Source organism: Sminthopsis crassicaudata, chromosome 3 (genome assembly GCF_048593235.1).
Source record: "Sminthopsis crassicaudata isolate SCR6 chromosome 3, ASM4859323v1, whole genome shotgun sequence".
Lineage (NCBI taxonomy): Eukaryota > Metazoa > Chordata > Mammalia > Dasyuromorphia > Dasyuridae > Sminthopsis > Sminthopsis crassicaudata.
In genome coordinates, this window is record NC_133619.1 from 181,750 (window position 1) to 253,838 (window position 72,089).

A 72,089-nucleotide genomic window follows, 5' to 3' on the forward strand; every position below is an offset into this window, starting at 1 on the left:
CATGGGTGAATAAATTCACAGGTGAATTAATTAAATGTAGGTTTGGACAATTTCATTCAGCTGTTCTTACAGATTGATACCACTGGAGGGAGCCGCTCATTTTGATATTTAGCACAATGCACAAGCATGTATTTTATGATTCAAACCCAGTTCCACTTGTGCAGTGATGAAGAGAGAAAACCACTGGAACAGAGTGTGGAACACAACATAGCACTCTCACTCTCTCTTATTTGTATTTTGCTTTTTTTCCTCAGATTTTCTTTTTCTTCTTTCTTGATCTGATTTTTTTCTTGTGCAGCAAGTAGGTATCCATATATTGGATTTAACATGTATTTTAACATATTTAACATGTACTGGAGTACCTGCCAGCTAGGGGAGGGGTTTGGGGGGGAAGGAGGGGAAAATTTGGAGCAAAAGGTCATGCAAGGGTCAATGTTGGTAAAATTACCCATGCATATGCTTTGTAAATAAAGAGCTCTAATTAATTTTTTTTTTAAATCTATCTTAAACCAGAAGGGAGAAGCCTGTGGGGGGGTTGTTTATTTCTTTGTTTTTTAAAATTGAATTTTGGCACCCGAAATTGTGTCAAGAAAGGCTTCTTATGTATGTCAGGACTCTCTCAGAGAGAAAAAGAAATAGAGACAGAAAAAAGAGAGAGAAAAAGAGGAGTCCGAGAGAGAAAGCCAAACAGAAACAGCCAGAGAGAGGATGAGAGAGAGAGTGTGACAAAGAGAGAGAGCAAGCCAGCATGAGAGATAGAAAGATAGAAATTCCCAGGGGATAAAGAGAGCCAGGAAGTGAGGAGAGAGGGAATAAGACAAAAAGAAATACAGAGGGGGTGTGGTTACCATGTGATAGAAAAGCAGGAGAGATCTCTAGAAGCAAAGCAAAGTTTATGGTACATTCTGGAGAGAAGGGCGTCCCACCCTCTAGCAGAGAATTGAAGGGAGGAAAAGCCTTCTGGGGCAAGGTTAACACTTTTAATCCCTAAGGCAAACACCCCCCTCCCACCACGGACCCTTATCCTCACTGGCTGAGGATCTTACACTCTAAACATGACATCTACCCCAGACATTGAACTTGACCAATAAGTACATAGTTGCTTATATTTGACCGAAATAGGGAGGAAATGATGTCATGGGAGCAGAGCAGCAAGGGGACTCAAGTATGCCCTTGACTCAATGCTCAGGCCTTCAGGCCTGCTCAAACTCTGAAGTAGATGAAGCCTTACTCGATTTTCACAACTGTCTTGAAAGAGCTCACCTCATCTCGATCAAGGGCAAGAGAAAAAGAGAGAAAAGAACCCAGATAGACAGTAACAGACAGAGACAGTAAGAGAGAGAGCAGGAAAGAGTAAAGAAGAAAGGAAACAGCATCAGAGAAACAGAGAAAGTGAGAGAAAAATACAGAGACAGTGCAACAGAGGCTGAGAAAAAGAGAGAGAAAAAAACTGAGAATGTCACAGAAACCCAAATAGTGAAAAAGAGCTTGAGAAAGAGGGGTGGGAGGAGGAGACAAAAACATACAGAGAGAAAGAGAGGTGCAAGAATCAGAGACAGAGAAACAGATGCAGCAGACAGTGATGAAGAAGAAAAGAGACAGAGACAGAAAGAGGTGAGAGAAGCAGAGAGAAGGAAACAGTTTGCATTTCCCCCCACATCCTTCTGTGATCCTTAGGTTGTCTGTGTCTTTGAATTGTGCACAATTTCCTTTGGTCAGAGGCAGATGTTCTCTGAATGTTCTTCATTTTGGTTTTAACTTCACTTCCAGGCTGTCCCTCCCTTTCTGAGTATTTGCATTCCCTTCCTCTCTCTTTGCTTTTCTGTGGGGAGGGTTGCCATTCTGATGGGGGCGATAGCCCCTTTAAGATTCCTTGTCTGATCTACAACTTTCTATGGGACTGATCTTTGATTTCAAGATCTGGTCAAAACCACCCTTTTGTAAGGGGAGAGATCCTATCTGAGCCAGCTTGGGCTTGTACCCAGCCCCCACCGGGATCTGAGCTGGCTTGGATTTTCTCAACCCCCAACTATCTGCTCAGTTTCCCCAAAACAGTTTCTTCCTTACCTGAAAAGGCTGCCAAGAATTTGGCCACTGCCCTAGGCTTCTTGAAGCACATAAAAGAGCCAAGGTGGAATCATCCCTTGGCAGAGAGTGGAAAGATGCCAGCAACCATGCTTTGCATCAGAGGCTCCTGTCCCGCCGTCTCTGGTGTATTTCTTCCTCTATCTAATGCCTTTACTACCAGACTTTAATCTTGCTTCCAAACCCTGCAATAAACCTCTTTTTATCAGTCTAGGTTTTCGGGCTTGAAAGTTCATTTACAGGGGACTCTCGCCGCCACTAGACCTGATTTCACTTTATATCCAAGGGGATTGCAGGGGAGCTCCATGTGACTCCCTGTACCCCAATCCTGCCACTAGAGCTCAATTAATCCTAATTTTAATGAGGTATAAACCTCATCATTAAGTATTTACCTCATCAATCAGATTCTAGAGAACTACAGAGACACAGAGCGAGGATTATTACTGGGCTGAGGCTGCAGCTTGCACTCCTTCACACCCAGTCTTGCCCATGACAACATCATGCCCAGGGTGACGTCAGGCCCTCCCTAGAACACCAGATGATAGTACTTCACTTGGACGGAGACTGTCTCCTAAAAGTCAGTGTAGTCCATATTCTGATGAATATCTCTTTAGCATCCTTTTCATGTTTTCCTTAGAGAAAACTATTCCAGACTCTCAGAAAACAAAATACACCTTTCACTCTGTTCCCTTTTAAGTGATGACATGTAACTTATCCTCCAGAGAATTTAGGGTTAGGGTTAGCGTTAGCTCCTCATAAACTCTGCAGAATTTTCTTTAGAACGTATCACTTCGATCAGTTCACGACCATCCGGTCTTCTGTGGAAGACATTTTCCATCACCCTCTTGCTCTCTTCCACAGATGCTTCTGCTTCACACATAAAACACAGACTTTCCCCTGGCTCCACAGGGAGATTCACTCCATGATGAGACACTTCTTAGCTTTCTTGCAATTCATCCTAGAGAACGATTTTTCTCAAAATTCAACCAGGCTCTTAATGACAACTAGAGTTGCCCCTGACACACATAAGTACTCTGACCTTTGAGCAAATCGCTTCTCTGAGCTTCAGTGGCACCCTCTAAATTGAAGAAGGTTGGACTCTGAAGTGTCTTCAGCTCTACATCTCATGATTTTGGTGCTTCAGGAATTGATGACATCCAAGGGCCAGGCCATGGTCTTCACCCAGGAGGAGCGTTTGGGGCCTGGGGACATAAGTCCTCCTGAAAGTGCCTAAAGGGAAAGAGCGATCCAAGATGAGCTGATTTCTTCAAGTCAGCAACACTGAAGTGCCTGCTACATGCCGGGCCCCGGACTAAGCAAAGGAAGCCGAGTCCTTCCTAAGGACTGAGCAGCAAAAGGAAGTCCAAAGAACATCTCCTGCCCTGCTGGGCCAGTCAGTCCATCAACAAGGAGGGAGAAGAGCACTGTGGGCTCCACTGTGCCCTGGATAAGTGGAACAAATCCAGTGATTTAGTAAACCACTAGTTAGAGAGGTTAATGACGGTTCCAGGAGAGTAGAATGGGGGAGGGGAGGAATGGTCCGAGTCTAATGAAATCATGGCTGCAGGAGTGAGCAGTGTTTGCACAACAGCACAGAGGAATTCTCATCCCACGACATTTAATTCTTCCTCTTCCTCATCATATCGCTTTAGCACTGAACAGGAAGGGCAGTTTGCCTCAAGGGCTGGTCTGCTTAGAGAGGGTCAAAGATCACAATTACAAAGGGAGAAGCCAGTCTGTGTTTACAGTTACAAATGGGAAACAGCACCCCGATTCTCCCAGAGCCACTCGCTTCCACTTTTTCAGAGATGGGCTCCCTCCCTTTGGGTTAGTCTGGTGAGGAGTTTCAGCAGGCGCTCTTGGCTCAGAAGGAGGTGAGTTGGGAGGGAAGGAGGGCACAGGGGCCTTGGGGAGGAGGAGCTCTCCGAGATGAGGGCCTAGAGTGGGATGGCCAGGGGCAAACTGAGCAATGTGGAGGACTGGGAGGAGTTTGAGGCCGAAGATCTCGGCGTGATGGGGGCGGGTCTTCCCTGGAAGCGGCCCTGGGGGAGGAAAGGGCTCCAGCGTTCTGGGGGATGGGCAGGGTGGAGCCCTTGGGACCCGGCTCAGGCTGGCCGGAAGCAGGAAGTCTGAGCTGGGCTGGCTCTGCCTTTCTGCTGCTCCCTTCCCTGCCACAGAAGCTGCTTTAGCTTCCCTGAGAGTTCAGTTCTCTCCCTTTCCCCCAGCAGCTCATCATCTGTCTCCTTTTCCCCAGCTCCCCTGAGTTCAGGTCCCTCCCCCTTTTCCCGAGAAGCTCCTGGCCCTCCCCCTTTTCCCGAGAAGCTCCTGGCCCTCCCCCTCTTTCCCGGGAAGCTCCTGGCCCTCCCCCTCTTTCCCTGGGCGCTGAGATTACTGGGCACGCCGGCAGCCAGACATGTGCTTGCAGCTCTCAGGTAGGTGTGAGCCAGCATCCCCCCCATTTCCTGGCTCCCACTGGCTGCCCTGGCCTTTAGGTCCGCTGGCTTTTTGGTACATGACCTCCAGGTCAAACAGAAACCCATCTTCCTCCCAAGGCTGCCTGTTGGATGAGCTCCCCACCCTTAAACCTTTTCCACATTCCCGGTCACTTCCCAGACTAGCCCAGGTTCCCCATTGGGTCACATTTCCCAGACTTCGGACTGTCCATAAAAATCTAGGAGTCCTAAATTCAGCCTTCTGCTCGGGACCCAGGTGCCCCGTCTCCCTGCCCCATGTCTTCCTCAGAGATCCGGCTGTCCTGCCTTCACACACCAAGCCTAAGCTCACCAGGAGACCCTGGCAGACCTCCCCAGCTCCTAGGGAGAGCTCAGGGTACATCTGGCTTCCCAGGCTCAGCTGTCCATCAGGAGCAGTTCTCTCATTCCATTGGCTCTGACCTCCATGGCATGACCTCCATTGGCTCATCTTGCCTCCCAGAGCGCACCCTGCTTCCCCAGACCTCCTGCTTCCCTGGCCCCTCTTCTCTCTGAGCCCTCAGAGTTGAATCTCAGACTGCATTTAGTCTCCCAGGCTCTGGCTTCCCCTGGTCATTCCCTGGGGCCTCCATTCCAGAGCCTTTCCCATCTCCACCTTCCCACTCTCCCTGCTTCCTAACCAAAGAAGGCAGTCTGTTGTCTGGAAGGATAGTGTGGCTGTTAGTTGGGTGAGGGGAGTTAAGGAGGCAGAGGACCAGCTGGGGTGGAAGGTCTCACTCAGGAGCCAGGGAGGCTGACTGGTCTCCTCCCATCTGGGATCCCTTTTATCTCTGGGCTCTCCTTAGGAGGATGGGGAGGGGAGGGAGGAGAAGAGGAAAAGATGGGAGGCAGCAATCTTCCTCTTCTGACCACCTCCCTGTCTCATGCTGACCCTCCCTGCACTGTTCTGTAGGGTGCAATCTCCCCCAAAGGCAGGGGCAGGGCCTCTGTAACTCCTGGAGGGCCTCACCCTCCACCAGGAATCCCTGCAGGCTTGCCTCCAGCTTAGAAAAGGAGTGGAAAGTGCTCTCTTCCTCTGGGATGCTTCTCCCTCTGCAGCTTCTTCTGGTGACCCGGGCCTGGCCCAAGCAGGGATTGGCTCAAAGACAGACACCAAAAGTGGGGTGAAATTAGAACAGTTTTACTCTCAGGGCCCGAACAGCCATCTCCAGGCCCTGAAATCAAAGACTGTCAGCCTGGGACTAGGATGAGAGGAAGCTGGGATTTTCTAGGCAGAAGAAAAGAAGGGAGGGACTCCTGGAGCTCCTGGGTCCCTGAAGGGTGGGACTCTGAGATAAAGACCTGGGACCTGAGGGACGACCTTGACAAGATGAAATCACCTCCACAGGGAGCCAGGAGCCAGAGGGAATGGGCCCCGGGAGCCTCAGACCTCCTTCCCAGGTGAGTGCAGTCCATCCCCAGACCTGACCAACATCTGCAGTCACAGGGAGGATGGGCTGTGGAGCTGGCAGGGCCTGATGTATGGGTCATTTATTTGCAAAAAAGGGGAGGAACACAATAGTAACAACCCTGCCCTACCAGGTGATCCCTTGGGCCCCTGACATCATCCTGGGCACCCAGGGCACACACACACCCCTTCTGTTGGTTTTGACATTCCTCCTCATTACAAAGGCCTGAGCAGGTCCTCCACTTTATCAGGAATCTCCATTCTCCAGGGGTCCGATCTGCTCTCTTTGGACCCACCCCGCCCCCCTCTCCCCCAAAAGGCTCTCCCCCTCCCCTTGGTCTCCTGTGGCCATGCTCCCCTGAAGCTCAGGAAGCACAATTTCTCACGGTTTTCTCTAAATAATATATCTCCAGGGGTCAGCAACATGTCCTCATGAAGGCTCAGGAACTGACAGATCAGCGTTCCTGGCCCATACTTATCCATGCCTTCCCCATCCATCACACACATGTGTACATGCGACCCACCTGCAGTGCACATGTGTATGTAGACAGCAATTCTGATCGTTTCTCTTCACTTGTGTTTGGCCTTTTTAAGTTTTCTTCAATGATGGTCTTTTCCTTAGCTGTGCTTGGAAGGATCGTTATTAAAGGCCCTTTTCCCTGAAAGCATTGTATTTCTTTTTGCTTCATAATTTGCTCTTGGCCATAAGATCATGCCTTTTGCCTTCTGTCAGATCCCATTCCAATTTCTCTGCTCCTTAATGAACTTTGCTGCCAAATTAGGTCTAGTCCTAATGGTGGCTCCTTGGGACTTTAGCTGCACAGGATTTTCTTCCCGGCGGCTTGCAGGATTTTTCTTATTGACTTGTCAGCTCTGCATTTTGGCAGTGATTTCCTGGGAGTTTTCATTCTGAGATCTCTTTCAGGAAGTTGATGTGATTCAAGGAAGATGCAGAAAGAAACCTGAGAATTTTCTCTTGGCCAGCAGGAGCTCTATTCCCATATAAGCCTACAGGCTAGTCATGGGAAAGGCTACTAGGGCTACCAAAGGAGGCTGCCCTTATCAGGAAGTTTTGGTCCTTTGCCAGGCCTCCTGGACCTGGAAAAGGATCAAGGACATGGTCTTCTATGACCTCGAAGATTGTTGCTGTATTGATTTTACCTGGGAATGGAATATGCTTTTAATTGTGCAAGATTATGATAAGCACAGCTGAAAGCATATTTCTGGTGGTATATTAAGGAGAAGAGCTTATAGGTAAAATGAAGAGGGAAAAATAGGCCCAAGGAGTGGGAAATGGGAAATGCAGCAGGGTTACCAAGGAAAGATTTTGGAAGAATCCATTAAAAGCATGTGCCCTGCTGGACGCTGTTCCATCATGCTTTCCATAATATCTTATTTCTCAGCTTTATTTCCACTGATCCTCAATTCAATCAATCTCTTAATGACCACAGGTTTAAGGGTTGACTCTGACACTCATAAAGACTGTTTGGGCAAATCCTGTCTCTGTTTCAGTTTCTTCCTGTATATTTCAGAGGGTTGCTCTCTTTAATTCCAAAAGGTTTTCAGCTGTATATCTTATGATTTTTGCTGGTTTAGGAGGTGGTGACTTTCAAGGATGTTGCTGTGGACTTCACCCAGGAAGAGTGGGGACTCCTGGACCCCTCTCAGAGGGAGCTGTACAAGGAAGTCATGGTGGAGAATGCCCGGAACCTGCTCTCCCTGGGTAAGAAGTCTATAATCAAAAGGAATATCTTCATTCCCCTGGATGCAGGATTTGGGGAGTGGGGGAAGAGAAGGGAAAGGGATGGTCTTTGCATTATATGATAGGATCTGGGGATGTCCTTTATTGCTCCTGAAGCTCTCTCTTGCAAATGCCCAGGTCAAAGATTAAATCAGTGTGGAAGCTTCTCCAACATGGAAATTGTCTTAGAGGTTAGACTCTACCTGGAAATGAATTTTGTCTGCCAAAGAGGTGAAAATTGCTCAGGCACCTTTTCCTTTCAAATTATTTCTTTTCAGGATTATGTTTTCCAATACTTTTGCGATATTCTTCTTTTCAATAAGCATCAATTTGTAGCCCAAACCACCTAGTTGTCCCTAGTGTAGGAAGTTTCTCCTTTACCTTCCTTTATATTGCCATCAAATTGCAGCAAAAGTGATGGGAAAGGAATGGAAGGCAATAGGCAATTATTTCTACTTGCTATTTACCAGGGGCTGTGGCATAGGCTTCTTTTACAATACAGTAATAATGTTTTTTAAGAAGAACTTCCAGAAACTAAGTTATTTTAAGTATCTTAAGTAGCTAAATTAATGCAAAAAAAAAAAAAATCAAGAAAGATGCTATTTGCATTCAGAGAAAAACCTGATAAACAGAAATACATATGGCATAATTTCAAAAATATATATATATGTATGTATGTACATATATATACATGTGTGCATGTGTTCATTATTAATCTATGTATATATATTTCTATATAATGGCTCCCATATCTAAGGTGGGGACAGGCAAAGTGAAGAGAAAAAATGTACTGGATCATTTTGTAGTGTGTTTGCAAGAAATAGCAAATTGTGCGTTGTAGATTGACAGTTTCATATGCAATTGCCAGTTTCATTTTACTGTCATATGGAAATGCTAGTTCTTCAATTAAAAATAAAACTAAATTTTGTAATGTTCTAGCTAGCTCCCTGAAAGGCTCAGAATCAGCCAGAGTCAGGGTAAGCAAAAGTCCTCGCCCCACATTGGGCGCCAAAATGTGATGTTCTGTTTCTCTAGAATACAGTCATTCTCTGGAAGCAGGATTCTTGGGGATCTTCTGGAGGCAGCCTTTATTTCAGTTCATTTCAACAATCCCAAGATGCAGTCAGGAGTTAAAGTCCTTTACTGTCTCTTTCCAAATCTTCTCTTCAGCTCCCTCTGAATCCAAAGCCTACATCCCATGAATCAGACTCTGCCTCCAAGAGTGTGGGATTGTGGGTTTCCCAGAAGTCAATCCTAGTTGTGAATCTCCCGGAAGTCCATGAGCAGCCTTTTCCTTTAGACTTGTGAATCTGCTGGACTTGAAATTTCACTGAATCCTGGCCCTCTGAATCTCATAATTCTCCCTTTGACTCACTCCAGACTGACCTCCCCGCTCAATGCTGGCTCCTTATATCCTTCCAGAGAATGGGCTTGTGGGTACTCCCTGGGCTTGTGGGAGCTCCTTAGAGAACCAATGAGCAAATTTCTCTAAAGGTGTGAACTCTGAACTAGAGAATTGTTAAGTACCAGACAACTGACTTAGCACCTAATAATAATCCTAACAAAATTTTGTGTCATTTCCTCTTAACTTTCCAGGTTAGGTGATATGTTTATCTCTATTTGAGAGTTGAGGAAACTGAGGCAAACAGTATTTAACTGACTTGCCGGAGGTAGACAGTTAATAATTGTCCAAGGCTTAATTAAAATTCTTGTACACATGACTCTATGCCCAATACTCTCCACTGTACTTCTGACTACCTTTAATTTCCAGAGAGTGGAGTGAAATGAGTCTATCTTTCTGTAAAAAAGGTGTGCCAAGTCCAAGGTCCCTAATGACCAGGCCCAAGGCAGCTTCATCCCAATAGCTCTTTTTGCCCAGGTTTGGGATCAGAAGTTTCTGCCAGAAAGGAGCCTCACAATACAAGAGGTGGAAAGAAGGACCTTTGGCTCTCCTTCAGAAGAAGCTGTACAAATACTGGAGAATATTCTATTTTAGATTCCCTGCTTTACAATCACTAGTATGTGAGTATAGACATAAACGTCTCACCAAAAAAAGGCTGGATTTCTGCACGGAGCAACTCTGGATCCTCCCCCTCCCCCTAAGGAGAACTAAAATAGAAACCTCTCTCCATCTTCACCTCTAACTGATTTCCATGCCCAGGGCTTCCAGTTCTCAGAGAAGAGGTGGTCTCTTATTTGGAGCAAAGGGAAGCATCCTGGATGCTGGACCAAGAAGGCCTCAGGAGCTACTCTGCAGGTGAGTGAGTTGGAAACAGGCATATAAGAACTATGCTTACAGGAGGCCTCTAGGAGTTACCCTGAAGTAAGGGTTCAGTTTGGGGGAGAAAGACCAGACTTGGATTTCATTGTAGCATATTTCTTAGTAACAACATCATTGTCTCCTCAGTGAATCTCAGTTTCCCACCTATACAATGATCGTTTTGCACTCCATGGCCCTTCCAGTGATCATCTATGATCCTGTTAGAAGTCATTGTGTGGAAGTTGGGGAAATGGAAATCTCCTGATGAGCCATTTCTTAGCACTTCTTCTAGTCAGTGAACAATTAAGGGCCTGGTACATGGCAGCCCTGGGCTGAGCACCCAGGAACATAAAATGATATAAGGGACATCCTCTGCTCTCATGGACGTCACAGAACGGTGGGGCAGAAAATACCCCAGTGACTATGGAGAAACCCACTGTGAATAAATTTAGTACATCATTAAATGTTGGGGATAATAATGGTTTAAGGAGGAGAGCAGAACTGCAGAGGAAATAGGCAAAATGAAATAAAGCAGCTAGCACTTAATACACACTGTGTGTTATGCATGGGATTGTCTTATTTTATCCCCATGGCAACCTGAGGATTGTGCTGATATCATTAAGCCCATTTTACAGGTCAAGAAAACGGAATCAAACAGAGCTCTTTTAACCTAACTAGCAAGCTTCTTAGGTGTGATTAAAAGTCTGGTCTTCTTACTTAACTTCCTACCCATAGTCTATCCACTGCAACTGTATTGTGATTTTCACATAGATATGATGAAAATGGCCACACTTGTATGAGACAGAAAGTAGAAGGAGTATTGGACAAGCTCCTGTTGAAACCATGAAAATCATTTGTTAATCTCTAAGCAAACAAAAGAAATTGTTATTATTAAAAATACTTATATTTCCATTGGCTCATGACAAAAATTGCATTAGATGACAAAGGTACTCACGGGTCAATTACAAATAGTACTTTATGTTGTTTTTAAGTAATATTTATATACTCACAACCTTTAAAAGGATAGGAACTGAAACCCTAGGGAATGACCAAACCAGGTTGCCAACTACTTCCTTTGAAAAACTACCAGACAGAAGAAGAAGAAGATACACCGAGGATATCTTCAAATTAGAAAACAACCATACACATGTCAATGAGAGGCACTTTAAGGTCTGATTTTCTGCAAAGGTTGTGGCCTTCCATGGTGATTACATGATAGCCTCTCCTGTCCCTGCCTCCTGCCCATGGCTTTCAAGTAGCCTGCCAACATTACTGCAGGAATGCAGACCCAGGTAACATCTTAATCAGGTGATTAGAGATTGCATGAGGTGGGGTTACAGGTAACCCAGGAAGAAGAGAACTACACTGGTCCAGGGAGAGACAGCCCCTGAGGGTCATTGCACTCCTGTGGCCATTTGTATGTGAAGCTCCATATGGAATGCTGTTAACAATCTGGTGTCAAGTTGAAAAGCCAAATATTCAGATTTTGACAGAATGACTGCTTAGTCCTAGAAAGCAGTGTATTGGTGATGGTGAGAACTTGAAATCACAGCAGAAAGATAGATGTTAGGGGCAATTATGCATATCTGTGTTGTCCCAGGGGACAGTTTTGTAACCAAACCAGACATTTATTTACTTCTTAACCTGCCACTAACATATTTTTGGGTCAGATGCCTTGGATCATTATCTCAATCTTTTAAGGGGTTTTTCAGCTTCTAAAAGGAAATGATTGCAATAGTGGAACTCTCTTCCATATCACCGGATGATCAACTAAATTTTCTATATGAGATACATTTTCAGGTGTGGAAATGTTCACATATTTTTTAAAAGTTGAGTTTTTTAGGATATGCAGGGGGCACAGAATAACATTTTGAAAAAGAACTAAGTATTATTTCCCAAAAAAGGAATGAATCAGAACAAAATCTCATACCTCAGGTAAATAAAAACACAACTATTACCATTCTATATATAACCTCAGATGATGTAATAGAAAAAAATAAAATTAAAAGTGATCCTCATGGAAATTTGTTATAGTTATAGGCAGGATAGATCATGAAAACATTTGAATAGTTTACATATACATATGTATATACACACACACCAAATGGCATATTTACAATAAAAGGATTGAAAGTGCAAATAATGAAAGGGAAAGGGAAAAACTGAGAGGAGATAATTTGCCACATACTGTAGGCCAGTGGTCCTCAAACTTTTTAAATAGGGGGCCAGTTCACAGTCCCTCAGACTGTTGGAGGGCCGGACTATAGTAAAAACAAAAACTCACATTCTGTCTCTGCCCCTCAACCCATTTGCCATAACCCAGCAGGCAGCATAAACATCCTCAGTGGGCAGCATTTGGCCCAAAGGCCAAAGTTTGAGAACCCCTGCTGTAGTAATGCATGCCCATTTATGAGATGTAAAATGTAGTCTCAACTGTTGGGATTTCGACCAAATCACTCAGCCATTCTGAGCTAAGGTCCTGAGTTGTGCTCCCATGAGAATGAAGGCACTTTCTGTGATGTCACAGGTTTAGTGGGAAGTTCCAGTGTAACTGTGCATGAAGCTCCATAGATATTAAATTATATTGTGATGTTAATTAATGGGATTGAAAATGATTGGATCTGTCCATTTAGGATTTTTCTCTTTGCCTATGAAGAGAGAAAATAAGTATTGCTATTTCTCATAAATAAATAAATAAACAAATTCATAAAGAAGTGCCTACATCATGGCTATATTTGTTTTGTTTATTCTTTTTTTTTTTTTTTTTTTTTTTCGTTTTGGAAGGAGAGATCAGACTTGGAATGAAGGAAGCTACAGCAAACAATCTACATGACATTCATTCTGCGGTCAAAACTCACATGGAAAGATTCACTGGTGATGGTTCTTCAGATTTTACTTGGACAGAAAACTGTGCATCAAATGAGAGAATCCAAACTCAAGAGAAACATGAATGTAACCAATGGGGAAGGGCCTTTAGACAAAAGGGATCTCTTATTGTACATCAGAGAACCCACACTGAAGAGAAACCTTATGTATGTAACCAGTGTGGAAAGGCTTTTAGACAAAAGTCAAATCTTACTGGACATCAGAGAACTCACACAGGAGAGAAACCTTATGTATGTGACCAGTGTGGAAAGGCTTTTAGACAAAAGTCAGATCTTACTGTACATCAGAGAACTCACACTGGAGAGAAACCTTATGTATGTAACCAGTGTGGAAAGGCTTTTAGACAAAAGTCAGATCTTACTGTACATCAGAGAACTCACACTGGAGAGAAACCTTATGAATGTAAACAGTGTGGAAAGACTTTTAGAAGTACAGGACCTCTTGTCAAACATCAGAGAATCCACACTGGAGAGAAACCTTATGAATGTAACCAGTGTGGAAAGGCCTTTAGAGAAAAGGGATCTCTTATTGTACATCAGGTATCCCACAAAGAAGAGAAACCTTATGTATGTAACCAGTGTGGAAAGGCTTTTAAACTAAAGCAAGTTCTTAATGGACATCAGAGAAACCACACTGGAGAGAAACCTTATGAATGTAACCAGTGTGGAACGGCTTTTAAGGGAAAGAGAGCTCTTATTGTACATCAGAGAGCCCACACTGGAGAGAAACCTTATGAATGTAACCAGTGTGGAAGGGCCTTTAGTGAAAAGGGAACTCTTGTCATACATCAGAGAACCCACACTGGAGAGAAACCTTATGAATGTAAACAGTGTGGAAAGACTTTTAGAAGGACAGGAACTCTTGTCATACATCAGAGAACCCACACTGGAGAGAAACCTTATGAATGTACCCAGTGTGGAAAGGCTTTTACACATAAGGGAGCTCTTAATGTACATCAGAGAACCCACACTGGAGAGAAACCTTATGAATGTAACCAGTGTGGAAAGGCTTTTAGACAAAAGAATTCTGTTATTCTACATCAGAGATACCATACAGGAGAGAAACCTTATGAATGTAACCAGTGTGGAAAGACTTTTAGACAAAAGAGTTCTCTTATTTCACATCAGAGAACCCACACTGGAGAGAAACCTTATGAATGTAACCAGTGTGGAAAGGCTTTTAGACATAAGGGAGGTCTTATTATACATCAGAGAGCCCACACTGGAGAGAAACCTTATGAATGTAACCAGTGTGGAAGGGCCTTTATTGGAAAAGGAGCTCTTATTGGACATCAGAGAACCCACACTGGAGAGAAACCTTATGAATGTAACCAGTGTGGAAGGGCCTTTAGTGGAAAGGGAGCTCTTACTGGACATCAGAGAACCCACACTGGAGAGAAACCTTATGAATGTAACCAGTGTGGAAAGGCTTTTATATATAAGGGAGATCTTAATGTACATCAGAGAACCCATACTGGAGAGAAACCATATGTATGTTACCAGTGTGGAAAGGCTTTTAGACAAAAAACAGCTCTTACTGAACATCAGAGAACCCACACTGGAGAGAAACCTTATGAATGTAAACAGTGTGGAAAGACTTTTAGAAGGACAGGAACTCTTGTCACACATCAGAGAATCCACACTGGAGAGAAACCTTATGAATGTAACCAGTGTGGAAAGGCTTTTAGACAAAAGAGTTCTCTTATTCCACATCAGAGATCCCATACAGGAGTGAAACCTTATGAATGTAACCAGTGTGGAAAGACTTTTTTACTAAAGGGAGCTCTTGTCATACATCAGAGAACCCACACTGGAGAGAAACCTTATGAATGTAACCAGTGTGGAAAGGCCTTTAGTGGAAAGGGAGCTCTTACTGGACATCAGAGAACCCACACTGGAGAGAAACCTTATGAATGTAACCAGTGTGGAAAGGCTTTTACAGAAAAGAGTACTCTTATTAGACATCAGAGAACCCACACTGGGAGAAACCTCATGAATGTAACCAGTGTGGAAGGGCCTTTAGTGTAAAGGGAGCTCTTACTGGACATCAGAGAATCCACACTGGGGAGAAATCTTATGAATGTAATCAGTGTGGAAAGGCTTATAGAAAAAAGTCAGATCTTACTGGACATCAGAGAACTCACACTGGAGAGAAACCTTATGAATGTAAACAGTGTGGAAAGGCTTTTACAGAAAAGAGTACTCTTATTAGACATCAGAGAACCCACACTGGGAGAAACCTCATGAATGTAAACAGTGTGGAAGAACCTTTAGAAAAAAGAGATCTCTTATTGGACATTAAAGAACCACACTGGAGAGACATTTTATGAATGTAACTAATGTGGGAAGTGTTTTTTTAAAAAGGGAAGTTTTTGAGTGGATGCCCATCACTTACAGAATGGCTGAATCAATTATGATAAAGGAACATTATGGAATATTATTGCTTTATAAAAAATGATCAGCAGGATGATTTCAGAGAGATCTGCAGAGACGTACAGGAACTAATACTCTAAATCATTGTGAATCAGAGAAATGCAAATTAAGACCATGTTGAGGTATCCCTACACACCTCTCAGACTGGCTAAAGTGACAGGAAAACATAATGACTACTCCTGGAGGCAATGTGGGAAAACGGACAATAATGCATTGTTGATGGAGTTGTGAAGTGATGCAACCCTTCTGTAGAGCATTTTAGTTGTATTCTCAAAAGTTATCAAACTGTGCAGATGCCTTAATCCAGTAGTGTTTTTACTGGGCTTATATCCCAAAGAGATCTTAAAGGAGGGAAAGGGACCTATATATGCAAAAATGTTTGTGGCAAGAAACTAGAAACTGAGAGCATGCCCATGAACTGAAGAATGACTGAGTAAATTATGATTACGGATGCTTTGGGATATTATTGTTGTGTAAGAAATGACCAGCATGATGATTTCAGAGAGAATTGGAGAGACTTACATGAACTGATGCTAAGTGAAATGAGCAGAACCAGGAGATCATTACACAAGGCAGCAATAAAACTATATGATGATGAATGGTGATAAATGGGGCTCTCTTTTACAATGAGATGATCCAAATCAATTCCAATTTTTCAATATTGAAGAGAACCAGCTACATACACCCTGTGAAAAAACTATGAGAAATGAGTGTGGACCACAACATAGCATTTCCACTCTGTTATTGTCTGTTTACATTTTTGTTATCCTCAGTTTGTTTTTATCTTCTTTCCAAACAGATTTTTCTTGTGCAAGATAACTATCATTATGTATACATATATTGTATCTAAAATATACTTTGACATATTTAACATATATTGGACTATCTGCCATCCAGGGGAGGGAGTAGGGGGAAGGAGGAGAAGGTTGTAACAGAAAGTTTTAACAAGGTGTCAATGTTGAAAAATTACTCATGCATATGTTTTATAAATAAAAAGGTATAATAATTTTAAAAAACGTCTAAAACTAAAACCAAACAAAACCTAAAATAAAACCACAACAAGAACAAGCAAAAACTATACTTCAACACAGGTTTCTCCCAGACAGTATCTTATCTCTTTCAGTCTGGCTATTTCTCTCACTGTCTTTTGGGCTCTCTCTATTAATCATTCTCTTTTCACTCACACTCACACTTTCTTCCACCAACAGTACCCTGCCATGTTTCTTTCTCTGACATTTTTTCTTTTTCTCTCTCTTCATCTGATTTTTGCTGTCTCTCTCTTTTTGTCTTTTATTCTCTGTCAGAATCCCTGTCAATTCAAGAAAGATTTGTCTCTCACAGTCTCTGATGCCAAAACTCACTTAAAAAGGAAAGAAACAAAAAAATAACAGTGCTGCTTTCTCCCCGCTGTTTTAAGATAGCTGTCTGTGGGTTGTGATAAATATCAAAAAGTGAGTGTTTCTCTCCCATGGCAGCAATCTATAAGAACAGCTAAGTTAAAATAGCCAAAACAGAGATTCAATTGGAACATATGGAAAAGTAAATTACAATCTCTCTCTTTTTCTTCGATTCTCTGTTTATTTCACTTTCAAATTCTCTTTTTTACTGTTTTTGTTCTCTTTTTCTCTGTCTCTGTCTTTCTCTTCCTTTCTTATTCCCTTTTCTCTTTTTCTGTTTATATCTGTTTCTCTATTACTTTCTCTTTTTCATTCTCTCTCACTGCCAGCTGGAGAAAAAGAGATAGACATAGGATGAAAGAGAAAGTAAAAGGGAGACAGACAAGGAGAAAGAATCAGAGAGAGACAGAAAGACACAGTGTGAGACAGAGCTTTAGAGAGAAAGAGAATGAGGAAAACAGAAAGAAAAACAAGAGAGCCAGTAAAAGTGAGATGTGGAGACAGAAGAGAGACAACAAAGAGAGAGATTAATTCACTTCTCCATGTGTGAATAAATTCACAGGTGAATTAAATGTAGGTTTGGACAAATTCATTCAGCTGTTCTTACAGATTGATACCACTGGAGGGAGCCACTCATTTTGATATTTAGCACAATGCACAAGCATGTGTTTTATGATTCAAAGCAGTTACACCTGTGCAGTGAAGAGAGCCATCTAGCCCCAGAGAGAAAACCACTGGAACAGAGTGTGGAACACAACATAGCACTCTCACTCTCTCTGTGATTTGTTTGCATTTTGTTTTTTTTTTCTCAGTTTTTCCTTCTTGAACTGATTTTTTTGTGCAGCAAGAGAAGTGTATAAATATGTATACATATATTGCTTTTAACATATTTAACATGTATTGAAGTACCTCCCAGCTAGGGGAGGGGGTGGGGGGGAGGAAGGAGGGGGAAATTTGGAACAAAAGGTTATGCAAGGGTCAATGTTGGTAAAATTAACCATGCATGTGCTTTGTAAATAAAAAGCTTTAATTAATAAAAATAAATAAATAAATAAATAAATAAAATAAACCAGAAGGGGAAAAGCTTTGTTTTTTTTTTTGTTTGTTTTGTTTTGTTTATTTATTTGTTTTTTTTAAATTGAGTTTTGGCACCCAAAAATTGTGTTACAACTTGTTGTGGATGTGTGGGACTTTCTCAGAGAGAGAAAGAAAGAAAAAGAAATAGAGACAGAAAAAAAAAAAACAGAAAAAGAAGAGTCAGAGAGAAAGAAAGAAAAAGAAATAGAAAAAAAAAAACAGAGAAAAAGAAGAGTCAGAGAGAGAAAGACAAACAGAAACAGAGAGGATGAGACAGTGTGACAGAGAGACAGGATCTGACCTTGAGCAGAGGCTAGGGTAGTCCTCCCAGGTTTTACCCAGATAAGATGTCCACCTAGGACAGTTCAGGAGGGCATCCCTCTGAGTAACTTATGCCATTGCTGCCATGGTGGGTCACTGACTTAATGATCCACAGGCAATGATACCCAAATTCAAAACAGAAAATCTCTTGGGACGGTAACTGATATTCTTTTATCTTTAATAGTAAATTCTACTAAGCACAATTTAGGGCTAGATACATTCTTGCTAAAAGTTTACTCAGACTCACACCCACAGGAGATTTTGTTTCCTTTTCTTTTCCTCCAGTTTACACTCATCTTGATACAAGGATCACTCATTACATAAGCTTACAGATTCTTAGCAAACACATTCATTGTTTAGGAACTATACATCCTAAACAGGCTCATTTCTCAGGGCTGATGATCTTCCTTACCCTGATGGTGTCAAGAAAACTGTCAAGCTTACAAAGTAAGGGGGAGGGGGGTTCACAGCAACTGCAGGGCAGGGGCTGAGCTTGCTGTTGCTGACCCCAGGCGTTCTTAGTGTTTGAGTGGCCTGTGCTGTTTAATATCCCCTGTTTGTGAAGGGGAAAAGGTGCTGTACCTTCTCATACTTGAAGGAGAACTGTTAAGGCTTTTACCTCATCCTTCTTGTTCTATACACAGTAATTACCAATTTTAGGTTTAACATGATGACAATCACTCCAAATAATTTACCAGTTTCAGAATTTTTGTAATAGTCAAATAGTCTTAGCTGTAATTTTCTCCCAATTTCCTAAGTTACATTTACAAAATATTATAAAATGGAATTAGCAAGGCTAAATAAACTTTCCATCTTCTTTTAGTTGTTCAATTTATTCTGTCTCTAAACTGTTACAGTTTTGGAAGTTCTTAGGGAGAGTTTCTATTCCCTCAAATAAGCTTCTCTTTTAATTTAGGGAGAAAACAAGACAATTATTTTTAATTTTTACATTAATTTTATAATTATAATTTTTTTTTGACAGTACATATGCTTGGATATTTTTTTTAAAACACTATCCCTTGTATTCACTTCTTTTCCAAAATTTCCCCTCCCTCCCCTAAATGACAGGCAATGCCATACATAATAAATGTGTTACCATATCCTAGATACAATACATGTGTGTAAAACTAAATTTCTTGTTGCATGCTAATAATTGGATTCTGAAGGTAAAAGTAACCTGGGTAGAATGACAATAGTGCAAACAGTTTACACTCATTTCCCAGTGTCCCTTCTCTGGCTGTAGCTGATTCTGTCCATCATGTATCAACTGGAACTGAATTAGATCTTCTTTTTGTTGAAGATGTCCAATTCAGTCAGAATATAGCTTCATAAAGTATCGTTGTTGAGGTGTATAGTGATCTCCTGGTTCTGCTCATTTCACTCAGCAGCAGTTGATGTAAGTCTCTCCAAGCCTCTCTGAAATCATTCTGTTGGTCATTTCTTGCAGAACAATAATATTCCATAAGCTTCATATACCATAGTTTACCCAACCATTCTCCAATTGATGGACACCCATTCATTTTCCAGTTTCTGGTCCCTACAGAAAGGGCTGCCACAAACATTTTGGCACATACAGGTCCTTTAGTATTTCTTTGGGATATAAGCCCAGTAGTAGCACTGCTGGATCAAAGGGTATGCACATTTTGATAATTTTTTGGCCATAGTTCCAAATTGCTCTCCAGAATGGTTGGATTCTTTCACAACTCCACCAATAATGTATCAGTGTCCCAGTTTTCCCACATCCCCTCCAACATTCATCATTATTTGTTCCTGTCATCTTAGCCAATCTGACAGGTGTGTAGTGGTATCTCAGAATTGTCTTAATTTGCATTTCTCTGATCAATACTGATCTGGAACACTCTTTCATATGAGTGGAAATAGCTTCAATTTCATCATCTGAAAATTGTCTGTTCATATCCTTTGACCATTTATCAATTGGAGAATGAAAACAAGACAATTCTTGAAACTGAGACTATAAGGTTTTTAACTTGACTTAACTTTAGTTCACGAGATTCCCTAAATTCTAATTAAATGTTCTAGACCCATTGAATTGCCATTTGGTTATTGTCCAGTTCACACAAACCGTTTCTCTTTTGTGAGCCAGGAAAGAGTTAAATGCTACTTTTTACTGACAGGACCCTCAGAAATCTGACTTTAGATGGTTCAAAAGCAAGCTGTTTATTGGCAAAGTTTTAAAAGTAGCAGTGAACTGCCTGTTTTTCTGAAGTTCCCAAACTCTTTAATCTTCTGTTAATACTATAAGTACAAATAGATGGCAATTTCCATATCCCTGTAGTGGGCTTTGATTAGAGCTTCTTTAAAATTGCTCTTACTATCATATTTCAAATAAGAAATTTCACTAAACTGAGTATATTTTTTTTCTTTCCCTCTCACCTCTTCATCATGTATCCCTGCTATACTCAGGGAAGGAGGGAAAGGGGAAAAACGAGAAAAGAACTCTCTTAACTCTTTGCATTATTTCCTAATCCCGAGGAGGCCTTAATTTAGTTGAATATGCTTCCACATTACTTTACTCCCTGAGAGTTCAGGTCTCCCTGAACTTTCTCCCTGGAAACTCAGATTTCTTCCCATTTTTTTCCCCAGGAGCTCAGTTCTCTCTCCTTTTTTCCCTGACAGGTCAGGTCTCTCCCCTTTTTTCCTTTGAAGGTTGAATGTGTCTCCCTTTTTTCCTGGGAGCTCAGATCTCTCTCCCCTTTTTTACCTGGCAGCTCATAATCTCTCTTCCCTTCCCACCCTCCACATCCCTCCAGGAGCTCAGGTCTCTCCCCTTTTTTCCCTTGGAGCTGAGATTACTTGGCACTCTGGCAGCCAGAACTGTGCTTGCAGCTAGCTCCCAGGCAGGTCTGAGCCAGCATCCCCCATATTTCCTGGTTTTCATGGCTGCCCTTTCCTGTAGGTCTCCTCTTCTGTGCTTTTAACTTTCTAAAGTTATAATAAGAACACCTGCAAGCATATTTTTAGTGTTATATTTAGGAAAAGAGGTTATAAAGTGAAGAGGCAATAGGCCCAAGGAGTGGGAAACAGGAAATGTAGTTGGGAGAGCAGTAGGGTTAGCAAGCAAAAGAATTTGGAAAAATTCATTAAAAGAATATGCCATGTAGTCCCAGGTTGCTGTTCCATTATTCCATTCACAATACATCCCATAATAAACTTTTTTTCAACTGATCCTAAATTCAATCAATCTCTTAATGACCCCAGGTTTAAAGACTGACTCTGGCACTCATAAAAGCTATGACCTTTGGGCAAATTCCATCGCTGTGTTTCAGTTTCCTCCTATAGATTGAAGAAGGTTGCACTTTCTAATTCTGAAAGATCTTTCAGTTCCTTCTCTTATGACTTTTGATAGTTTAGGAGATGGAGACATTCAAGGATATAGGTGTGGACTTCACTAAAAAGGAGTGGGGCCTCTTGGACCCCTCTCAGAAAGAGTTGTACAAGGAGGTCATGTTGGACAATGTCCAGAACCTGCTCTCCCTGAATAAGACACTTCCCCTGATTATTGCAAGTCTACAATCAATTTAGGGGTGGAGGGAGAGAAGGGAAAAGGATGGTCTTTGCATTATATGATAGGCTCTGGGGATGTCCTTTATTGCTCCTGAAGCTCTCTTACCAATTTCCAGGTCAAAGATTAAATCAGTGTGGAAGCATTTCCAAATAGGAACTAATCTTAGAGGTTAACCTCTACCTGGAAATGAATTTTGCCTGCCAACACTCTTCAAATTGTTCAGGCATTTTTTTTCCTTTCCACTCCTTCCTTTTGGGGATTTTATTTCAAATATTTTTGCAACATTCTTATTTTTTAATAAGCAACAATTTGTACCACAAACTATCTAGTTGTTCCTAGTATAAAAAACATTTCTCCTTCACCTTCCTTTGTGTTGCCCTTAAATTGCAGCAAAAGAATAGGGAAAGGAATGGAAGAGAATAAGCATTTATTTTTATCTACTATTTACCAGGTACTGTGCCATACTTTTAATTGACAATACAGTAACAATAATGTTTAAGAACAACATCCAGCAAATACATTATTTTGAGTATCTTAAGTACCTAAATCAATGCTAAAGAACAAATCAAGGAAAATGCTATTTTCATTCAGAGAAAAAACTGATAAATATGTAGAGCATAATTTTACATATGTAAGAGTATGTGTGTGTGTGTGTGTGTGTGTGTGTGTGTGTGTGTGTGTGTGTACACAGGCATATGTTTATTACTTATATATGTGTGTGTATTTATATATATATTTCTATGTAATGGCAGCCATCTCTAGCGTGGAGGCAGGCAAAGGGAAGAGAAAAAAATTTATTTGATCATTTTGTAGTCTATTTGAAAGGACTAGCAAGTTGTACATTGTACATTTATAGTTTCATGTGCAATTACTGTTTTTATTTTACTGTGATAGAGAAATGCTTGTTTATAAATTCAAAATAAAACAAAATATTGTGTCACTTTAACCTCATCTTAACTTTCCAAGTTAGGGGATATTTTTATCCCCATTTGAGAGTTGAGGAAACTGAGTCAAATAAACTGTGTAATTGACTTGCCCAGAGGTACACAGTAATTGTTCAAGGTTTCCTTCAAACACAGGGGACACCTGACTCCATGCCCAGGACTCTCCAGTATACCACCGACTCCCTTTAACTTCAATGATAGTCAAAACTATGGAATGAGTCATTTTTTCTTTTTTGATTTGATTTTTCTTGTGCAGTCAGATATGTAGGCATATATTGGATTTAACATAGATTTTCCCATGTTTAACATATATTGAATTACTTGCTATGTAAGGGGATGGGTGGCTGGAAGGAGAGGAAATTGGAACACAAGATTTTGCAAGGGTTAATATTGAAATATTCATGCATATATTCTGAAAATTAAAAAGCTTTAATAAAAAAAGGAAAGAACATCACCCTTTCAAACCTTCAGACCTCGCTAATCAGGGAAAATATACCCTAGATTTAATGAGGATCCTGCTGCCAAGTATTGATCAACTCAGAGCTAATCTTCATGACTGTGATTCAACGTGGAGTGACGTGACAGATCTCATGGAGATTCCATTAATTCCTGGAGAAAGAGTAAGTATTATTTGAAACCATTCCGGGAGAGCAGGGAACCTGGCCAATGCAGGATCCCAAATGGGATTACAATTATCCCGCAGTTAACACCATTGAAACAGGCAAAAGATACTTTACTTAGGGGAATGGAACTTTTTGCAAAAATAAAAGATAATTACAATAAATTTAGGATTGTACACAAGAAGGGAGATCCCTCCCTTGAGATTTTATGATAGGATGTGTAGGAGTGGGAAATGTTATGCCAGATTAGATCTCCTAAACCAACGTAATGCTAGGATTATTAACATAGTCTTGGTTACTCAATCATTGTGGGAATAGAGAGAGATATTTTCTGAAGTAAAGGCCAGTTTGCCATGAGAAACTTATAGGAGGACTTAAAGCAATTGCATAGTATGTTTATGGAGGGAAAGAAGCTATCAGAGATAGCACAGGTGTAGAGGAAAGACCCAGGTAGAGAGGCCAGTCTAAGTCCCTCCTGGCAAATGTTCAAACTTCTAACTACAGATTGCTTTCTCAGAACCCTAATAAGATTACTGGAGAATGTTTTTATTGTGGAAAGTGAGGACATTGTGAGTGGCATTGTGTATGGAACATGGGGTAAAGATAAGGAAGTCCTTTATAATATCTTATTTATTTATATTATTTGTTACTGCTGGGAACTTTGAGGGGTGCTTCTCCCTTTCTCAGTCCACTTCCACTTCCACCTAAGCCCATGCATGTGCTTTAGGGTATCCTCTGCTTCTTGATCCTCCTCCTTCAACTCTGCCTTCGTGGGCAGGAGAAGGAGAGCAGGAGGGCTGGTGGCATCGCCAGCACAGTTCTGTCCTCCTATTTCCCAAGGCAAGGCAAAGGAGAAGAGACATTTTATAGTAGTTGGAATTCCAGTTAAGCACTTCAGATTTTTAGGCAGGGCTACTATTGAAGGACTGCAAGCTGTTACTGTTATCCTCGTGAAATGGAATTGTAATACATCAGTGTGGGTGGAACACTGGTCCTTAACCAGCGAAAAAATGCAGACCTTGTTAGATACAGTACAGAAGCAACTTGACCAAGGACACCTGGGACCTTCTCTAAGTCCTTGGAATTCCTCTGTAGTTGCTATAAAGAAATATGCAAAATGGAGGCGATTGACTGATTTGAGGAAAGTGAAAGAACAAATGGAAACAATGGGAATTCTTCAACTTGGTATCCATCTCTTCTTTGCTTTGGGAATGTCCTCTGAGGGTTATAAATATGTAGAGCATAATGATTGTTTCTACTCTCTTCCTCTGGACAAGGAAGATATGAAAAGATTTGCCTTTTCAGTGCCCAGAATTAATTTAGCTGAGACTTATAAAAGGTTTGAATGGACAGTTTTGCCACAGGGAATGGAAAATTGCCCTACCATGCATCAGACATATTTAGCGGCTGCTCTTTCTCCAGTAAGAAAAGCATTTCCAAAAGTTGTTATTAAACTTCATGGAGGATATCTTGAAGGGTGTCCCTGAGGAGCAAATGTTAGAAGCATGTCTACAAAAGAGCATAGAAACACTAAGGCACTACCGATTGCATGTAGCTCCAGAAAACATTCAAAGGCACATTCATTTTCAATATTTAGGATATGAAGTACATAACAAGATCCTTACAGTATAAAAACTTTCCTTAAGAATAGAGATGTTAACTCCTTAAATGGCTTTCAGAAACTGATAGAAGATATCCAATGGATATGTGCAATATCAGGATTAACTATCTAGCAATTATAACCATTGTATGACATCTTAAGGGGACACATTGCTTTAGACTCACCCTTTCAACTTATGAAAGAAGCCCAGGAGGCTCTGAGAGTGGTTGTACTGGCTTTATCCAATGTGGTTGAAAGAGTCACTCAAAAACTCTTGGAAAGATCAGGTTTTGCTACAAAAGAGGCACCCACAGCAGTCCTTCATCAAGGAGACAGTGTGATTGAGTGGATGACCCTTCCCACGCATGAGACCAAAGCCTTGTACCTAATCAAGTGCTTGTGGCTAGAATTTTGTTAAAGGCCACTAAGTGAGTAATACAATTAACTGGAATAGGACCTGACAAGATATACACCATTTATAATAATGTACAAATTAACGTATGCTGTGAAACCAGCCCAGACTGGCAAAGTTTATTGGCCACAGCACCAAATTTTACGCACAGGCCCCCTTAAAGATTACCCAGTTATTGCATAATTGGCCATGGATTTTTGAAGAAAAGGTTTCTAAGGTTCCTCTTAAAGGACCAACCATCTTTACAGATGCATCCAAACAACATTTGTGCTGTATATTCTCCTGACTTAGCTATATAAAGAGTAGTCAGAACTTCCTTTCAGACCACTCAGCAGAATGAGTTGTATGCTACTGTGCTTGCTCTTACTCATTACACAGAAGATGTAAATATAATATCTGTTTCAGCTTATTAAGTAGATTTGGTACAAAGAATTGCCACAGGCCAAATAAAATGTGTAGCCTCTAACATGTTTCAGCTTTTTCAGGAACTTCAGGAGAGAGCAAGTGCAAAACTGCCCAGGTAAGTATTATCTTTTGCACATCCCTTCTGCTACTGGTCTTCCAGGATGTATTTTTTTTTTTATTAAAGCTTTTTTTTTTTACAAAGCATATGTGTAAGGATCAGGGGAGGAACCTCACATAGTGTAAGAGGAAGTAAAGAGGCTTTGATGTCTGAGGTACCCAGATGTGATCTCTGCAGCCAGCACTGACCATCTCGTGAGCAGAAGCTCTGGTTGCATTAAGAATACATCATCAATGGGAGACGTCTCCTTCCCTTATTGGCCGTGTGTGTGTGAGACCTCATTAGACACTATATAAGTAGTGGGGACCAGGAAGTAAGTGGAGTTCAACAGGAGTTCCATAGGAGTCAGTAGGAGTGCAGGATATGAACACATGGAATAAAGTCTTGTGTTCATAAGCTGCTGTGTCTGGGCACTCTGTTGGACATGAGAACCACTGTTTGGAGAGGCAGTGGCCAGAAATCTGTGAAGAACTGTGATGGGGTAAGATTTTTGAAGTTCTGGGATTAGGCAAGACTGACAATCAGTAACCTCTGGGTGGGAGGTTACACACAGGCATGGATAATTTGTCCAACATTGACCCTTGCATAATCTTGCATAACCCCATGTATATATATTGGGTAATGCAAGGTTATGCATATATATATATATATATATATATATATATATATATATATATACAGTTATCTTTTTGCACAAGAAAAATCAGATCAAGAAGGAAGAAAAAGAAAAATAGAAAGAAAACAAAATACAAGCAAATAACAGAGAGAGTGAGAATGCTATGTTGTGTTCCACACTCTGTTCCCATGGTTCTCTCTCTGGGTGTAGATGGCTCTCTTCATCACTGCACAAATGGAACTGGTTTGAATCATCTCAATGTTGAAGAGAGCCACGTCCATCAGAATTGATTGCAGGACCTAATTTTTATGGAAACTCAAAGGTAGATCACCTTCTCACCATGTTAATCAACACTCTCCTATTTTAGGCTGGCCAAGAATCTCATTCTAAATATCATCAGGCTTCACAAGCTTTATGCCTGCAGTTTGGGATAACAAAAGGGGAAGCTAGGAGCCTAGCCTGTATGACTTGCCTCCTTTTTCATGCTTCTATGCTCCCTTCAGAGAGATTTGAATCCCAATGAAATTTGGCAGATGGATGTGACCCACTATAATTCTTTTGGCCATCTGTCTTTTAATCATATTGTCATGGATATATTTATTTTTCAGTACCAGCAGCAAAAGTGATGACTTGGGTGGTCACTGAATTTCTTACATAGGTCTTTGCAGTTATGGGCATGCCATAAGTAATAAAACCAGATCATGGACCTGCATATACTTCCAAACTTTCTGCACACATTTGTGCACAACATTAGATTCCACACACCACTGGAGTACCCTTCAATTATCAAGGACAGGCAATAGTAGAGAGGAGGAACAGAGATATTAAGATGCTTCTCCAAAAACAAAAGAGAGAGGGAGCCATGGGCTATCCTGGAGAACTTCTAAATGTAACCCTTTATACTATAATTTTTTTTTAAATTTTTAATGAAGATGCACTGGCTCTGGCAGAGAGGTTTCATAACCAGCCAGAGAAACAGTGCTCAATGGGAACAGCTCCCGTATCTTTAGATGGTTGCTAGATGAGGTAGAGAGATCTGGAGAGTGATGAATGGAAGGGGCCAGACAGATTAACAGCTTTTGGCAGAGGGTTTGCTTGTGTCTCTACAGATGGACAAAGAATCCAATGGGTGTCAACTCACCATGTCTATCTTGTTCATTGAGAGAGATGGAAAAAGAGAAGACCCTCAAAACAAAGGGGAAGACCCAAGAAACATCAGGTGGTTTCATCTCTGACTACATCCGCTGCTGATAGAGGATGGCTGTTAGACGTATGTGTATGGCTATTGACAATGAACATTATCATGACCATAAAAATAATTGCTAACAAGACAGATGCAAGACTTCAAAATCTGCAGGAATCATTGGATTACCTGAAGCATGAAATGATTTGCTATAGATGGGCTTTGGACTATCTCTTGGCTACTCAAAGAGGCATATGTGTTCTTGTGAATTAATAGTTATTTTCTATACCTTCCTTCTGGAACTCATGGAAGTCTTTTATAGTATCTCATTTATTCATATTGTTTGTTAAATTACTACTTGTCTGTGTGATTCTTCCAATGCTGATGGATTTAACCACCGATATGTACCTGCTTCAATTAAAACAAAAGAAAACATGAGATGTAGAGGATAACAGACAGTGAGGGAACTCTGGGTAAGATATAAGATCCTCCTGCCCAGCCAAGGAACCTTCTGACATATCTGATTTGACTCCTCATTTCCTTGAGGGATATATCAGCCTTCCTGAGTATTCTAGTTGAAAGCTCTTAGCCAGAACACAGCAGTGCTGGCTATTCCACCCTGATCCAGAAGCCAATAGATCAGCATACTAGTTGTGAGACATCCAATGCACCTACAAAAGCAGTGAGCCCCTGACCTCCAGAATAAGAAGTAGGACTTGTCCACATCCACCTAGCACAGGGCAGCATAAAGTTTCTCCATGATTATCTGAGAAAAATTATGTGAGATGGATTGCTTTTGGAGAACAGCTCATTACTTATGATAAGCAATGCCCAAGAGAAATATAAAAAAGCCATTTTACTGTATATAATCTCATTAAACCAAGTCTAAAATCAGGACCAGAAAAAGAGGTTAGGAAGTTTACAGGTGAGTACAAACAGGCCCATTGCTTAGCGATAGAAGTCCCTCTCCTGAGCCTGAAGAGGACCATATTGAATGGCCTCCCCCTCCTTGACCTTGAGCCCTGCCCTACTCTTGTGTTTATCCAGATTTACAACTTTATATATATAGCTTTTTATTTACCAGATATATTCATGGGTAATTTTACAGCATTGACAACTTTAAACCTTTTGTTCCAATCTTTCCCCTCCTTCCCCCCGCCCCCTCCCCAGATGGCAGGTTAAATATGTTAATGTATAAATTAAATACAATATATGTATACATGTCCAAACAGTTATTTTGCTGTACAAAAAGAATCAGACTTTGAAATAGTGTACAATTAGCTTGTGAAGGAAATCAAAAATGCAGGTGGACAAAAATAGAGAGATTGAGAATTCTACATAGTGGTTCACAGTCATCTCCCACAGTTCTTTTGCTGGGTGTAGCTGGTTCAATTCGTTATTGCTCTATTGGAACTGATTTGGTTCATCTCATTGTTGAAGATGGTGACGTCAATCAGAATTGATCATCATATAATATTGTTGTTGAAGTATATAATGACGTCTTGGTCCTGCTCATTTCACTCAGCATCAGTTCATGTAAGTCTCTCCAGGCCTTTCTGAAATCATCCTGTCGGTCATTTCTCACAGAACAATAATATTGCACTAATATTCATATAACACAATTGATTCAGCCGATCTCCAGTTGATGGGCATCCACTCAGTTTCCAGTTTCTGGCCACTACAAAAGGGCTGCCACAAACATTCTTGCACATACAGGTCCCTTTCCCTTCTTAACATCTCTTTGGGATCTAAGCCCAGCAGTAATGCTGCTGGGTCAAAGGGTATGGACAGTTTGATCACTTTGGGGGCATAGTTCCAGATGGCTCTCCAGAATGGCTGGATTCTTTCACAACTCCACCAACAATGTATGAGTGTCCCAGTTTTCCCACAGCCCCTCCAACATTCTGCATTATCTTTCCTTGTCATTATAGCCAATCTGACAGGTGTGTAGTAGTATCTCACAGTTGTCTTAATTTGCATTTCTCTGATTAATAATGACTTAGAGCATCTTTTCATATGGCTAGAAATAATTTCAATTTCTTCGTCTGAGGATTTGACCATTTCGGATTTACAATTTTTCAAAGGCTCTCCTAACATAAAACCCAAAAATGAAATAAGAATTAAAGAAATGCAGAATCAGAAATACAAAACAAAGACAACAGTGACACCTAGTGAGAAAAAGCTAAGAATTGAGGAAATGCAGAATCAGAAATCCAAAACAAGGTATTGATTGGCTCACAGTCTCCTAAGGATGAAAGACATGTTCAAGACCAATTCAGAATAATCTTGGTAACGAATGCAGGGAACAGGAAGAAGGCATCAGGAACTGTCCTGTTTGGGACTGTTACGATAGATACATTGTTGGTGCTAGTTACTGCTATTCATGATTCTGCATGATATTGTTACCGCTGGTTACTGCTGTTCATGATTCCACACAACCGGTACATTGTTACTACTACTTGCTGCTATTCATGATTCTGCATGATAGATATATTGTTACCATTAGTTGCTGCTATTTACGACTCTGTTATTGTTACTATTAGTCACTGGTTAAAGTTAATGTCAAACCAAAATGTCTATATAACCCGGGAATGTACATAGTGCCATCTGGAGAGAGCCGGTGGTATTGCAACACTAGATTACTGTAACAGGCTGAAACTGAGTAGGTGCATTGGAATCAGACAACCGAGCAAGTAAGGCTAATTTCCGACTGGACAATACTCTATTAGCTTATGCTTAGAAAATGGCCCTTCCCACTATTCTGTGCTGGCTTGATCTTTTGGTGTATACCAAAAGAGGGATTAGGGGGTGGAGTAAGCAAGCCGGAGTCACTTTGGCGGTAGAAAAGGAGAAGGAAGATTGTGGAGACCCTGCATCCATTTCCTTCACTTCTACCCCTAAAGACCAAGAATAAAGACCAAGGATTTTTGCTTATACTGATTCCAGCTGATTCTAAGGCATCCAGGGTGTTAACATGATCCTCACAGATTACTTCTGGTTTTAATGGAACACTAGTTTAATCCTGGTATTAATGTAACACTAGTTTAAAATCTGGCCTCAGAGAGGGGATTGTGGTAACTAAATATGGATCACAACACAGTTTTTGCACTTCTGTTATTTGCATTTTGTTTTCTTTTTCATTTTTTTCTTTTTGATGTGATTTTTCTTGTGCCCCATGATAATTGTGATATATATATATATATAAAAGAATTGTACATGTTTAACATATATTGGATTACTTGCTGTCTGAGAGATGGGAGGGAGAGAGAAAAATTGGAACACAAAGTTTTGCAAGGGTAAACGTTGAAAAGTATCTGTGCATATGTTTTGAGAATAAAAAGCTTTATTTTAAAAAAAGAATTTTGGCTATACTGTTAATAAATTTATATCGATTGTGGGAATAGAAGGAATGTCACAAGAGGTTCCCCTTTTAACCCCATAAGTGGATTCATTTTTATCTGTATTGCATTCCTTTCTGTGGATAATATGCCAGGTAATCTACTGGGAAGAGACCTTCTGTGTAAATTTCATATTACTATTTCATGTCTCCCAGATAAGACTCTAACCCTCCAGGTTGGATAATCCAGCTCCTTTGTTTTCAATATAATTTGATATCCTCGTTGTTTAACCTCATGAGCAACTGTTTTTCCTATGATTTTTACACAAAATGATCATAACAGTGACTCTATTATTCCTTCTGATACCTCATGTTCTTTGTGGGCCACTTCCTGTACTGATGTGGGTCTTTGGAACTGATGCGGGCGTAGCACTCCCGACTCCCGATTCCTTGTACCTTTGATTTACAAGATCTGGTCAAAACCCCAAGGGGAGAGATCAGTATCTGAGCCAGTTTGGGCTTCTACCCAGCCCCCCCCCCCCACCGGATCTGAGATGGCTTGGATAACCCAACCCCCAACTATCTGAAAAGCCTGCCAAATATCTGGCCTTCCAGAAATCAGCCCATAGGCATCTTGAAGCAGATTAAAGAGCCAAGGTGGAATCATCTTTTGTCAGAGAGTTGAAAGATGCCAGCCAAGTTGCTTTGCATCAGAGACCCTCTGTCGGGCTGCTTTCAGCATATATCTTCCTCTATCTAATGCCTTTTACTCACCAGACCTAACCTTGCTTCCAAACCTTGCAATAGACATCTTTTTACCCATCTAGGTTTTCGGCCTGTAAATTCATTTACAGGGGACTCTCGCCGCCAGTAGACCTGATTTAACTTTATATCCTTGCGCCAAATCCTAAGGAGTTGCAGGGGAGCTCCATGTGACTCCCTGTACCCCAATCCTGCCACTAGACCTCAATTAATCCTATTGAGGTATATAGCTCATTATTAGGTATTTACCTCATCATGTTACTTCATCAGAATCAGCAGTCCCAATTACTCTTACTACCAAAGGGAGGCCACCTCCAGCCATGCCTTAGTATCTCTTGAGTAAGGAGGCTGTTGAAGGGTTTAGTCCTATCATTAATTCATTAATGTAACAAAGGATTGTTATGATTCCACATAAATCTCCCTGTCACACTTTTTTTTTTAATTTTTTTTATTATATATATATATATATATATATATTTTATAATATTATCCCTTGTATTCATTTTTCCAAATTACCACCCCTCCCTTATTCCCTCCCCCCGACGACAGGCAATACCATACATTTTACATGTGTTACAATATAGTCTAAGTACAATACATGTGTGTGAATATCATTTTCTTGTTGCACAATAAACATTAGAATCCGAAGGTACATGCAACCTGGGCAGACAGATATTAGTGCTAACAATTTACATTCCCCTCCCAGTGTTTCTTCTCTGGGTGTATCTACCTCTGTCCATCATTGATCAACTGGAAGTGAGTTGGATCTTCTTTATGTTGAAGATTTCCACTTCCATCAGAATACATCCTCATACAGTATCGTTGTTGAAGTATACAGTGATCTTCTGGTTCTGCTCATTTCACTCAGCATCAGTTGATTTAAGTCTCTCCAACCCTCTCTGTATTCCTCCTGCTGGTCATTTCTTACTGAGCAATAATATTCCATAACTTTCATATACCACAATTTACCCAACCATTCTCCAACTGATGGACATCCATTCATCTTCCAGTTTCTAGCTACAACAAAAAGAGCTGCCACAAACATTTTGGCACATATATGTCTCTTTCCGCTCTTTAGTATTTCTTTGGGATATAATCCCAGTAGTAGCGCTGCTGGGTCAAAGGGTATGCACAGTTTGATAACTTTTTGGGCATAATTCCAGATTGCTCTCCAGAATGGCTGGATTCTTTCACAACTCCACCAGCAATGTATTAGTGTCCCAATTTCCCCACATCCCCTCCAACATTTGTCATTATTTGTTCCTGTCATCTTAGCCAATCTCCCTGTCACACTCTTAACAGCATGTTAAGAAACCCATACCAGGTCCTGATGGAAGGCCTGTTTATATATCTATTCAAGATTTACATGTCATTAAGGTACATGTTGACCTAGACGTCCTGTGGAGCCTAACTCTGCCGCCACTGTCTCTTCTATTCCTCATGATGTTACCTGTTTTACAGGAACTGATTTCTGGGCTGCACTTTTCAGTATTCCTATAAGCCCAGAGTAAAGATAGCTGTTCCCCTTTACTTTACAACCAACAAGAGCATGGATATCTCAGTTCTATGTTGCCCTGAGTTAGCAACAGTCTGGGCTCAGGCCCAGGGTCAGAATCAAGACTCCTAGGTCCTGGCCCCACCTTTCATCCACACCCATATTCTAAATTAGGCAGGGTTCATGCTGGGGCAAAGCTCAGTTTAGTTTTCAGGGTCTTAAAAGCCTTGGCCTGATCAGAGTCATATTCAAGGGGAAGAGAATCATAAAAGGCCTTGGCAATAATCCCAGTTAAGCATCCAGATTCTACAAACTCCAGCCATGTTCAGGAAAAAACACAGCTTTTTCTTAGAGGCAGATTCAGGGAGTGACAGCCCAAATACTTACCAAAATGACCTGCTATGTGAGCTTCACACAAAGAAACTATATGGCCCCTGAAGAACAGGAAGTTAAGGGTTTTTATGGTAGCAGCCAGAGAAGCCTTTCCAGTTGGGCTGCATATCAAGACATCATCCACATACTGGATAAAGCTGCTGTTAAGCACCTCCAAATCTCCTAAATAGTTTTGGTTTTTTTGCTGAGGCATTTGAGTTAAGTAACTTGCCCAAGGTCACACAGCTAGGAAGTATTAAGTGTCTGAGACTAGATTTGAACTCAGGTACTTCTGACTTCAGGGCTAGTGCTCTACCCACTGCAGCACCTAGCTGCCCCCAAATCTCAAATCTTGAGCCAGTGCTTGTCCAAATATGGGGGGGGGGGGGGCTGTCAGGCAAGCCTTGAGATAGGACTGCCCATGCTAATTAGTGGTGATTGCTCCTCTTGATTTGCCCATTCAGAGGGAGAAAGAAATTGTGGGTCTTTATGCTGTGGTATGCAAAAGAAAACATCTTTAAGCTCTAAAGAAGAAAAGCATTGTGTGTTCTGGCACACTTGTATTGTGTTAATGGCTTTTACCAACCATTTGCTCTGATTATAGAAATTTGCTATAAGAGAAAAAAGAAGGGATGTGATGATAAAAGTACTGACAACCAATCACGCAGTAACAATTCCACCTCCTAACCATGATGTAATGGGACTTAGTGTCTCCCTGATCTTTGGGGATGAGTGGGCCTGGGTTAGAAAAATCCTCAATCTTAATTCCTCCCACTCTGGCAAAATTCTGAAAATGATCTCTACCCTCCCAACTGGTTCCCATGGGAAACTCCCACCTCCAATTGATCTGGGAATCACTTTGGCCTGGGAAACAAGCACCGCCCTTATTGATTTGGAAATTAATCCCTCAAATTTCTCCTGAGCTATAAATTATTGTTCTGTAAGAAATGACCAACAGGATGAATACAGAGAGGTTTGGAGAGACTTACATCAACTGATGCTGAGGGAAGTGAGCAGAACCAGAAGATCACGGTACACTTCAACAACAATGCTGTATGAGGATGTATTCTGATGGAAGTGGATATCTTCAACAAAGAGAAGATCCAACTCACTTCCAGTTGATCAATGATGGACAGAAACAGCTACACCCAGAGAAGGAACACTGGGAAGTGAATGTAAATTGTTAGCACTATTGTCTATCTACCCAGGTTACTTATACCTTCGGAATCCAATTCTTAACGTGCAACAAGAAAATTGGATTTACACACTTATATTGTATCTAGGTTATACTGTAACATATGTAATATGTATGGGATGGTCTGTTATCTAAGGAAGGGAGTAGAGGGAGGGAGGGATAAATTTGGAAAAATGAATACAAGGGATAATATTATAAAATAAATTACTCATGAATCTATCCTGTCAAAAAAATTTTTATAATTTTAAAATTAATTTTAAAAAAAGAAAGCTAATTAAAACCAAAACTCTGTACCCCAATCTTTGCTATCTTCCTAATCAGGAAGGTGCCCACTTAAAGAGCTTCTCAGTGAAAATAAACCCATTTTTGCCAAATCTCACGTGGAGACGGGACTGCGAATTCTTTTATAAAACTTGTGACATCCGCTTGGGGACCCTCATAGCTGTGAGGGTATATCACCCCTCAACAGTCAGATTCTGTAATAATCACATGGGAAGCAAAGAAACAGAACTCAGAAATTGAGTCAGAAGGATCTGACCTTGAGCAGAGGCTAGGGTAGTCCTCCCAGGTTTTACCCAGATAAGATGTCCACCTAGGACAGTTCAGGAGGGCATCCCTCTGAGTAACTTATGCTATTGCTGCCATGGTGGGTCACTGACTTAATGATCCACAGGCAATGATACCCAAATTCAAAACAGAAAATCTCTTGGGACGGTAACTGATATTCTTTTATCTTTAATAGTAAATTCTACTAAGCACAACTTAGGGCTAGATACATTCTTGCTAAAAGTTTACTCAGACTCCCACCCACAGGACATTTTGTTTCCTTTTCTTTTCCTCCAGTTTACACTCATCTTGATACAAGGATCACTCATTACATAGGCTTACAGATTCTTAGCAAACACATTCATTGTTTAGGAACTATACATCCTAAACAGGCTCATTTCTCAGGGCTGATGATCTTCCTTACCCTGATGGTGTCAAGAAAACTGTCAAGCTTACAAAGTAAGGGGGAGGGGGGTTCACAGCAAATGCAGGGCAGGGGCTGAGCTTGCTGTTGCTGACCCCAGGCATTCTTAGTGTTTGAGTGGCCTGTGCTGTTTAATATCCCCTGTTTGTGAAGGGGAAAAGGTGCTGTACCTTCTCATACTTGAAGGAGAACTGTTAAGGCTTTTACCTCATCCTTCTTGTTCTATCAACAATTACCAATTTTAGGTTTAACATGATGACAATCACTCCAAATAATTTACCAGTTTCAGAATTTTTGTAATAGCCAAATAGTCTTAGCTGTAATTTTCTCCCAATTTCCTAAGTTACATTTACAAAGTATTATAAAATGGAATTAGCAAGGCTAAATAAACTTTCCATCTTCTTTTAGTTGTTCAGTTTATTCTGTCTCTAAACTGTTACAGTTTTGGGGAGTTTTTAGGGAGGATTTCTATTCCCTCAGATAAGCTTCTCTTTTAATTTAGGGAGAAAACAAGACAATTCTTGAAACTGAGATTATAAGGTTTTTTAACTTGACTTAACTTTAGTTCATGAGATTCCCTAAATTCTAATTAAATGTTCTAGACCCATTGAATTGCCATTTGGTTATTGTCCAGTTCACACAAACCGTTTCTCTTTTGTGAGCCAGGGAAGAATTAAATGCTACTGTTTACTGACAGGGCCCTCAGAAATCTGATTTTAGATGGTTCAAAAGCAGGCTGTTTATTGGCAAAGTTGTAAAAGTAGCAGTGAACTGCCTTTTTTTCTAAAGTTCCCAAACTCTTTAATCTTCTGTTAACACTCTCAGTACAAATAGATTGCAATTTCCATATCCCTGTAGTGGGCTTTGATTAGAGCTTCTTTAAAATTGCTCTTCAGAACTAGGAGATCATTATACACTTCCACAACAATACTATATGAGGATGTATTCTGATGGGAGTGGATATCTTCAACATAGAGAAGAGCTAATCCAATTCCAATTGATCAAGGATGGACAGAATCAACTACACCCAGAGAAGGAACACTGGGAAATGAGTGTAAACTGTTATTTTTACCTTCCGAATCCAACAACATAACACAACAACATAATTCGGTTCTGCACATATATATTGTACCAAGCATATACTATAAGATATTTCATATGTATGGGAGTGCCTGCCATCTAGGGGAGGGGGTGGAGGGAAGGAGGGGAAAATTTGGAACAGAAGGGAGTACAAGGGATAATGTTGTAAAAAATTACCTAAGCATATGTACTGTCAAAAAATGTTATAATTATTCCAGATTGTTCTCCAGAATGGTTGGATTCTTTCACAACTCCACCAACAATGCATCAGTGTCCCAGTTTTCCCATATTCCCTCCAACATTCATCATTATTTGTTCTTGTCATCTTAGCCAATTTGACAGGTGTGTAATGATATCTCAGAGTTGTCTTAATTTGCATTTCTCTGATCAATACTGATCTGGAACACTCTTTCATATTAGTGGAAATAGTTTCAATTTCATCATCTGAAAATTGTCTGTTCATATCCTGTGACCATTTATCAGTTGGAGAATGACTTGATTTCTTATAAATTAGAGTCAATTTTCTATATATTTTGGAGATGAGGCCTTTATCAGAACCTTTAACTGTAAAAATGTTTTCCCAATTTGTTACTTCCCTTCTAATCTTGTTTGCATTAGTTTTGTTTGTACAAAAGCTTTTTAATTTGATGTAATCAAATTTTTCTATTTTGTGATCAATAATGATCTCTAGTTCTCCTTTGAACACAAATTCCTTCCTCCTCCACAAGTCTGAGAGGTAAACCATCCCATGTTCCTCCAATTTATTTATGATCTTGTTCTTTATGCCTAAATCATGGACCCATTTTGATCATGCCCAAAAAGTGATCAAACTGTGCATCCCCTTTGATCCAGCAGTGCTACTACTGGGCTTATATCCCAAGGAAATACTAAAGAAGGGAAAGGGACCTGAATGTGCCAAAATGTTTGTGGCAGCTCTTTTTGTAGTAGCTAGAAACTGGAAAATGAATGGATGCCCATCAATTGGAGAACAGTTGGGTAAATTATGTTATATGAATGTTATGGAACATTATTGTTCTGTAAGAAATGACCAACAGGGGGAATACAGAGAGGTTTGGAGAGACTTACATCAACTAATGCTGAGGGAAACGAGTAGAACTAGGAGATCATTATACACTTCAACAACAATACAATATGAGGATGTATTCGGATGGAAGTGGATATCTTCAACATGGAGAAAAGCTAATCCAATTCCAATTGATCAATGATGGACAGAATCAGCTACACCCAGAGAAGGAACACTGGGAAATGAGTGTAAACTGTTAGCATTTTTTTGTTTTTCTCCCTAGGTTATTTTATTTTTACCTTCCAAATCCAATCCTTCCTTTGCAACAACAATAACAACAACAACAACAAAATTCGGTTCTGCACATATATGTTGTACCTAAGATATACTATAACATATTTGATATGTATGGGAATGCCTGCCATTTGGGGAGGGGGTGGAGGGAAGGAGGGGGAAAATTGGGAACAGAAGGGAGTACAAGGAATAATGTTGTAAAAAATTACCTAAGCATATGTACTGTCAAAAAATATTATAATTATAAAATTAATTTTTAAAATAAAAAGCACATATATGCATATAATAAACATTTAGTCAATAAAAAATGTTATAATTATAAAATAAATATATTATATATATAAATACAATTGCTCATACTATCATATCTCAAATAACAAATTTCACTAAACTGAGTATATTTTCTTTCTTTTTCTCTCACATCATGTATCTCTGCTGCAGTCAGGGAAGGAGGGAAAGGGGGAGAAAGAGAAAACAACTCTCTTAACCTTATGCATTATTCTCCTAATACCAAGGAGGCCTTAATTTAGGCGAATATGCTTCCACATTACTTTACTCACACACACAAATCATTTATCTCAACACTGGCATTGGATGTTGGTCATATCTTAATAGTTCTCTAAGTTCAGTATGATTGATTTAATCTTATGACAAATAATGGTTTCCTACTGATAGAATGATTGGTTTACACTCAATGTAGAGCATATCAGCCAAGCTCTCTGAACCAAGAGAGAGATTCATTTGCACCTTCAGTCAGCCTCCTGGTGGCTCTCCTAGGGGACTGAGAGAGCTCAGATTCAGAGCTAGGGAAGACAAGTGGACTGGAGGCTGAAGCACAAGCCCTTGGACTCAGATTCATTCATCCCATCTCACACCACCAGGGTGGCAGGACTGTCCTCCTTAGCTTCTCCACTGCAAGCAAGACTCCTGAAGGCCTTGAAGAAAGCTAACCAGGCCCCAGGAAAGAAGAGAAGACTTTGAAAGAGGTATAAAGAATTTGGACTTTAACCCCTGGCTGTTCTTGTGGTGATAACTCTGCTGAAAGGAAGGCTGGCCCGAAGACCTCCACACATACAAAACGATATAAATATGAAACAATTATAATAAAGCAGTTGACATATAGCACTTTTGCAATTGTGATCTTCACACCATTATTTCCTCTCTATGAATCAGAAAACTGAGCAAGGATAAAATAACTTGCCATATATTTCAGGCTAATACATTTCTACAGTTGAAACAGAGAATGGTGGGCTTACCAAATGCAGAGGCTGACTGGCTTTCTCAGCTCACATGGCCATACTGGGTGCTTTCAGGGGCACCTAGATTCTTCTCAGATAGTTCCTGGGCAGAACCTGTTGTATGCTGGGGTTTCTGGCACCAGGATCTCCCCTTGATGGGAGTTTCAGCTGCCAGGGGCAGGTAATGCTGACCATGGGGCCTGACCCCCACTCTGTCCCCACTCCCCCAGGCTAGATCAGCAAGGTATTAGGGCAAGATTGTGCGGTGTCCCCACAGCTGTTGCTGCTTCTTCCATTTCTGCAGGTGGGGCAGAATTTGAGCTTCCCTACAGTTCTTTAGCAGTCTCTTTTCTTAATCTGATCTGCCATGGGAGAAGTCAGCAAACAGAGCATTTGGACTGTATTGATCTTGTTAGCAATTCCCACAAATGAGATGCACTCTGGGAGTGGAGCATACTGAACAATCAGGGTTTGGAGAGGGTCTCTTTAACTCCTTCTGGGTGTTTTCCCAAAGAAGCAGAAGAGACCTCTGGACAAGAGAGGAATCAAGGGTTAGCAAAACGTTGCTATTTACCTAATTGTTTTTTTTCTTTCAGAATGAGGTAAATTCCTGGAATTATCCCCAATGTTTCAGGATTTTTTCTTGTGATCTTAAAATGACTAATTTCCAAACTCCTTAATCGTGGCTTTCCAAACCCTGAGAATCTGCTAATATGTTATTTTAGCAGTTCTATACTTTTAATTAGCTGACTTTGTTTCTGTAGCCTCCAGCTTGGCCAGAAACGGGGCTATAGAAAAAAAAAAAAAAAAAAAAAAAAAAAAAAGTCAGGCATTTTTTCCCTTTTAAGGAGGGAGTCAAGGGGTTAAGACATTTTCCCCAGCATTCTAACTATAGCATAGCACTTTTTTTCTCATTGGCTGAATTTTAAATCTTTCCAGGTAACAGATCGACCTCACAGAACAAACATGACACAGATATTCTGCACAGAGACCCTGACACAAAAATCACATGGAAGAGGGCTGTCCCATCTTTACCAAAAGCCATCCTTACAGCACCTGCCTCTGCTTGTATCCCAAAGAGTGGCAGATGTTTCCTAGCTAGGAAAAAAAAAAAGTTTGCTGAAAATTGCAAGAATTTCCAGTTCTGGGCATTACCAGTCAAGTCATAGAAAATCTGCTGAGTGTCGGGCTCAAGAAGACCCAGAGAAACCTCCTCCCAGTTGCTTGGGGTGTCCCAGCTATGGGACTGAGGGAGAAAAGAATGGGGGACTTACCTTGAGGAGGAGGGGATGAAGCCAGAAAAGACCAGATTCTCCTTGAAGAGGCCACCAAATGTTGAGGTTCAAAAGGAGACCCCAAAATTTGAAGTCACAGACTGATATTTCAAGGTGTCTCAAAAGAATTAGAAGGCTTATAAAGTGGGAAAACATTTTTACATTCAAAGGTCCTGATAATGGCCTCATTTCTAAAAGATAGAGAAAACTGACTCAACTTTATAACACTCCAAGCCATTCTCCAACTGATAAATGGCCAAAGGATGTGAACAGACAATTTTCAGATGAAGAAATTGAAACTATTTGTAGTCATATGAAAAGGTGCTCCAAATCACTAAACATCAGAGAAAGGCAAATTAAAACAACTCTGAGATACCACTACACACCTGTCTAATTGGCTAAGATAATAATTAAAAAAAAACCACAATGATGAATGTTGGAGGGGATGTGGGAAAAGTGGGACACTGATGCATTGTTGGTGGAGTTGTGAAGAAATCCAACCATTCTGGAAAACAATTTGGAACTATACTCAAAAAGTTATCAAACTGTGCATACCCTTTGACCCAGCAGTGCTTCTACTGGGCTTCTATCCCAAAGAGATCATAAAGGAGGGAGGGGGACTCACATGTGCAAAAATGTTTGTGGCAGCCCTTTTTGTGGTGGCAAGAACCTGGAAACTGAGGAGAGGCCCATCAGGTGGAGAATGGCTGAATAAATTATGGTATATGAATGTAAAGGCCTGAAACTCTTAAAAGATATGCTTGAATCAGACAACCCAGCACTTAAGGCTAATTACCCATTGGACAATAACTCTATTAGCATATTTGGAATTTCTCTTCTCTCAGTTAATGCTGACTCAATGCTTGGGGTTAAGAGAATTGTAGGTAAGGATCAGAGGGTGCATTGAGAGAGGCCAGAGAACTTGGCCACAGGAGGATGGGGGAAAAAGTGTGGAGATTCTGTACTCTAGAATGAAGGAAGGATCCTTGGCAAAACTCCTGGCAGTTTTCTCCATCTCCTTCACTTCTCCCCTGAAGACCAAGGACTTTTGCTTATCCTGACTCTGGCTGTTCTTGAAGCCTCCAGGGAGCTAGCCCAGACTTTACATTTTCCTGCCCAATGTGTGAACCAAGGACCCTAATTTCATTGAAGATTCCCAGGTGACCAAGAAAGAGACAAACAGGGAACTTACATTGTTAAGGGCTAAAATAGCAACCTTTTCTAACTGAAATGGGGCAGATATTAGGAAAAGATTCTCCCCCAACCCCAACTCCACTCCCACCTCCTCGCCAAGGGAGCTGTATAGAAAGCATACTTAGGTTGATCAAGAGACAAGGTTTGGTTGTACCTTGGGAGCAGATTGGTGGCCTCTAGGAGACATTAGAATGCAAGTCCCCTTGGTTCTTCAAGGAAGAAGAAATAGAGGCAGATAATTGGAAACTAGTAGGAGATCAACTATGTGAACACTACAAGGATAAAGGTCCTGATTCAATTTCTAAGGAAACAGTCTATATATACAACATTATACAATTGGCCTTAAAGAATCCCACAAGTTATGGAAAAAAGAAAAGTTTTAAGAACAGCCAGATGAGGAAGTGTGAGGGAAAAGAGGAAGACAAAGGACAGATTAATGGCAATATCAACACAAGGCATGAGGACTTAAGTGAACTTGAAGGGCTTGGTGATTCACACTCTCACAGCCCAGCTTCAACTCTGCCTATACCAGAGCAGGTCCTTGACATCCCCCCCGCCCCCCATCAACTTCACCTTCTGGGGGGGAGGGAGGAGGAGGAATGGGAGGGGCCGTGATATCACCAGCACCTCCCCCCCCAGCAGTCACCTTTCCTTATGACTAGATTGCAAAAGGCACTACTTAAAGCCACAGAAGGGCAGAATATAGCTGATTTGAGAGTAGAAATGTTTCCTGTGATTCAACAGTTTAACTCTTCAGGTCAAGAAAGTAGAAGACACACTCCTTTTGATCTAGAAATCCTCAAAGACCTGAAAAAGGCTGGCACATGTCATCTTATGTTATTGTGTTATTACAGAATTTGGCTTCTGAAGTCTTAACCCCTAGGGACTGGAAATCTATAGCAAGGAAATGCTTAAAACCTAGAAAAAACTTCTTGTGGCTTTCTGAATATAGTGAGCTCTGTAGGATACAACCCCAACAAAAGCGTCATAGTGGAGTGAATACTCCAATCACCTATGAACAACTAACAGGGGTAGGTGGTTGTGCAGACATTTCAGTGCAGATTAATTACCCCCTAGCAGCAGATGAGCAAATTGCTGCTGCTGCTATGAAAGCATGGGGTTTTATCCCAGGTAAACAGGACAAAGGAGAATCCTTCAGAAAAACAGCACAAAGGCCAACTGAACCCTTTGCTGATTTTGTGGGTCATTTGCAGACAGCTGTCACATGAACTATTGGTGAAAATGCAGCAACAGAAATTATGATAAGGCAACTTGCTAAAGAAAATGCTAATGAGGTTTGTAAAAGAATTATACTAGGACTATGCAAGGATGCTCCTTTAGAGGAGATCATAAGACACTGTCCAAAGTGGGCACTAATACCTTTTATAGCCAGGCTATGATGCAGACTTCCCAACATCTGAACATAGGAAGAAAATAGGCTGGGAGAACAAGACCCAAAACCCCATGTCCAAAACGCAACAGAGGCTTCCATTGGGCATCCCAATGTAGAGTGATTCAGGAAAACAGAATGAGGGGCCCAGCCCCAGGGCCCCCAGGCAAAAAACACTTGGGGCATGATGGCAGCCAATGCTACACCCAGAGAGCCTTTAAAAGTTCAATACCCAGACATGACCAATCAGCCAGGAAGCAACCTGATGGGAGAAAGGGATTACAATGGGGAGAATAGAGTTGTAGGCAGCTGGGACAACTGAGATTCCCCCTTGAGAGGGGAAATCTGTTCCTCTCCAGCCTATGGATCCTTTGCCTCCAGGCACAATAGGCTGGACCATTTCATCTCCTGAGAGTATTTATAAAACAAAGCTGGGGAATGTGTAGATAATAGTACTTAATATGGTTCTACAAGACTGACACCTACCATGATGTAATTGTAATGGAACAAGTAAACTAGGATAAACTCCCCAAAGGATATTCCCCACTGAGACCAAGGCCCTTCTGAAGGCCTCCATAATGCTAGCCCAGCCCCAGGGGAAGGAGACAGGCCATGAAGGAGACAATAAAGAATTTGGACTTCATCCCTGGCTATTCTCCTGGTGATTACTCTGCTGAAACACAGGTTGGTCTGAAGACCTCCAGAAAGCTAACTAGAACAATACAGGGACTCTCCTGGAGCTCCTGGCCTATCTCTTGGTTTTCAGAGAGGCTTAGAATTAAAGCCCCCCAGGATTAGGTGTGACCTGTTTGTAAGAGCTTTGGCTGTAGTTACCTCTGTGGGTCCCTCTAGGGTGGGAGCAAGAGGATCCAGAGATAAAGACAGGGACTAGAGGCAGGAACTTCACAAAAAGGAGTCACTTTGATTGATTTGCTACCTCCACTGGGACCCAAATGCCAGAAAGAATTGGCCCTGGGAGTCTCAGGTCTTCTCAAGTGAGTGCAGTCCATCCACAGAGCAGAACAACATTACCAGCCACAATCATTTCTGTAGACAGGGAGGATGGGCTGTGGAGCTGGTAGGGCCTGATGTATGGGTCATTACAAAACCAGGGGGAACACAGTAATAACAACCCTGTCCTGGTCAGCTGATTATTTGCACCCCTGGCATGTAGGGCTCCTACACACACACACACACACACACACACACACACACACACACACACACACACTCCTGTTGGGGGTTATTACATTAGAAAGGACTGAGGAACTCCTCCACTTACTTCTCCATTCCCCAGGGATCAGATCTGCTCTCTTTGGGCCCACCCAAAACCTCTTTCCATGCAAAGTCTCTCCTCCTCTTGTTCTCCTGTGGCCTGAAGCTCCTGAAGCATGATTTCTCCAGGATTTATGTAAATAATGTATCTCCAGAGGTCGGCAACATGTCCTCATGAAGCCTCAGCTACTGACTGATCAGAGCTCCTATGTGTATATATGTACATGTGCACACACACACTCACATACTCACAGACACACATTTGTACCACCCAGGATCCACCATCTCACTTTTTCACCTGCTTCCCCTCCACTGAGAACACATAAAGCCAAAATCATTCACTCATGGTCTCGTCTGTCTGAACAATAAAAAGATCCACTTGCTGACGTCCTAAAACATCTCTCTCCTTCTGCACCAGAGTCTGCCATCTTTAAGAGGCAGACAGCATCGGGATTCCTCTTTGTTGTTCCTCAGCAATCCCGGTTGCTCTTTGTGCTAACCCGAGGTCACTGCCATAGTGGGCCCTTACTTTTGTGGCCCTTATTTATCCATGCCTTCCCCATCCATCACACACATAGGTACATTCAACCCACCTGCAGTGCACATGTGTATGTAGACAGCAACTCTGATCAGTGCCTCAGATTCCCTTTGCCCCCTCAAACACAACTATCCGTATTCCTGAACAGCTTTCGACTTTGTTTCACTTGGCACTGAGCCCTCTCTTTACTCCCTCTGCCTCCCTCTTTTTTCTTCTTCTCCCTGTTAACTGGGATTACATTGAACTTCTCCATTCATCCCCCTCTGTCATTTATTCTTCCTTCCTTTGACCAGAAGACTGAGGTTCAGATGTCCCCATCCCCTTGTTTGTAGAGATGTCTACCTGCAGACCCTCCTTGCCAGAAATAACATTTGCTATCCCGCCTTCTCTCCACCCTCTTCTCCCCTTTCCAGTCTCTTCTTAAGATCGTGAAGACATAACAGAACCACTTCCAGCATTATTCTACTTTGAGTCTCTCTGTGAGCCCATATAGGGGAGATAGGGACACCTGTCATCTCACCATATTTGGAAAGAACAAAAACTACCATATAACACAGGTTTCTCCCTTCTGGTATATGATAAGTGTCTGTGGAAACTTGGAGAAAGAGGCAGACATATAATGAGAGAGAACAAAAAAGGGAGAAAGAAGAAAAGAGAGAGAGGAGGAGGAAGAATCAGAGAGAGACGGAAAGACACACAGTATGAGACAGAGAAAGAGAGTGAGGAAAATACAAAGAAAAATAGGGGAGTCAGTAAAACCGAGATGCGGAGAATGAAACAGACGAGAAACAAAAAAAGAGAGAGATGAGAAGCCAGAAAATGAGAGTATGAAGAAGAAGAAAGACTAAATGAGATAGAGAGAAAAGGAGACATATTGAGACAGAGACAGAGCAAGAGAGAGCAAGCAGAGGTGACAGAGAGAGAAAGGAAGGAAAGTATAATATGGAGAAAGAGATAAACTCAAAATGAGAGAGAGAATAAAAGAGAGAAAGAAAGTGAAAGAGACAGAGGGACATTTTAATTCACTTCTCCATGGGTGAATAAATTCACAGGTGAATTAATTAAATGTAGGTTTGGACAATTTCATTCAGCTGTTCTTACAGATTGATACCACTGGAGGGAGCCGCTCATTTTGATATTTAGCACAATGCACAAGCATGTATTTTATGATTCAAACCCAGTTCCACTTGTGCAGTGATGAAGAGAGAAAACCACTGGAACAGAGTGTGGAACACAACATAGCACTCTCACTCTCTCTTATTTGTATTTTGCTTTTTTTCCTCAGATTTTCTTTTTCTTCTTTCTTGATCTGATTTTTTCTTGTGCAGCAAGTAGGTATCCATATATTGGATTTAACATGTATTTTAACATATTTAACATGTACTGGAGTACCTGCCAGCTAGGGGAGGGGTTTGGGGGGGAAGGAGGGGAAAATTTGGAGCAAAAGGTCATGCAAGGGTCAATGTTGGTAAAATTACCCATGCATATGCTTTGTAAATAAAGAGCTCTAATTTTTTTTTTAAATCTATCTTAAACCAGAAGGGAGAAGCCTGTGGGGGGGTTGTTTATTTCTTTGTTTTTTAAAATTGAATTTTGGCACCCGAAATTGTGTCAAGAAAGGCTTCTTATGTATGTCAGGACTCTCTCAGAGAGAAAAAGAAATAGAGACAGAAAAAAGAGAGAGAAAAAGAGGAGTCCGAGAGAGAAAGCCAAACAGAAACAGCCAGAGAGAGGATGAGAGAGAGAGTGTGACAAAGAGAGAGAGCAAGCCAGCATGAGAGATAGAAAGATAGAAATTCCCAGGGGATAAAGAGAGCCAGGAAGTGAGGAGAGAGGGAATAAGACAAAAAGAAATACAGAGGGGGTGTGGTTACCATGTGATAGAAAAGCAGGAGAGATCTCTAGAAGCAAAGCAAAGTTTATGGTACATTCTGGAGAGAAGGGCGTCCCACCCTCTAGCAGAGAATTGAAGGGAGGAAAAGCCTTCTGGGGCAAGGTTAACACTTTTAATCCCTAAGGCAAACACCCCCCTCCCACCACTGACCCTTATCCTCATTGGCTGAGGATCTTACACTCTAAACATGACATCTACCCCAGACATTGAACTTGACCAATAAGTACATAGTTGCTTATATCTGACCAAAATAGGGAGGAAATGATGTCATGGGAGCAGAGCAGCAAGGAGACTCAAGTATGCCCTTGACTCAATGCTCAGGCCTTCAGGCCTGCTCAAACTCTGAAGTAGATGAAGCCTTACTCGATTTTCACAACTGTCTTGAAAGAGCTCACCTCATCTCGATCAAGGGCAAGAGAAAAAGAGAGAAAAGAACCCAGATAGACAGTAACAGACAGAGACAGTAAGAGAGAGAGCAGGAAAGAGTAAAGAAGAAAGGAAACAGCATCAGAGAAACAGAGAAAGTGAGAGAAAAATACAGAGACAGTGCAACAGAGGCTGAGAAAAAGAGAGAGAAAAAAACTGAGAATGTCACAGAAACCCAAATAGTGAAAAAGAGCTTGAGAAAGAGGGGTGGGAGGAGGAGACAAAAACATACAGAGAGAGAGGTGCAAGAATTAGAGACAGAGAAACAGATGCAGCAGACAGTGATGAAGAAGAAAAGAGACAGAGACAGAAAGAGGTGAGAGAAGCAGAGAGAAGGAAACAGTTTGCATTTCCCCCCACATCCTTCTGTGATCCTTAGGTTGTCTGTGTCTTTGAATTGTGCACAATTTCCTTTGGCCAGAGGCAGATGTTCTCTGAATGTTCTTCATTTTGGTTTTAACTTCACTTCCAGGCTGTCCCTCCCTTTCTGAGTATTTGCATTCCCTTCCTCTCTCTTTGCTTTTCTGTGGGGAGGGTTGCCATTCTGATGGGGGCGATAGCCCCTTTAAGATTCCTTGTCTGATCTACAACTTTCTATGGGACTGATCTTTGATTTCAAGATCTGGTCAAAACCACCCTTTTGTAAGGGGAGAGATCCTATCTGAGCCAGCTTGGGCTTGTACCCAGCCCCCACCGGGATCTGAGCTGGCTTGGATTTTCTCAACCCCCAACTATCTGCTCAGGTTTCCCCAAAACAGTTTCTTCCTTACCTGAAAAGGCTGCCAAGAATTTGGCCACTGCCCTAGGCTTCTTGAAGCACATAAAAGAGCCAAGGTGGAATCATCCCTTGGCAGAGAGTGGAAAGATGCCAGCAACCATGCTTTGCATCAGAGGCTCCTGTCCCGCCGTCTCTGGTGTATTTCTTCCTCTATCTAATGCTTTTTACTACCAGACTTTAATCTTGCTTCCAAACCCTGCAATAAACCTCTTTTTATCAGTCTAGGTTTTCGGGCTTGAAAGTTCATTTACAGGGGACTCTCGCCGCCACTAGACCTGATTTCACTTTATATCCAAGGGGATTGCAGGGGAGCTCCATGTGACTCCCTGTACCCCAATCCTGCCACTAGAGCTCAATTAATCCTAATTTTAATGAGGTATAAACCTCATCATTAAGTATTTACCTCATCAATCAGATTCTAGAGAACTACAGAGACACAGAGCGAGGATTATTACTGGGCTGAGGCTGCAGCTTGCACTCCTTCACACCCAGTCTTGCCCATGACAACATCATGCCCAGGGTGACGTCAGGCCCTCCCTAGAACACCAGATGATAGTACTTCACTTGGACAGAGACTGTCTCCTATCAGTCAGTGTAGTCCACATTCTGATGAATATCTCTTTAGCATCCTTTTCATGTTTTCCTTAGAGAAAACTATTCCAGACTCTCAGAAAACAAAATACACCTTTCACTCTGTTCCCTTTTAAGTGATGACATGTAACTTATCCTCCAGAGAATTTAGGGTTAGGGTTAGCGTTAGCTCCTCATAAACTCTGCAGAATTTTCTTTAGAACGTATCACTTCGATCAGTTCACGACCATCCGGTCTTCTGTGGAAGACATTTTCCATCACCCTCTTGCTCTCTTCCACAGATGCTTCTGCTTCACACATAAAACACAGACTTTCCCCTGGCTCCACAGGGAGATTCACTCCATGATGAGACACTTCTTAGCTTTCTTGCAATTCATCCTAGAGAACGATTTTTCTCAAAATTCAACCAGGCTCTTAATGACAACTAGAGTTGCCCCTGACACACATAAGTACTCTGACCTTTGAGCAAATCGCTTCTCTGAGCTTCAGTGGCACCCTCTAAATTGAAGAAGGTTGGACTCTGAAGTGTCTTCAGCTCTACATCTCATGATTTTGGTGCTTCAGGAATTGATGACATCCAAGGGCCAGGCCATGGCCTTCACCCAGGAGGAGCGTTTGGGGTCTGGGGACATAAGTCCTCCTGAAAGTGCCTAAAGGGAAAGAGCGATCCAAGATGAGCTGATTTCTTCAAGTCAGCAACACTGAAGTGCCTGCTACATGCCGGGCCCCGGACTAAGCAAAGGAAGCCGAGTCCTTCCTAAGGACTGAGCAGCAAAAGGAAGTCCAAAGAACATCTCCTGCCCTGCTGGGCCAGTCAGTCCATCAACAAGGAGGGAGAAGAGCACTGTGGGCTCCACTGTGCCCTGGATAAGTGGAACAAATCCAGTGATTTAGTAAACCACTAGTTAGAGAGGTTAATGACGGTTCCAGGAGAGTAGAATGGGGCAGGGGAGGAATGGTCCGAGTCTAATGAAATCATGGCTGCAGGAGTGAGCAGTGTTTGCACAACAGCACAGAGGAATTCTCATCCCACGACATTTAATTCTTCCTCTTCCTCATCATATCGCTTTAGCTCTGAACAGGAAGGGCAGTTTGCCTCAAGGGCTGGTCTGCTTAGAGAGGGTCAAAGATCACAATTACAAAGGGAGAAGCCAGTCTGTGTTTACAGTTACAAATGGGAAACAGCACCCCGATTCTCCCAGAGCCACTCGCTTCCACTTTTTCAGAGATGGGCTCCCTCCCTTTGGGTTAGTCTGGTGAGGAGTTTCAGCAGGCGCTCTTGGCTCAGAAGGAGGTGAGTTGGGAGGGAAGGAGGGCACAGGGGCCTTGGGGAGGAGGAGCTCTCCGAGATGAGGGCCTAAAGTGGGATGGCCAGGGGCAAACTGAGCACTGTGGAGGACTGGGAGGAGTTTGAGGCAGAAGATCTCGGCGTGATGGGGGCGGGTCTTCCCTGGAAACGGCACTGGGGGAGGAAAGGGCTCCAGCTTTCTGGGGGATGGGCAGGGTGGAGCCCTTGGGACCCGGCTCAGGCTGGCCGGAAGCAGGAAGTCTGAGCTGGGCTGGCTCTGCCTTTCTGCTGCTCCCTTCCCTGCCACAGAAGCTGCTTTAGCTTCCCTGAGAGTTCAGTTCTCTCCCTTTCCCCCAGCAGCTCATCATCTGTCTCCTTTTCCCCAGCTCCCCTGAGTTCAGGTCCCTCCCCCTTTTCCCGAGAAGCTCCTGGCCCTCCCCCTCTTTCCCGGGAAGCTCCTGGCCCTCCCCCTCTTTCCCTGGGCGCTGAGATTACTGGGCACGCCGGCAGCCAGACATGTGCTTGCAGCTCTCAGGTAGGTGTGAGCCAGCATCCCCCCCATTTCCTGGCTCCCACTGGCTGCCCTGGCCTTTAGGTCCGCTGGCTTTTTGGTACATGACCTCCAGGTCAAACAGGAACCCATCTTCCTCCCAAGGCTGCCTGTTGGATGAGCTCCCCACCCTTAAACCTTTTCCACATTCCCGGTCACTTCCCAGACTAGCCCAGGTTCCCCATTGGGTCACATTTCCCAGACTTCGGACTGTCCATAAAAATCTAGGAGTCCTAATTTCAGCCTTCTGCTCGGGACCCAGGTGCCCCGTCTCCCTGCCCCATGTCTTCCTCAGAGATCCGGCTGTCCTGCCTTCACACACCAAGCCTAAGCTCACCAGGAGACCCTGGCAGACCTCCCCAGCTCCTAGGGAGAGCTCAGGGTACATCTGGCTTCCCAGGCTCAGCTGTCCATCAGGAGCAGTTCTCTCATTCCATTGGCTCTGACCTCCATGGCATGACCTCCATTGGCTCATCTTGCCTCCCAGAGCGCACCCTGCTTCCCCAGACCTCCTGCTTCCCTGGCCCCTCTTCTCTCTGAGCCCTCAGAGTTGAATCTCAGACTGCATTTAGTCTCCCAGGCTCTGGCTTCCCCTGGTCATTCCCTGGGGCCTCCATTCCAGAGCCTTTCCCATCTCCACCTTCCCACTCTCCCTGCTTCCTAACCAAAGAAGGCAGTCTGTTGTCTGGAAGGATAGTGTGGCTGTTAGTTGGGTGAGGGGAGTTAAGGAGGCAGAGGACCAGCTGGGGTGGAAGGTCTCACTCAGGAGCCAGGGAGGCTGACTGGTCTCCTCCCATCTGGGATCCCTTTTATCTCTGGGCTCTCCTTAGGAGGATGGGGAGGGGAGGGAGGAGAAGAGGAAAAGATGGGAGGCAGCAATCTTCCTCTTCTGACCACCTCCCTTTCTCATGCTGACCCTCCCTGCACTGTTCTGTAGGGTGCAATCTCCCCCAAAGGCAGGGGCAGGGCCTCTGTAACTCCTGGAGGGCCTCACCCTCCACCAGGAATCCCTGCAGGCTTGCCTCCAGCTTAGAAAAGGAGTAGAAAGTGCTCTCTTCCTCTGGGATGCTTCTCCCTCTGCAGCTTCTTCTGGTGACCCGGGCCTGGCCCAAGCAGGGATTGGCTCAAAGACAGACACCAAAAGTGGGGTGAAATTAGAACAGTTTTACTCTCAGGGCCCGAACAGCCATCTCCAGGCCCTGAAATCAAAGACTGTCAGCCTGGGACTAGGATGAGAGGAAGCTGGGATTTTCTAGGCAGAAGAAAAGAAGGGAGGGACTCCTGGAGCTCCTGGGTCCCTGAAGGGTGGGACTCTGAGATAAAGACCTGGGACCTGAGGGACGACCTTGACAAGATGAAATCACCTCCACAGGGAGCCAGGAGCCAGAGGGAATGGGCCCCGGGAGCCTCAGACCTCCTTCCCAGGTGAGTGCAGTCCATCCCCAGACCTGACCAACATCTGCAGTCACAGGGAGGATGGGCTGTGGAGCTGGCAGGGCCTGATGTATGGGTCATTTATTTGCAAAAAAGGGGAGGAACACAATAGTAACAACCCTGCCCTACCAGGTGATCCCTTGGGCCCCTGACATCATCCTGGGCACCCAGGGCACACACACACTCCTTCTGTTGGTTTTGACATTCCTCCTCATTACAAAGGCCTGAGCAGGTCCTCCACTTCATCAGGAATCTCCATTCTCCAGGGGTCCGATCTGCTCTCTTTGGACCCACCCCGCCCCCCTCTCCCCCAAAAGGCTCTCCCCCTCCCCTTGGTCTCCTGTGGCCATGCTCCCCTGAAGCTCAGGAAGCACAATTTCTCACGGTTTTCTCTAAATAATATATCTCCAGGGGTCAGCAACATGTCCTCATGAAGGCTCAGGAACTGACAGATCAGCGTTCCTGGCCCATACTTATCCATGCCTTCCCCATCCATCACACACATGTGTACATGCGACCCACCTGCAGTGCACATGTGTATGTAGACAGCAATTCTGATCGTTTCTCTTCACTTGTGTTTGGCCTTTTTAAGTTTTCTTCAATGATGGTCTTTTCCTTAGCTGTGCTTGGAAGGATCGTTATTAAAGGCCCTTTTCCCTGAAAGCATTGTATTTCTTTTTGCTTCATAATTTGCTCTTGGCTATAAGATCATGCCTTTTGCCTTCTGTCAGATCCCATTCCAATTTCTCTGCTCCTTAATGAACTTTGCTGCCAAATTAGGTCTGGTCCTAATGGTGGCTCCTTGGGACTTTAGCTGCACAGGATTTTCTTCCCGGCGGCTTGCAGGATTTTTCTTATTGACTTGTCAGCTCTGCATTTTGGCAGTGATTTCCTGGGAGTTTTCATTCTGAGATCTCTTTCAGGAAGTTGATGTGATTCAAGGAAGATGCAGAAAGAAACCTGAGAATTTTCTCTTGGCCAGCAGGAGCTCTATTCCCATATAAGCCTACAGGCTAGTCATGGGAAAGGCTACTAGGGCTACCAAAGGAGGCTGCCCTTATCAGGAAGTTTTGGTCCTTTGCCAGGCCTCCTGGACCTGGAAAAGGATCAAGGACATGGTCTTCTATGACCTCGAAGATTGTTGCTGTATTGATTTTACCTGGGAATGGAATATGCTTTTAATTGTGCAAGATTATGATAAGCACAGCTGAAAGCATATTTCTGGTGGTATATTAAGGAGAAGAGCTTATAGGTAAAATGAAGAGGGAAAAATAGGCCCAAGGAGTGGGAAATGGGAAATGCAGCAGGGTTACCAAGGAAAGATTTTGGAAGAATCCATTAAAAGCAATGTGCCCTGCTGGACGCTGTTCCATCATGCTTTCCATAATATCTTATTTCTCAGCTTTATTTCCACTGATCCTCAATTCAATCAATCTCTTAATGACCACAGGTTTAAGGGTTGACTCTGACACTCATAAAGACTGTTTGGGCAAATCCTGTCTCTGTTTCAGTTTCTTCCTGTATATTTCAGAGGGTTGCTCTCTTTAATTCCAAAAGGTTTTCAGCTGTATATCTTATGATTTTTGCTGGTTTAGGAGGTGGTGACTTTCAAGGATGTTGCTGTGGACTTCACCCAGGAAGAGTGGGGACTCCTGGACCCCTCTCAGAGGGAGCTGTACAAGGAAGTCATGGTGGAGAATGCCCGGAACCTGCTCTCCCTGGGTAAGAAGTCTATAATCAAAAGGAATATCTTCATTCCCCTGGATGCAGGATTTGGGGAGTGGGGGAAGAGAAGGGAAAGGGATGGTCTTTGCATTATATGATAGGATCTGGGGATGTCCTTTATTGCTCCTGAAGCTCTCTCTTGCAAATGCCCAGGTCAAAGATTAAATCAGTGTGGAAACTTCTCCAACATGGAAATTATCTTAGAGGTTAGACTCTACCTGGAAATGAATTTTGTCTGCCAAAGAGGTGAAAATTGCTCAGGCACCTTTTCCTTTCAAATTATTTCTTTTCAGGATTATGTTTTCCAATACTTTTGCAATATTCTTCTTTTCAATAAGCATCAATTTGTAGCCCAAACCACCTAGTTGTCCCTAGTGTAGGAAGTTTCTCCTTTACCTTCCTTTGTATTGCCATCAAATTGCAGCAAAAGTGATAGGAAAGGAATGGAAGGCAACAGGCAATTATTTCTACTTGCTATTTACCAGGGGCTGTGGCATAGGCTTCTTTTACAATACAGTAACAATGTTTTTTAAGAAGAACTTCCAGAAACTAAGTTATTTTAAGTATCTTAAGTAGCTAAATTAATGCAAAAAAAAAAAAAATCAAGAAAGATGCTATTTGCATTCAGAGAAAAACCTGATAAACAGAAATACATATGGCATAATTTCAAAAATATATATATATGTATGTACATATATATATACATGTGTGCATGTGTTCATTATTAATCTATGTATATATATTTCTATATAATGGCTCCCATATCTAAGGTGGGGACAGGCAAAGTGAAGAGAAAAAATGTACTGGATCATTTTGTAGTGTGTTTGCAAGAAATAGCAAATTGTGCGTTGTAGATTGACAGTTTCATATGCAATTGCCAGTTTCATTTTACTGTCATATGGAAATGCTAGTTCTTCAATTAAAAATAAAACTAAATTTTGTAATGTTCTAGCTAGCTCCCTGAAAGGCTCAGAATCAGCCAGAGTCAGGGTAAGCAAAAGTCCTCGCCCCACATTGGGCGCCAAAATGTGATGTTCTGTTTCTCTAGAATACAGTCATTCTCTGGAAGCAGGATTCTTGGGGATCTTCTGGAGGCAGCCTTTCTTTCAGTTCATTTCAACAATCCCAAGATGCAGTCAGGAGTTAAAGTCCTTTACTGTCTCTTTCCAAATCTTCTCTTCAGCTCCCTCTGAATCCAAAGCCTACATCCCATGAATCAGACTCTGCCTCCAAGAGTGTGGGATTGTGGGTTTCCCAGAAGTCAATCCTAGTTGTGAATCTCCCGGAAGTCCATGAGCAGCCTTTTCCTTTAGATTTGTGAATCTGCTGGACTTGAGATTTCACTGAATCCTGGCCCTCTGAATCTCATCTAGCTTCCCTGAAATTCTCCCTTTGACTCACTCCAGACTGACCTCCCCGCTCAATGCTGGCTCCTTATATCCTTCCAGAGAATGGGCTTGTGGGTACTCCCTGGGCTTGTGGGAGCTCCTTAGAGAACCAATGAGCAAATTTCTCTAAAGGTGTGAACTCTGAACTAGAGAATTGTTAAGTACCAGACAACTGACTTAGCACCTAATAATAATCCTAACAAAATTTTGTGTCACTTCCTCTTAACTTTCCAGGTTAGGTAATATTTTTATCTCTATTTGAGAGTTGAGGAAACTGAGGCAAACAGTATTTAACTGACTTGCCGGAGGTAGACAGTTAGTAATTGTCCAAGGCTTAATTAAAATTCTTGTACACATGACTCTATGCCCAGGACTCTCCACTGTACTTCTGACTACCTTTAATTTCCAGAGAGTGGAGTGAAATGAGTCTATCTTTCTGTAAAAAAGGTGTGCCAAGTCCAAGGTCCCTAATGACCAGGCCCAAGGCAGCTTCATCCCAATAGCTCTTTTTGCCCAGGTTTGGGATCAGAAGTTTCTGCCAGAAAGGAGCCTCACAATACAAGAGGTGAAAAGAAGGACCTTTGGCTCTCCTTCAGAAGAAGCTGTACAAATACTGGAGAATATTCTATTTTAGATTCCCTGCTTTACAATCACTAGTATGTGAGTATAGATATAAACGTCTTACCAAAAAAAGGCTGGATTTCTGCACGGAGCAACTCTGGATCCTCCCCCTCCCCCTAAGGAGAACTAAAATAGAAACCTCTCTCCATCTTCACCTCTAACTGATTTCCATGCCCAGGGCTTCCAGTTCTCAGAGAAGAGGTGGTCTCTTATTTGGAGCAAAGGGAAGCATCCTGGATGCTGGACCAAGAAGGCCTCAGGAGCTACTCTGCAGGTGAGTGAGTTGGAAACAGGCATATAAGAGCTATGCTTACAGGAGGCCTCTAGGAGTTACCCTGAAGTAAGGGTTCAGTTTGGGGGAGAAAGACCAGACTTGGATTTCATTGTAGCATATTTCTTAGTAACAACATCATTGTCTCCTCAGTGAATCTCAGTTTCCCACCTATACAATGATCGTTTTGCACTCCATGGCCCTTCCAGTGATCATCTATGATCCTGTTAGAAGTCATTGTGTGGAAGTTGGGGAAATGGAAATCTCCTGATGAGCCATTTCTTAGCACTTCTTCTAGTCAGTGAACAATTAAGGGCCTGGTACATGGCAGCCCTGGGCTGAGCACCCAGGAACATAAAGTGATATAAGGGATATCCTCTGCTCTCATAGACGTCACAGAACGGTAGGGCAGAAAATACCCCAGCGACTATGGAGAAACCCACTGTGAATAAATTTAGTACATCATTAAATGTTGGGGATAATAATGGTTTAAGGAGGAGAGCAGAACTGCAGAGGAAATAGGCAAAATGAAATAAAGCAGCTAGCACTTAATACACACTGTGTGTTATGCATGGGATTGTCTTATTTTATCCCCATGGCAACCTGAGGATTGTGCTGATATCATTAAGCCCATTTTACAGGTCAAGAAAACGGAATCAAACTCGCAAGCTTCTGAGGTGCGATTAAAAGTCTGGTCTTCTTACTTAACTTCCTACTCATAGTCTATCTACTGCAACTGTATTGTGATTTTCACATAGATATGATGAAAATGGCCACACTTGTATGAGACAGAAAGTAGAAGGAGTATTGGACAAGCTCCTGTTGAAACAATGAAAATCATTTGTTAATCTCTAAGCAAACAAAAGAAATTGTTATTTATTATTAAAAATACTTATATTTCCATTGGCTCATGACAAAAATTGCATTAGATGACAAAGGTACTCGCGGGTCAATTACAGATAGTGCTTTATGTTGTTTTTAAGTAATATTTATATACTCACAACCTTTAAAAGGATAGGAACTGAAACCCTAGGGAATGACCAAACCAATTTGCCAACTACTTCCTTTGAAAAACTACCAGACAGAAGAAGAAGAAGATACACTGAGGACATCTTCAAATTAGAAACAACATGTCAATGAGAGGCACTTTAAGGTCTGATTTTCTGCAAAGGTTGTGGCCTTCCATGGTGATTACATGATAGCCTCTCCTGTCCCTGCCTCCTGACCATGGCTTTCAAGTAGCCTGCCAACATTAGTGCAGGAATGCAGACCCAGGTAACATCTTAATCAGGTGATTAGAGATTGCATGAGGTGGGGTTACAGGTAACCCAGGAAGAAGAGAACTACACTGGTCCAGGGAGAGACAGCCCCTGAGGGTCATTGCACTCCTGTGGCCATTTGTATGTGAAGCTCCATATGGAATGCTGTTAACAATCTGGTGTCAAGTTGAAAAGCCAAATATTCAGATTTTGACAGAATGACTGCTTAGTCCTAGAAAGCAGTGTATTGGTGATGGTGAGAACTTGAAATCACAGCAGAAAGACAGATGTTAGGGGCAATTATGCACATCTGTGTTGTCCCAGGGGACAGTTTTGTAACCAAACCAGACATTTATTTACTTCTTAACCTGCCACTAACATATTTTTGGGTCAGATGCCTTGGATCATTATCTCAATCTTTTAAGGGGTTTTTCAGCTTCTAAAAGGAAATGATTGCAATAGTGGAACTCTCTTCCATATCACCGGATGATCAACTAAATTTTCTATATGAGATACATTTTCAGGTGTGGAAATGTTCACATATTTTTTAAAAGTTGAGTTTTTTAGGATATGCAGGGGGCACAGAATAACATTTTGAAAAAGAACTAAGTATTATTTCCCAAAAAAGGAATGAATCAGAAGAAAATTTCTTATACCTCAGGTAAATAAAAACACAACTGTTACCATTCTATATATAACCTCAGATGATGTAATAGAAAAACACACACACCAAATGGCATATTTACAATAAAAGGATTGAAAGGGCAAATAATGAAAGGGAAAGGGAAAAACTGAGAGGAGATAATTTGCCACATACTGTAGGCCAGTGGTCCTCAAACTTTTTAAATAGGGGGCCAGTTCACAGTCCCTCAGACTGTTGGAGGGCCGGACTATAGTAAAAACAAAAACTCACATTCTGTCTCTGCCCCTCAACCCATTTGCCATAACCCAGCAGGCAGCATAAACATCCTCAGTGGGACTGGCCCAAAGGCCATAGTTTAAGAACCCCTGCTGTAGCAATGCATGCCCGTTTATGAGATGTAAAATGTAGTCTCAACTGTTGGGATTTCGACCAAATCACTCAGCCATTCTGAGCTAAGGTCCTGAGTTGTGCTCCCATGAGAATGAAGGCACTTTCTGTGATGTCACAGGTTTAGTGGGAAGTTCCAGTGTAACTGTGCATGAAGCTCCATAGATATTAAATTATATTGTGATGTTAATTAATGGGATTGAAAATGATTGGTCTGTCCATTTAGGATTTTTCTCTTTGTCTATGAAGAGAGAAAATAAGTATTGCTATTTCTCATAAATAAATAAATAAACAAATTCATAAAGAAGTGCCTACATTATGGCTATATTTGTTTTATTTATTCTTTTTTTTTTTTTTTTTTTTCATTTTGGAAGGAGAGATCAGACTTGGAATGAAGGAAGCTACAGCAAACAATCTACATGACATTCATTCTGCGGTCAAAACTCACATGGAAAGATTCACTGGTGATGGTTACTCAGACTTTACTTGGAGAGAAAACTGTGCATCACATGAGAGAATCCAGACTCAAGAGAAACATTATGAATGTAACCAATGGGGAAGGGCCTTTAGACAAAAGGGATCTTTTATTGTACATCGGAGAACCCACGCTGGAGAGAAACCTTATGTATGTAACCAGTGTGGAAAGGCCTTTAGACAAAAGGGATCTCTTATTGTACATCAGAGAACCCATACTGGAGAGAAACCTTATGTATGTAACCACTGTGGAAAGGCTTTTAGACAAAAGAGAGATCTTATTGTACATCAGAGAACCCACACTGGAGAGAAACCTTATGTATGTAACCAATGTGGAAAGGCTTTTAGACAAAAGAGAGATCTTATTGTACATCAGAGAATCCACACTGGAGAGAAACCTTATGTATGTAACCAGTGTGGAAGGGCCTTTAGAGAAAAGAAATGTCTTAATAGACATCAGAGAACCCACACTGGAGAGAAACCTTATGTATGTAACCACTGTGGAAAGGCTTTTAGACAAAAGAGAGATCTTATTGTACATCAGAGAATCCACACTGGAGAGAAACCTTTTGTATGTAACCAGTGTGGAAGGGCCTTTAGAGAAAACAAATGTCTCAATAGCCATCAGAGAACCCACACTGGAGAGAAGCCTCATAAGTGTAACCAATGTGAAAGGGCTTTTAGAAAGAAGGACTCTCTTATTAAACATCAGAGAACCCACACTGGAGAGCAACCTCATGAATGTAACCAGTGTGGAAAGGCTTTTACACGACAGGGAGATCTTATTGAACATCAGCGAACCCACACTGGAGAGAAACCTTATGTATGTAACCAGTGTGGAAGGGCCTTTAGACAAAAGAGATCTCTTATTGTACATCAGAGAACCCACATTGGAGAGAAACCTTATGTATGTAACCAGTGTGGAAGGGCCTTTAGAGAAGAGGGAGCTCTTACTGTACATCAGAGAACCCACACTAGAGAGAATCCTTATGAATGTAACCAGTGTGGAAAGGCTTTTAGCGAAAAGAAATGTCTTAATAGACATCAGAGAACCCACACTGGAGAGAAACCTTATGAATGTAACCACTGTGGAAAGGCTTATAGACAAAAGGGAGACCTTATTGGACATCAGAGAACCCACACTGGAGAGAAACCTTTTGTATGTAACCAGTGTGGAAGGGCCTTTAGAGAGAAGAAATGTCTTAATATCCATCAGAGAACCCACACTGGAGAGAAGCCTTATGTATGTAACCAGTGTGGAAAGGCTTTTAGACAAAAGGGATCTCTTATAGTACATCAGAGAACCCACACTGGAGAGAAGCCTTATAAGTGTAACCAATGTGGAAAGGCTTTTAGAAAGAAGGATTCTCTTATTGTACATCAGAGAACTCACACTGGAGAGCAACCTCATGAATGTAACCATTGTGGAAAAACTTTTAGGCATAAGACAAGTCTTACTGGACATCAGAGAATCCACACTGGAGAAAGACCCTATAAATGTAACCAGTGTGGAAAGGCTTTTACACAAAAGGGAGCTCTTATTGAACATCAGAGAACCCACACTGGAGAGAAACCTTATGTATGTAACCAATGTGCAAAAGCTTTTAGAAAGAAGGGAGCTCTTATTGTACATCAGAGAATCCACACTGGAGAGAAGCCGTATGTATGTAACTAGTGTGGAAAAGCTTTTAGAGACAAGGGAACTCTTATTGTGCATCAGAGAACTCACACTGGAGAGAAATCTTATGTATGTAGCCATTGTGGAAAGGCTTTTAGACAAAAGAGAGATCTTACTAAACATCAGAGAACTCATACTGGAGAGAAACCTTATGAATGTAAACAGTGTGGAAAGACTTTTAGAAAGACAAGAGCTCTTGTCATACATCAGAGAATCCACACTGGGAGAAACCTCATGAATGTAACCAGTGTGGAAGGGCCTTTAGAAAAAAGAGATCTCCTATTGTATATTAAAGAACCACACTGGAGAGACACTTTATGAATGTAACTAATGTAGGAAGTATTTTTTTTAAAAAGTGAAGTTTTTGAGTGTATGCCCATCACTTATAGAATGGCTGGATCAGTTATAGTATATGAACATTATGGAATATTATTGCTCTATAAGAAATGATCAGCAGGATGATTTCAGAGAGATCTGCAGAGTTGTACAGGAACTGATGCTCTAAATCACTGTGGATCAGAGAAATGCAAATTAAGATCATGTTGAGGTATCCCTACACACCTCTCAGACTGGCTAAGGTGACAGGAAAATACAATGACCACTCCTGGAGGCAATTTGGGAAAACTGGGACACTAATGCATTATTGATGGAGTTGTGAAGTGATGCAACCCTTCTGGAGAGCATTTTGGATGTATTCTCAAAAGTTATCAAACTTTGCAGATCCTTTGATCCAGTAGTGTTTTTACTGGGCTTATATCCCAAAGAGATCTTAAAGGAGGGAAAGGGACGCAGATGTTAAAAAATGTTCGTGGCAGCCCTTTTTGTAGTGGCAAGAAACTGAAAACTGAGAGCATGCCCATCAGCTGGAGAATGACTGAATAAGTTATGGTTACAGATGCTATGGAATATTATTGTTCTGTAAGAAATGACCAGCATGATTATTTCAGAGAGTCCTAGAGAGACTGACATGAACTGAAACTAAGTGAAATGAGCAGAACCAGATCATTATACAGAGCAGCAACAAAACTATATGATGATCAATTGTGATAGACGGGACTCTCTTTAACAATGAGATGATCCAAATCAGTTCCGGTTGTTCAGTATTGAAGAGAACCAGCTATGTCCAGCGAAAGAACTATGAGAAATGTGTGTAGACCATAGCATAGCATTTCCACTCTGTTAGTCTGTCAACTTACATTTTCTTACTGACTTTTTTTTTTTTTAGGCTGGGGTTAAGTGACTTGCCCAGGGTCATACAGCTAGGAAGTGTTAAGTGTCTGAGACCAGATTTGAACTCGGGTCCTCCTGAATTCAAGGCTGATGCTCTATCTACTGCGCCACCTAGCTGCCCTTCTTACTGACTCTTTAACTATCTTTCCAATTTACTCTATTTCTCTATCTCTTTTCCTTCCTCATATATATAATATAAATATAAAAAATGCTTACATTTTTGTTATCCTTAGGTTATTTTTACCTTCTTTCCAAACTGATTTTTCTTGTGCATAATAACTGTATAATTATGTATACATATAGTGCATTTAAAATATACTTTAACATATTTAACATGTATTGGACTACCTGCCATCCAGGGGAGGGAGTTGGAGGAAGGAGGAGAAAAGTTGTAACAGAAGGTTTTAACAAGGTGTCAATGTTGAAAAATTACTCATGCATATGTTTTATAAATAAAAATTTATAATAATTTAAAAAAACAACTATAAAATCAAAAGCAAACAAAACCTAAAATAAAAACACAAGAACGAACAAATACTATAATACAACACAGGTTTCTCCCTTCTCGTTTATAGTAAGTGTCTGTGGATTTTGCTAAATATAAAAAACTTGAGTTTCTTCCTCCCATGACAGCAATCTGTCAAAGCAGCTAAATTAAGTTGCCAAAACGCTTCATTTAATTAATTCACACAAGAAGAAGTGAATTAGAATGCCTCTCTGCATATATTTTTTGTCTCTCTCTGTTTCAATATCTGCTGTATTCTCTCTCTCTCTCTCTCTCTCTCTCTCTCTCTCTCTCTCTCTCTCTCTCTCACACACACACACACACACACACACACACGTTATATCTTTCAGTCTCATTCTCCCTTTCTCTTCCTGTAGGTCTCATTGCCTCTGTTAGTCTGTCAACTTACATTTTCTTAATGACTCTTTAATTATCTTTCTGATTTACTCTATTTATCTCTTTTCCTTCCTTATTTTTCACTCTCTTTCTCTCTGGCTCGATATCTTTCTGTCTCCCTGTCTCCCTCTCTGAATGTCTCTCTTTTCCCTTGTTTTTCTCAGACAGTATCTTATCTCTTTCAGTCTGGCTATTTCTCTCACTATCTTTTGGGCTCTCTCTATTAATCATTCTCTTTCTCACACTCTTTCTTCCACCAATACTCCTCTGCCATGTCTCTTTCTGACATTTTTCTTTTTCTCTCTATTCATCTGATTTTTGCTGTCTCTCTGACTCTTTTTGTCTTTTATTCTCTCTGTCAGAATCCCTCACATCAAAAAGGAGTTGTCTCTCACAGTCTCTGATGCCAAAACTCATTTTAAAAAGAAAACAACAACAACAAAAAACAGTGCTGGTTTCTCCCCGCTGTTTTAAGATAGCTGTCTGTGGATTGTGATAAATATCAAAAAGTGAGTGTCTCCCTCTCATGACAGCAATCTGTAAGAACAGCTAAGTTAAATAACCAAAATATAGATTCAATTCACATATGGAAAAGTAAATTACAATCTTTTTTTTTTCTTCAATTCTCTGTTTATTTCACTTTCAAATTCTCTTTTTTACTCTGTTTTGTTCTCTTTGTCTCTTTCTCTCTTATTCTCTTTTCTCTTTTTCTGTTTATATCTGTTTCTTTATTACTTTCTCTTTTTCATTCTCTCTCGCTGCCAGCTGGAGAAAAAGAGATAGACATAGGATGAAAGAGAAAGAAAAGAGAGACAGACAAGGAGAAAGAATCAGAGAGAGACAGAAAGACACACAGTGTGAGACAGACAGAGACTTAGAGAGAGAGTGAGGAAAACAGAAAGAAAAATAAGAGAGTAAAAGTGAGATATATAGAAAGAAACAGAAGAGAGACAACAAAGAGAGAGATGGGAAGCCAGAAAATGAGAGTATGAAAAAGGAGAATGACTAAATGAGGTAGAGAGAAAAGACATATAGAGACAGCAAGAGAGAGCAAGCCAGGAAAAAAAGAAAGTGTAACATGGAGAAAGAGATAAACACAGAATGAGAGAATAAAAAAGAGAGAAAGCAAATGAAATTGAAAGAGACAGAAGGAAAGAGAGGGAAATTTTATTCAGTTCTCCATGGGTGAATAAATTCATAGGTGAATCCATTAAATGTAGGTTTGGACAATTTCATTCAGCTATTCTTACAGATTGATACCACTGGGGGGAACTACTCATTTTGATATTTAGCACAATGCACAAGCATGTATTTTATGATTCAAACCCAGTTCCACTTGTGCAGTGATGAAGAGAGAAAACCACTGGAACAGAGTGTGGAACACAACATAGCACTCTCACTCTCTCTGTTATTTGTTTGCATTTTGTTTTCTTTGTCAGATTTTTTCTTGCTTCTTGATCTGATTTTTCTTGTGCAGCAAGTGAATTGTATAAATATGTATACATATATTGGATTTAACACATTTTAACAAATTTAACATGTATTGGAGTACCTCCCAGCTAGGGGAGGGGGTGGGGAGGAGAGGAAAATTTGGAAGAAAAAGTTATGCAAGGATCAATGTTGGTAAAATTATCCATGCATATGCTTTGTAAATAAGGAGCTTTAATTAATAAATTAAAAAAAAAAACAAACAAAAAAACCCTATGGTAATCCAGAAGGGAGAAACCTGTTGGAGTTTTTTGTTTATTTTTTTGTTTTTTAAAATTGAGTTTCAGCATCAGAAATTGTGTCAGTAACAACTTGTTGTGTATGTGAAGGACTTTGTCAGAAAAAGAAAGAAAATTAAATAGAGACAGAAAAAAAAAACTGAGAAAAAGAAGAGTCAGAGAGAGAAAAACAAACAGAAACAGAGAGAGGATAAGACAGTGTGACAGAGAGACAGGATCTGACCTTGAGCAGAGGCTAGGGTAGTCCTCCCAGGTTTTACCCAGATATGATGTCCACCTAGGACAGTTCAGGAGGGCATCCCTCTGAGTAACTTATGCCATTGCTGCCATGGTGGGTCACTGACTTAATGATCCACAGACAATGATACCCAAATTCAAAACAGAAAATCTCTTGGGACAGTAACTGATATTCTTTTATCTTTAATAGTAAATTCTACTAAGCACAACTTAGGGCTAGATACATTCTTGCTAAAAGTTACCCAGACTCACACCCACAGGAGATTTTGTTTCCTTTTCTTTTCCTCCAGTTTACACTCATCTTGATACAAGAATCACTCATTACATAAGCTTACAGATTCTTAGCAAACACATTCATTGTTTAGGAACTATACATCCTAAACAGGCTCATTTCTCAGGGCTGATGACCTTGCTTACCCTGATGGTGTCAAGAAAACTGGCAAGCTTACAAAGTAAGGGGGGGGGGGGTTTCACAGCAACTGCAGGGCAGGGGCTGAGCTTGCTGTTGCTGACCCCAGGCGTTCTTAGTGTATGAGTGGCCTGTGCTGTACCTTCTCATACTTGAAGGAGAACTGTTAAGGCTTTTACCTCATCCTTCTTGTTCTATATACAGCAATTACCAATTTTAGGTTTAACCTTGATGAGATCTAGATAAGGGGTAATTAAATGAAATTAGGGTTAATTGAGGTGTAGTGACATGTTTGTGGTACAGGAAGTCAAATGGAGCTCCCCTGCAACCCCTTTGGATTTGGCGCAAGGATACAGAGTTAAATGAGTTCTAGTGGCAGCACAGAGTCCCATGTAAAGCAATTTACCGGCCTGAAAACCTAGACTAATTAAAGAGGTTTATTGTGGGGTTTGGAAGTTAGGTTAAAATCTGGTTGGTAAAAGGTATTAGGTAAAGAGAGAAGTACACCAGAAGTTCCGGTGCACAGAAAGTCTGTGATGCAAAGCATGGTGCTGGCAGGTTTGGACCCTCTGCAAAGAGATGATTCCAGTTTGGCTCTTTTAGAAGGAGAGATTGGACTAAAGGGCCTATGGGTGAAGTCCCAGGTTGGTTCCTTGCTGGGTTTCATGGAGGGCTAGAATTTGCTTGGTGGGGGTTGGAAACCTGAGCAGATCATTAGAATGGGGGCTGGGAAAGTCCAAATTAGCTCAGATCTGAAGGGGGCTGGGAGAGCCTGGAAATCTCCCATTGGAATTCAAAATGGTGCTTTTGACCAGGACTTCTGAATCAAAGGCCAGCCATGGGGGTTGGGAATCAGAAAGGAATTTTAAAGGGGCTATAACCCACATCAACATGATGACAATCACTCCAAATAATTTAGCAGTTTCAGAATTGTCTTTGCTGTAAATTTCTCCTAATTTCCTAAGTTATATTTATAAAATGTTATAAAACGGAATTAGCAAAGCTAAATAAACTTTCCATCTTCCTTTAGTTGTTCAGTTCATTCTGTATCTAAACTGTTACAGTTTTGGAAGTTCTTAAAGGGGAGGTGGTGTTTTATTCCCTAAAATAAGCTTCTCCTTTGTTTTAAGGAGAAAACAAGACAATTCTTAAAACTGAGATTATAAGGTTTTTATATTGACTTAACTTTAGTTCATGAGATTCCTTAAATTCTGATTAAATGTTCTAGATCCACTGAGTTGCCATTTGGTTATTGTCCAATTCATACAAACCATTTCTCTTTTGTGATCTAGGAAAGAGTAAAATGCTACTTTTTACTGACAGGGCCCTCAGAAGTCTGATTTTAGGTGGTTCAAAAGCATGCTGTTTGTTGCCAAAGTTTTATTATTATTTTTTTCAGTTTAAATTTTTTATTATTTTATAATTATAACTTTTTTTTGACTGTACATATGCATGGGTAATATTTTACAACATTATCCCTTACACTCACTTCTGTTCCGACTTTTCCCTTCCCTCTCTGCATCCCTCTTCTAGAGGGTAAGCATTCTTATACATATTAGATATGGTATAGTATTTCCTAGATGCAATATGTGTGTGCAGAGCCGAATTTCTTGTTGCACAGGAAGAATTGGATTCAGAAAGTAAAAATAACCTGGGAAGAAAAACAAAAATGCTCACAGTTTACACTCATTTCCCAGTGTTCCTTCTCTGGGTGTAGCTGATTCTGTCCATCACTGATCAATTGGAATTGGATTAGCTCTTCTCTATGTTGAAGATATCCACTTCCATCAGAATACATCCTCATACAGTATCATTGTTGAAGTGTATAATGATCTCCAGGTTCTGCTCATTTCACTCAGCATCAGTTGATGTAAGTCTCTCCAAGCCTCTCTGTATTTGTCCTGCTGGTCATTTCTTACAGAACAATAATATTCCATAAACATTCATGTACCACACTTTACCCAACCGTTCTTCAATTGATGGAGAATCCATTCATTTTCCAATTTCTAGCTACGACAAAAAGGGCTGCCACAAACATTTTGTGGCTAGAGTTTTAAAAGTAGCCGTGAATTTTTCTAAAGTTCCCAAACTCTTAAATTTTCTGTTAACACTCTCAATGCAAATAGATTGCAATTTCTACATCCCTGTAGTGGGCTTTGATTAGAACTCCTTTAAAACTGCTCTTACTATCATATCTCAAATAACGAATTTCACTAAACTGAGTATATTTTCTTTCTTTCCCTCTCACCTCTTCATCATGTATCCCTGCTACAGTCAGGGAAAGAGGGAAAGGGGGAAAACGAGAAAAGAACACTCTTAACTCTATGCATTATTTCCTAATCCCGAGGAGGCCTTAATTTAGGTCAATGTGCTTCCACATTACTTTACTCACACACACAAATCATTTATCTCAACATTGGCATGGTATGTTGGTCATATCTTAAAACCTACATAATGTTATTAAATATGAAACAATTATAATAAAACAGTTACATATAGCACTTTTGCAATCGTGATCTTCATAACAACCATTATATCTCTGTACAAATCAGAAAACTGAGCAGAGATAAAATAATTTGCCATATATTGCATGCTAATACATTTCTACAGTTGAAACAGAGAATGGTGGGCTTACCAAATGCAGAGGCTGACTGGCTTTCTCAGCTCACATGGCCATACTGGGTGCTTTCAGGGGCACCTAGATTCTTCTCAGATAGTTCCTGGGCAGAACCTGTTGTATGCTGGGGTTTCTGGCACCAGGATCTCCCCTTGATGGGAGTTTCAGCTGCCAGGGGCAGGTAATGCTGACCATGGGGCCTGACCCCCACTCTGTCCCCACTCCCCCAGGCTAGATCAGCAAGGTATTAGGGCAAGATTGTGCGGTGTCCCCACAGCTGTTGCTGCTTCTTCCATTTCTGCAGGTGGGGCAGAATTTGAGCTTCCCTACAGTTCTTTAGCAGTCTCTTTTCTTAATCTGATCTGCCATGGGAGAAGTCAGCAAACAGAGCATTTGGACTGTATTGATCTTGTTAGCAATTCCCACAAATGAGATGCACTCTGGGAGTGGAGCATACTGAACAATCAGGGTTTGGAGAGGGTCTCTTTAACTCCTTCTGGGTGTTTTCCCAAGGAAGCAGAAGAGAACTCTGGACAAGAGAGGAATCAAGGAAGGGTTAGCAAAACATTGCTATTTACCTAATTGGTTTTTTCTTTCAGAATGAGGTAAATTCCTGGAATTATCCCCAATGTTTCAGGATTTTTTCTTGTGATCTTAAAATGACTAATTTCCAAACTCCTTAATCAGTGCTCTCAAAACCTTGAGAATCTGCTAATATATCATTTTAGCTGTTCTATACTTTTAATTAGCTAACTTTGTTTCTGTAGCCTCTAGCTTGGCCAGAACCCGGGCTACAGAAAAAAAGTCAGGCATTTTTCCCTTTTAAGGTGGGAGTCAAAGGGGTTAAGACATCTTTCCCAGCAATCTAACTAGCTTTTTTTTTTTCCATTGGCTGAATTTTAAATTTTTCCAGGTAACTAGCTCACAGAACAAATATGACAGATATTCTGCACAGACCACAGACACACAAAATCACATGGAAGAGGGCTGTCCCTTCTTTGCTAAAAGCCATCAGTACAGCCTAGTGTCACAGAGAAAGGCAAATATCCCCTTGCTAGAAAGGAACTTTTGCTGAACTTGCAAGAATTTCCAGTTCTGGGCATTCCCAGTCAATTCAAAGAAAATCTGCTGAGAGTCAAGCTCAAGAAGATCCAGACAAGACTTCTCCCAGTTGCTTGGGGTGTCCCAGCTATTGGATTGAGGGAGAAAAGAGTCCCCCCTGACAAGGAGGGGATGAAGCCAGAGAAGACCAGATTATCCTTGTACAGGGCCACCAAATGTTGAGGTTCAAAAGGCAACCCCAAAGACTGATATTGCAAGATGTCTCAAATGAAGTTTCAGGCTTATAAAGTGGGAAAACATATTTACAGTCAAAGTTCTGATAAAGGCCACAAGAGAACTAAGTCAACTTTTATCAGAATTCGAGCCATTCTCCAATTGATAAATGGCCAAAGGATACGGACACTTTTCAGATGAAGAAATTGAAACTATTTGTAGTCATATCAAATGGTGCTCCAAATCACTATTGATCAGAGACATGCAAATGAAGACAACTCTGAGACACCACTACACATCCCTCAGTTTGGCTAAGATGACAAAAAGACAATGATGAATGTTGGAGGGGATGTGGAAAAACTGGGACACTGATGCATTGTTGGTGGAGTTGTGAAAAGGTCCAACCATTCTGGAGAGCAATCTGGAATTATGCCCAAAAAGTCATCAAACTGTGCATACTCTTTGACCCAATAGTGTTACTACTGGGCTTATATCCCACAGAGATTTTAAAGGAAAGGGACCTGCATGTGCAAAAATATTTGTGGCAGCCCTTTTTGTAGTAGTCAGAAACTGGAACCTGATATACATATATATATATATATATATATATATATATATATATATATATATATATATATATATATATGTGTGTGTGTGTGTGTGTGTGTGTATGTGTGTGTGTGTGTGTGTATATATATACACACACACACACACATTTGTAACATGTATTTTAACATATTTAACATATATTGGACTACCTGCTTTCTAGGGGAGGGAAAAGGAGGAAGGAAAGGATCATTTAAAACAGAAGGCTTTGCAAGGGTCAGTGGTGAAAAACTACCCATGTGTTTTGGGGAATATATGTGTTTTGTAAATAAAGTTTTAATTAAAATAAAAAAGAATTTGCAGACTTGAACATATCTCCAACTCAAGGGTGGGCTGAGTTCCAAAAGGTTTTAACAAGGAACCCGGAGCATAAAGACAAATTTATAAGAAAAGACAGAGAGATCTAGTTCTTGAAGTTACCAATATGCTCATTTTATGGCCACAGGTAGAACTGAGAAGTAGTCTTAGAAACCCTTTCATCACTGATCAACAGATTATCTGGCAGCCAGGGAAGTTTCTAGGACTATAGCACAATATTCCTAAAGCCAGGAGACTTTGGATCATTGACAGATTGTTAGAACAATAGCACTTCCAAGGTCTGGGGGCCACAGGATTACTGCTGTATTTTTCCTATAAGCTGCACCCCCATCAGTATTATCTTTTTTTTTTAATTTTTATTTTATTTTATAATTATAGACATTTTTTTGACAGTACATATGCATGGGTAATTTTTTACAACATTATCCCTTGCACTTACTTCTATTCAGATTTTTTCCCTTCCTCCACCAACCCCCTCCCCCAGATGGCAAGCAGTCTTATATATGTTAAATATATTACAGTATATTCTAGATACAATATATGTGTGTATTACCGAATTTTTTGTTGCACAGGAAGAATTGGATTCAGAAGGTAAAAATAACAGTTTACATTCATTTCCCAGTGTTCCTTTTCTGGATGTAGCTGGTTCTGTCCATCATTAATCAATTGGAATTGGATTAGCTCTTCTCTATGTTGAAGAAATCCACTTCCATCAGCATACATCCTCGTACAGTATCATTGTTGAAGTGTATAATGATCTTCTGGTTCTGCTCGTTTCACTCAGCATCAGTTGATGTAAATCTCTCCAAGCCTCTCTGTATTTCTCCTGTTGGTCATTTCTTATAGAACAATAATATTCCATAACATTCATATACCATAGTTTACCCAACCATTCTCCAATTGATGGACATCCATTCATCTTCCAGCTTCTAGCCACTATGAAAAGGGTTGCCACAAACATTTTGGCACATACAGGTCCCTTTCCCTTCTTTAGTAGTTCCTTGGGGTATAAGCCCAGTAGTAGTATGGCTGGGTCAAAGGGTATGCACATTTTGATAACTTTTTGGGCATAATTCCAGATTGCTCTCCAGAATGGTTGGATTCTTTCACAACTCCACCAACAATGCATCAGTGTCCCAGTTTTCCCACAGCCCCTCCAACATTCATCGTTATTTGTTCCTGTCATCTTAGCCAATCTGACAGGTGTGTAATATCTCAGAGTTGTCTTAATTTGCATTTCTCTGATCAATAGTGATTTGGAACACTCTTTCATATGAGTGGAAATAGTTTTAATTTCATCATCTGAAAATTGTCTGTTCATATCCTTTGACCATTTATCAATTGGAGAATGGCTTGATTTCTTATAAATTAAAGTCAATTCTCTGTATATTTTGGAGATGAGGCCTTTATCAGAACCTTTAACTGTAAAAATTTTTTCCCAATTTGTTACTTCCCTTCTAATCTTGTTTGCATTAGTTTTGTTTGTGCAGAAACTTTTTAATTTGGTGTAATCAAAATGTTCTATTTTGTGATCAATAATGGTCTCTAGTTCTCCCTTGGACACAAACTCCTTCCTCCTCCACAAGTCTGAGAGGTAAACCATCCCACGTTCCTCCAATTTATTTATGATTTCATTCTTTATGCCTAAATCTTGGACCCATTTTGATCTAATCTTAGTATGTGGTGTTAAATGTGGGTCCATGCCTAGTTTCTGCCATACTAATTTCCAGTTTTCCCAGCAGTTTTTGTCAAATAATGAATTCTTATCCCAAAATTTGGGATCTTTGGGTTTGTCAAAGATTAGATTGCTATTTTTATTCACTATCTTGCCCTGTGAACCTAACCTATGCCACTGATCAACTAGTCTATTTCTTAGCCAATACCAAATGGTTTTGGTGACTGTTGCTTTATAATATAGCTTTAAATCAGGTACACTTAGACCACCTTCCTCTGACTTTTTTTTCATTAGTTCCCTTGCAATTCTCGACCTTTTATTCTTCCATATGAATTTTGTTGTTATTTTTCTAGGTCATTAAAATAGTTTCTTGGGAGTCTGATTGGTATAGCACTAAATAAATAGATTAGTTTGGGGAGTATTGTCATCTTTATTATATTCGCTCGGCCTATCCAAGAACACTGAATGTCTTTCCAATTATTTAAATTTGACTTTATTTTTGTGGCAAGTGTTTTGTAATTTTGCTCATATAATTCCTGACTCTCCTTTGGTAGATATATTCCCAAATATTTTATACTATCGACTGTTATTTTGAATGGAATTTCTCTTTGTATCTCTTGCTATTGGATTGTGTTGGTAATGTATAAAAATCCTGAGGATTTATGTGGATTTATTTTGTATCCTGCAACTTTGCTAAAATTCCGAATTATTTCTAATAGCTTTTTAGCAGAGTCTTTGGGGTTCTCT

General features: G+C 41.2%; 2 protein-coding genes across 4 annotated transcripts; both read left to right on the top strand.

The window, feature by feature from the left end:
- The first annotated feature begins 4,193 nt into the window (after positions 1-4,193).
- Positions 4,194-39,137, top strand: LOC141560054 (zinc finger protein 570-like). Of its 2 annotated transcripts, none has more exons than XM_074297692.1 (5): positions 4,194-4,517; positions 5,905-5,957; positions 7,561-7,687; positions 9,867-9,962; positions 38,913-39,137. In XM_074297692.1, the coding sequence occupies exons 1-5, from the start codon at positions 4,499-4,501 to the stop codon at positions 38,933-38,935; spliced, it is 318 nt and encodes a 105-aa protein (XP_074153793.1). In that variant the 5' UTR covers positions 4,194-4,498; the 3' UTR covers positions 38,936-39,137. The 2 variants fall into 2 exon arrangements, with proteins under 2 accessions (XP_074153793.1, XP_074153792.1); XM_074297691.1 differs by lacking the exon at positions 38,913-39,137 and adding an exon at positions 12,750-15,006.
- Positions 39,138-50,177: 11,040 nt separating this feature from the next.
- On the top strand, positions 50,178-62,125 carry LOC141560055 (zinc finger protein 713-like). Of its 2 annotated transcripts, XM_074297694.1 has the most exons (6): positions 50,178-50,452; positions 51,840-51,892; positions 53,497-53,623; positions 55,814-55,909; positions 58,570-58,820; positions 61,573-62,125. In XM_074297694.1, the coding sequence occupies exons 1-6, from the start codon at positions 50,434-50,436 to the stop codon at positions 61,585-61,587; spliced, it is 561 nt and encodes a 186-aa protein (XP_074153795.1). In that variant the 5' UTR covers positions 50,178-50,433; the 3' UTR covers positions 61,588-62,125. The 2 variants fall into 2 exon arrangements, with proteins under 2 accessions (XP_074153795.1, XP_074153794.1); XM_074297693.1 differs by having other exon boundaries at positions 58,570-62,125.
- The last annotated feature ends 9,964 nt before the right edge of the window (positions 62,126-72,089 follow it).

Excerpts from the sequence above, each read along its gene's own strand:
- LOC141560054 (XM_074297691.1), top strand. Across the intron at positions 5,958-7,560 it reads GCCTCAGACCTCCTTCCCAG|GAGGTGGTGACTTTCAAGGA; the intron begins GTGAGTGCAGTC and ends TTGCTGGTTTAG. Across the intron at positions 7,688-9,866 it reads CCGGAACCTGCTCTCCCTGG|GGCTTCCAGTTCTCAGAGAA; the intron begins GTAAGAAGTCTA and ends TTCCATGCCCAG.
- LOC141560055 (XM_074297693.1), top strand. Across the intron at positions 53,624-55,813 it reads CCGGAACCTGCTCTCCCTGG|GGCTTCCAGTTCTCAGAGAA; the intron begins GTAAGAAGTCTA and ends TTCCATGCCCAG. Across the intron at positions 55,910-58,569 it reads CCTCAGGAGCTACTCTGCAG|GAGAGATCAGACTTGGAATG; the intron begins GTGAGTGAGTTG and ends TCATTTTGGAAG.